At 50.8% G+C, this 64,055-nt stretch overlaps 1 protein-coding gene across 1 annotated transcript; it reads right to left on the minus strand.

Moving 5' to 3' along the window:
• Nucleotides 1-33,901: 33,901 nt before the first annotated feature.
• Nucleotides 33,902-50,684, minus strand: EEF1B2 (eukaryotic translation elongation factor 1 beta 2). Its single transcript, XM_032944678.2, has 8 exons — nucleotides 50,596-50,684; nucleotides 49,501-49,589; nucleotides 45,953-46,069; nucleotides 41,125-41,266; nucleotides 39,958-40,024; nucleotides 37,702-37,827; nucleotides 34,383-34,450; nucleotides 33,902-34,134 (listed from the first exon to the last, which is right to left on the minus strand). Exons 2-8 carry the CDS (start codon nucleotides 49,578-49,580, stop codon nucleotides 34,048-34,050), a joined length of 687 nt encoding a protein of 228 aa, XP_032800569.1. The 5' UTR covers nucleotides 49,581-49,589; nucleotides 50,596-50,684; the 3' UTR covers nucleotides 33,902-34,047.
• Nucleotides 50,685-64,055: the final 13,371 nt, after the last annotated feature.

Here is a 64,055-nt window from a genome sequence, read left to right on the forward strand (position 1 = left end):
TAACAGGCCAGCAGCAGATGGGAAGAAACTGTTTTTATGGCGTGAGGTTTTGGTCCTGATGGACCGAAGCCTTCTGCCGGAGGGGAGTAGCTGAAACAAAGAGTGTCCAGGGTGGGAGGAATCGGCCACAATCTTCCTCGCTCGCCTCATGGTCCTTGTCGTGTGCAGATCCTCGAGGGTTGGTAGATTGCAGGCAATTACCTTCTCAGCAGTGTGGATGATACGCTGCAGTCTGCTCTTATCCTTGGCAGTGGCAGCAGCGTACCAGATGGTTATGGAGGAGGTGATGATGGATTCAATGATCGCTGTATAGAATTGCACCATCATTGTCTTTGGCAGGTTGAATTTCTTCAGCTGCCGTAGAAAGTACATCCTCTGTTGAGCTCTCTTGGTGAGGGAGCTGATGTTCAGTTCCCACTTGAGGTCCCGGGAGAGAATAGTGCCCAGGAAGCGGAAGGACTCTACAATTTTGACTGGGGAGTCTAACAGGGTGATGGGGGTGAGTGGGGCTGTATTCTTCCTGAAGTCCACAACCATCTCAACTGTCTTTAGAGCATTTAGCTCTAAGTTGTTCTGGCTACACCAGGTCACCAGGTTGTCAGCTTCCCACCTATAGTCAGACTCACCCCCACCAGAGATCAGCCCAATGAGGGTGGTGTCGTTCGCAAACTTCAAGAGTTTGACGGACAGATGATTGGAGGTGCAGCTGTTGGTATACAGGGAGAAGAGCAGTGGGGAAAGGACGCAGCCCTGAGGAGTTCCGGTGCTGATGGACCTGGAGTCAGAGACTTGTGTTCCCAGCTTAACGCACTGCTTCCTGTCAGACAGGAAGTCTGTGATCCACCTGCAGGTGGAGTAGGGCACGTTCAGCTGGAAGAGCTTGTCCTGAAGCAGGGCAGGGATGATGGTGTTGAAGGCAGAGCTGAAGTCCACAAACAGGATCCTGGCGTAGGATGCTGGGGTGTCCAGATGCTGTAGGGTGAAGTGGAGGGCCATGTTAACTGCGTCGTCCACAGACCTGTTGGCTCTGTAGGCAAACTGAAGGGGGTCCAGGAGAGGGTCTGTGATGGCTTTGAGGTGTGCCAGGACCAGGCGCTCAAAAGACTTCATTACCACAGATGTAAGGGCGACCGGTCTGTAATCATTTAGCCCTGTTGGCCTTAGCTTTTTGGGCACAGGGATGATGGTGGAGGACTTGAGACAGGCTGGTACACGGCATGTCTCCAGGGAGGTGTTAAAGATGTTGGTGAACACCGGAGACAGCTGGTCAGCGCAGTGCCTGAGGGTGGCTGGAGAGACAGAGTCCGGCCCGGCTGCTTTGCGTGGATTCTGCCTCTTGAAAAGTCTATTAACTTCTCCCTCCTGAAAGGAGAGAGTCGTCTCTGTAGTATGGGTGGGGGATGGGGCCTCTTGGGTGGGAAGGGGTGGTTCAGGACAGTCCAATTGTCTTTCAAAACTACAGTAGAACTCGTTCAGGTCGTTGGCTAGGCGGGAGTCTTTAGTGGTGTGGGGGGCTCTGGGCTTGTAGTTGGTGATCTGCCTAAGCTCTCTCCAGACAGAAGCAGCGTCGTTAGTAGAGAACTGGTGTTTTAGTCTCTCTGAGTACAGTCGTTTAGCCTCTCTCACCGCTTTGCTAAACCTGTTCTTCGACTCCTTGAATCTGTCTCTATCCCCACTCCTAAATGCTTCCTCCTTCTCCAACCTCGACCTTCTGAGCTTTGCTGAGAACCAGGGCTTGTTGTTGTTTTAGTTCACCCTGGTACGTTTTGGGATACAGCAGTCCTCACAGAAGCTGATGTAGGACGTCACAGCCTCTGTGAGTTCATCCAGACTATTGGAGCAATAGGGAGCCATCCCTTGACCGCACCTGGGCATCGATCAGCCTCCCATTATATCTGTACCATATGGAGATTCCCCCGGTACAGCTATTGAAGGCTTCACGAACTACGTGGTCAAAAAAGATGTTAAATAATGTGGGAGCTAGAGGACATCCCTGTCGCACCCCAAGGTGTACAGGGAATGGCTCTGACTCCCGTCCACGTAGTTTTACCTGGGCCCGCTCACCATCATGAAGGTCCTTAATGATCGTGAGCAGAGGATCAGGTACTCCAAAAGCACGAAGAACAACCCAGAGCCCAGGCCTACTGATGGTATCATAGGCCTTGACCAGGTCAATAAAGCAGAGATGTAGGTCTTGTTGGAATTCCCTACACCTCTGCTGTAGCAGACGGACAGAAAATATGGCATCTGTGCAGGACCGCCCTTTCCTGAAACCGCATTGGGGCTCTGCAAGCCTCTCCTGAGTGTGCCTGGCAAGGCGATGTTGAATAATCCTTGCCAGGACCTTTCCCGGCACACTGAGGAGTGAGATTCCCCTGTAGTTGTTACAGTCTGTGCGGTCCCCCTTCTTAAAGAGAGGGACCACCAGGGCATCCTTCCAATCCTGCGGAACCCGTCCAGTGGTCCAGACTTTTGTTATGATGTCATGTAGGGCAGTCTGTGCACAAACGCCACCCTCCCTCAGCATTTCGCTTGAGAGATCATCTCTGCCCGGTGCCTTTCCTGGTCTCAGACTCCGGATCGCCTTCAGTACTTCCTCAACAGATGGCACCTCAGCCAGCCACTCACAGGGGGTGACTTCTTCCAATATTTGAGGCACCGCAGCCTCAGCAGGGTCATCCCCACTTTGTGTCACGATGTTTTCCTGGCTGAGGGATTTCCCCTCCCCCAGAACCTCACAGAAATGCTCAGCAAATCTGCAAACTTGTTCCTGGGGGTCGGAGATTGGATCACCGTTTTTTCCCCTCATGATGGTAATAGGTGTGGCGCTGCAGGTTACTTTTTTGATGGAATTAAATAGAGATTTGTGATCACAGGCCACTGAGGCAGACTCCATCTCCTCAGCAACCCGCGACCACCACCCATCCTTGCAGCGCCTCATGGCTCTCCGAACCTCCGAGCGAAGGCTGCGGTAAGCCTCCTCATTCTCTGACGTGGGATTCTGTAGCCGATGACAGTGGGCCTGTCGCTTTTTCTCAACCATCCTGAACACCTCCTCTGTCAGCCAGGGTTTCTGGGGAGGTCTAGACTGCGTACCCAAAGCAGCCATTGCAGCTGCATGAGTCACAGTCCTAAACCTCGCCCATTTACCCTCGACATCAGGAGGAGTGGGGGACGATGCCAACCCCAGCCACAAGCGATGATGAAATTCTCGCTTGCAACTTTCATCAGATAACTGAGACCAGGCCACTGTAGGTTGGAATGGGGTCCTGGGTGTACACCCACCACCGAAGTGGAAGAATGGCAGGCGCATCTTACAGATGACTAGTTGATGGTCAGAGGGCAGATCAGCTCCACGGTAGGTCCTGGTGTCAAGGACATAGGCTCGCATCCGCTGGTCCGTCACTATGTAGTCCAGCAGATGTTCTTGCTTGGACCGGGCATGCATCCATGATGTTGTGTGGATGCGCCGATGCCGGAACAGTGTGTTGGTAATTACAAGCCCATGGGCTGCACAAAAATCTAGCAGCCTCCTACCGTTGTTATTGAGCTGATCTGGCCCATGCCCTCCAATCACTCCAGATCAGGTGCCACCCTCATGACCAACTCGGGCATTGAAGTCACCCAACAAGATGACTCTATCCCGAGGGGCCACTTTAGCCAGCACCTGTGACAGGAGGTCATAGAAGGCATCTGACTCATCGGCTTTGCCTGCATCCCTCCACGGATGTTCGTCTTCGGTGGTGGCATGAGTAACCACGACCACCACTCCTCGCCTCCGGTTGATGGGAAGGCGAGCCCAAAGTAGCCTGGGGCTTACAGCTTCCCACACCTCACCACCACGCTCCCACGCCCCATTCATTATTTTGTTCAAAAGAAGAGCCACACCCTGTAGTTTGGCAGTCTGCTGCCCCGAGTAGAGGACTGTCCACCCCTCATGGTGGCAGGAGCCAGAACCGGTCCACCGGACCTCCTGAATGCCACAGAGATCCAGGCGGTACCAGTCCAGCTCCCGACAGAGGAGTGGCAGCCTCTCCTCCGCAATGAGCATTCGAACATTCCACGTGGCCATCCGAAGTGGCTTTTCGTTGTTTCTGGAGGAGCCCCGAGGGTATAGATTCAATCTCCTGGCTCCGCCAAATGGGGTTTGGCCAGGAGACGTCATAGACGCCTGTCCCCCCGGGGCCTCCGGCACAAGCTTATTAGTTCAATTTTGTATTCGTAGTTTAGTGGTAATTAATTGAAGGTGGAGGGGTTACCAGCCCCTCGCACCCGTCCAGAGCCCCCGTTTAGCCCTTGTGGTGGACACAGACGCCATGAGGGGAGGAGCCAATCGGAATTGGCCCTCCCCCCACAGCACTGTCCACGACAGAGTTGCCTGTCCGGCAGGTAGGGGGTTGTTTTGCCGTACACGTCTGTATGTGTGTACACATACACACGTGTACACACACACACACATGTACACACACACGTGTACACACACACACACATGTACACACACACACGTGTACACACACACGTGTACACATGCGTGTACACACACACGTGTACACACACGTGTACACACACACCCACACAAGTGTAAACACACGTGTACACACACACATGTACACACACATGTGTACACACACACGTGTATACACACACGTGTAGACACACACACGTGTACACACACACGTGTACACACACACGTGTACACACACACACACACGTGTACACACACACACAAACACATCCCACCGTATAGCCTTCAACAGGCTGAGCCTGTGTCTCTGTGTGAGTCTGTGTCTCTCTCTGTGTGAGTCTGTGTCCCTCTCTGTGCGAGTCTGTGTCTCTCTCTCTCTGAGTCTGTGTCTCTCTGTGTGAGTCTGTGTCGCTCTCTGTGTGAGTCTGTGTATCTGCGTGAGTCTGTGGCTCTCTCTGTGTGAGTCTCTCTCTCTCGGTGTGAGTCTGTGGCTCTCTCTGTGTGAGTCTGTGTCTCTGTGTGAGTCTGTCTCTGTGTGAGTCTGTGTCTCTGTGTGAGTCTGTGTCTCTCTGTGCGAGTCTGCGTCTCTCTCTGTGTGAGTCTGTGTCTCTCTCTGTGCGAGTCTGTGTCTCTCTCGGTGTGAGTCTGTGTCTCTCTCTGTGTGAGTCTGTGTGTCTGTGTGAGTCTGTGTCTCTGTGTGAGTCTGTGTCTCTGTGTGAGTCTGTGTCTCTCTGTGCGAGTCTGCGTCTCTCTCTGTGTGAGTCTGTGCCTCTCTCTGTGTGAGTCTGTGTCTCTGTGCGAGTCTGTGTCTCTCTGTGAGTCTGTGTCTCTGTGTGAGTCTGTGTCTCTGTGTGAGTCTGTGCCTCTCTCTGTGAGTCTGTGTCTCTCTGTGCGAGTCTGTGCCTCTCTCTGTGTGAGTCTGTGTCTCTCTCTGTGTGAGTCTGTGTCTCTCTCTGTGCGAGTCTGTGTCTCTCTCTGTGAGTCTGTGTCTCTCTGTGCGAGTCTGTGTCTCTCTCTGTGTGAGTCTGTGTATCTCTCTGTGTGAGTCTGTGTCTCTCTCTGTGTGAGTCTGTGTCTCTGTGTGAGTCTGTTTCTGTGTGAGTCTGTGTCTCTCTCTGTGCGAGTCTGTGTCTCTCTCTGTGTGAGTCTGTGTCTCTCTCTCTGTGAGTCTGTGTCTCTGTGTGTGAGTCTGTGTCACTCTCTGTGTGAGTCTGCGTCTCTGTGTGAGTCTGTGTTCACTGTGCGAGTCTGTGGCTCTCTCTGTGTGAGTCTGTGTCTCTCTCTGTGTGAGTCTGTCGCTCTCTGTGTGAGTCTGTGTCTCTCTCTGTGTGAGTCTGTGTCTCTCTCTGTGTGAGTCTGTCTCTGTGTGAGTCTGTGTCCCTCTCTGTGTGAGTCTGTGTCTCTCTATGAGACTGTGTCTCTCTCTGTGAGTCTGTGTCTCTCTGTGTGAGTCTGTCTCTCTCTGTGTGAGTTTGTGTCTCTCTCTGTGTGTGAGTCTGTGTCTCTCTGTGTGAGTCTGTGTCTCTCTCTGTGTGAGTCTGTGTCTCTGTGTGAGTCTGTCTCTGTGTGAGTCTGTGTCTCTCTCTGTGTGAGTCTGTCTCTCTCTGTGCGAGTCTGTCTCTCTCTGTGTGAGTCTGTGTCTCTGTGTGAGTCTGTGTCTCTCTCTGTGTGAGTCTGTGTCTCTCTGTGTGAGTCTGTCTCTCTCTGTGCGAGCCTGCCTCTCTCTGTGTGAGTCTGTGTCTCTACTGTGTGAGTCTGTGTCTCTGTGTGAGTCTGTGTCTCTCTCTGTGTGAGTCTGTGTCTCTCTCTGTGTGAGTCTGTGTCTCTCTGTGTGAGTCTGTCTCTCTCTGTGTGAGTCTGTGTCTCTCTCTCTGTGTGCGTCTGTGTCTCTCTCTGTGTGAGTCTGTGTCTCTCTCTGTGTGAGTCTGTGTGTCTCTGTGTGTGAGTCTGTGTCTCTCTGTGTGTGAGTCTGTGTCTCTCTCTGTGTGAGTCTGTGTCTTTCTCTGTGTGAGTCTGTGTCTCTGTCGAAGTCTGTCTCTCTCTGTGTGAGTCTGTGTCTCTCTCTGTGTGAGTCTGTGTCTTTGTGTGAGTCTGTGTCTCTCTCTCTCTGTGAGTCTGTGTCTCTCTCTCTGTGTGAGTCTGTGTCTCTCTCTGTGTGTCTCTGTGTCTCTCTTTCTGTCTCTGTGTCTCTCTGTGTCTCTGTGTCTCTCTCTCTGTCTCTCTGTGTCTCTCTCTCTATGTCTCTCTGTGTCTCTCTGTCTCTCTGTCTCTCTGTGTCTCTCTGTGTCTCTCTGTGTCTCCACGTCTCTCTCTCTGCGTCTCTCCCTCTGTCTCTGCGTCTCTCTCTGTGTCTCTGCGTCCCTCTCCCTCTGTCTCTCTGTGTTGCTGTCACTCACCCGCAGGAACTCTTCGCGGTCCCGCATTCTCCGCAGCTCGCCGATTCGACTCCTCGCCCGGCCCAGGGCCCCGATCTCGCCCGCCAGGTGACCACCCCTCGTCTCCTCCCCTCCCCCCACCACCTCCCCCCCCACCACCTCCCCCCCCACCTCCTCCGCCTCCCCCGCCACCTCCTCCGCCTCCCACCTCCGCAGCGCGCGGAGCCTCGCGGCGCCCTCGGCCCTGACGGCTCCGAGGGCGGCCCGCCGCTCTCGCGCGAGGGCGCCGCGGGCCGCTTCGTAGCGCCGCCTGAGGCCCGCCAGGGCCTCCCCCGTCGCCGCCTGCTCGCTCCGGCACCGTCGGGCCACCGGCGTCTCGCGATGCCCGACACAAAGCCGCGGCCGCTTTGACCGACGGGCCCAATTATGCGTCCGAGCGAGCGCGGGTCAAGTTGCGTGCCTAAGTATTTATATATATACGTGTGTAAACGTCACGCGTGTATTTCGATTTATGGCTTTCGCGACTGCAAGGATTCATCTTCTTTGGTCCTCTCGGTAAAGTCACCGCCACGTAGAATGAGGTAATGAAGGAACACGATCAAATTCTCACGACGTTTCGGCCGCGCTCTTTGGTTCTATATCCGGTAAAGTCACCACGTAGGTTAAAAAATAAAACAACAAAGATTCTCACGGCGTTTTCCGGCCACAACACAAAGCGGCCTTCATCAGGTGAAAGGGACCAGGCTGTCTCGAGGACAGCGCTGGAGTGAAACACAGCCACGCTCAGACCGCGGACCTTTAAGCTGTGTGAGAGGAAACAAGGCGCCTTGACAAAGGAATTCGCATAAAAATTAGCGTTTGATTGGCCGACTTAGCATGATGAACGGTGTAGAGGGGGTGAACATGGAGGTCAGCAAGGGGGGGAGGGGGAGTTTACCTATTGATGGTGTGAAAAGGGAATTTTAAGAAGCTGCGAAAGTTTGGGGTACCACTACGTGAAAAAAATATACTGTACCATTGAAAATGAGTTTAATGTTTAGTTCGATTTTTGTTGTTTTATTTTTTTATTACGTGACTTTACCGAATAAAAGCAAAGAGTGTGGATCCTTGCAGTCACGAAAGCTTCGAATCTAGCTTCAGCCACAACACAAGCGGCCTTCTTCACGTGAAAGGAAGAAACCTGTCGGGACGATGGAGCTTCAGCGAACGCTGCTAACATTCGCAGCGACTTTTAAGCCTCAACTTCAGCACCACGGGCAGCTACGAGCCCCCTTCAGACGGACGAGTCCATCCATGGTCGGAACGGAGGAGGGAGGAGAGAGAGACAGCTGCGAGGCGCTGTTATACTCCATGTTGTAAACCATACCATTAATGGTATGGTTTACAACATGGAGAAAATGTGTATTATTTGTACGTATTTTGAATTATGTATGTAATTATATATATTTCGATTTAAAGCTTTCGTGACTGCAAGGATTCATCTTCTTTGGTTCTTTCGGTAAAGTCACGTAGAATGAGAATAAAATAATAAATTAATAAAATAAAATAACACAATAAAAGTCTCACGACGTTTCGGCCACAACACAAGCGGCCTTCATCAGGTGAAGGGACCGGACAGTCTAGAGGACAGCGCTGGAGTGAAACACAGCCAAGCTCAGACAGCGGACCTTTAAGCTGTGTGAGAAGAAACAGAGTGCCTTGACAAAGGAATTAGCATGATAGTTAGCATTTAATTGGCGGACTTAGCATGATGAACGGTGTAGAGGGGGTGAACATGGGCAGACCGGCGAGGGGGAGAGGGGAGAGTTTACCTATTGATGGTGTGAAAAGGGAATTTAAGCAGCTGCGAAAGTTTGGGATACCACTCCTTGAAAAAATATACTGTAACATTGAAAATTAGTTAAATGTTTGGTTCGGATAATTTAGCATTGAAATAGCTGCGTGATTAGCTTGTGACTGGTCATAGAAATAGCTATGTTAAAGTCAAAGCCTACACATCCACAGAGGCACCTAGTACAAATCAAATAGGATAATTTTGTACGTATTTTGAATTATGTATGTAATTATATATATTTCGATTTAAAGCTTTCGTGACTGCAAAGATTCATCTTCTTTGGTTCTTTCGGTAAAGTCACGTAGAATGAGAATAAAATAATAAATTAATAAAATAAAATAACACAATAAAAGTCTCACGACGTTTCGGCCACAACACAAGCGGCCTTCATCAGGTGAAGGGACCGGACAGTCTAGAGGACAGCGCTGGAGTGAAACACAGCCAAGCTCAGACAGCGGACCTTTAAGCTGTGTGAGAAGAAACAGAGTGCCTTGACAAAGGAATTAGCATGATAGTTAGCATTTAATTGGCGGACTTAGCATGATGAACGGTGTAGAGGGGGTGAACATGGGCAGACCGGCGAGGGGGAGAGGGGAGAGTTTACCTATTGATGGTGTGAAAAGGGAATTTAAGCAGCTGCGAAAGTTTGGGATACCACTCCTTGAAAAAATATACTGTAACATTGAAAATTAGTTAAATGTTTGGTTCGGATAATTTAGCATTGAAATAGCTGCGTGATTAGCTTGTGACTGGTCATAGAAATAGCTATGTTAAAGTCAAAGCCTACACATCCACAGAGGCACCTAGTACAAATCAAATAGGATAATTTAGCATTGAAATAGCTGAGTGATTAGCTTGTGACTGGTCACAGAAATGAACCAGTGGCATCTACATCTACAGAACGTGAAGAATCAGTGGCATCTACATCTGCAGAACGTGAAGAACCAGTGGCATCTACATCTGCAGAACGCGAAGAACCAGCGGCATCTACATCTACAGAACATGAAGAACCAGTGGCATCTACATCTGCAGAACGTGAAGAACCAGTGGCATCTACATCTGTAGAACATGAAGAACCAGCGGCATCTACATCTGCAGAACGTGAATAACCAGCGGCATCTACATCTGCAGAACGTGAAGAACCAGCGGCATCTACATCTGCAGAACGTGAAGAACCAGCGGCATCTACATCTACAGGAGATTCTCCAACTTTTAAAGCCATTCCCCGTGTTTAGTGTGCACGCTGTACGAAGCGTTAAGTACCGGCAGGAGTGAAGTTGCACTCGGGAACAAATCGACTTACGAACACAGAAACTCTGGAACCCAACTGGTTAGTAAGTAGAGGAGATGTCCCTGTCATCCGCAGTGTGTGGGTTTGCGTTGGTGTCAACGTGAAGAACCAGCGGCATCTACATCTATAGAACGTGAAGAACCAGCAGCATCTACATCTGTAGAACGTGAAGAACCAGCGGCATCTACATCTACAGAAAGTGAAGAACCAGTGGCATCTACATCTGTGGAACGTGAAGAACCAGTGGCATCTACATCTGTAGAACGTGAAGAACCAGTGGCATCTACATCTGTAGAACGTGAAGAACCAGTGGCATCTACATCTGTAGAACGTGAAGAACCAGCGGCATCTACATCTGTAGAACGTGAAGAACCAGTGGCATCTACATCTACAGAAAGTGAAGAACCAGTGGCATCTACATCTGTAGAACGTGAAGAACCAGTGGCATCTACATCTACAGAACATAAAGAACCAGTGGTATCTACATCTGCAGAACATGAAGAACCAGCGGTATCTACATCTGCAGAACATGAAGAACCAGTGGCATCTACATCTGTAGAATGTGAAGAACCAGTGGCATCTGCATCTGTGGAACGTGAAGAACCAGTGGCATCTCCATCTGTAGAACGTGAAGAACCAGTGGCATCTACATCTACAGAACATAAAGAACCAGTGGCATCTACAGAACGTGAAGAACCAGTGGCATCTACATCTACAGAACGTGAAGAACCAGTGGTATCTACATCTGCAGAACTTGAAGAACCAGCGGTATCTACATCTGCAGAACATGAAGAACCAGTGGCATCTACATCTGCAGAACATGAAGAACCAGTGGCATCTACATCTGTAGAACGTGAAAAACCAGTGGCATCTACATCTGTAGAACGTGAAGAATCAGTGGCATCTACATCTGCAGAACATGAAGAACCAGTGGCATCTACATCTGTAGAACGTGAAGAACCAGTGGCATCTACATCTGAATAACGTGAAGAACCGGTCGCATCTACATCTGTAGATCGTGAAGAACAGGTGCACTCGGGAACAAATCGACTTACCAACACAGAAACTCTGGAACCCAACTGGTTAGTAAGTAGAGGAGATGTCCCTGTCATCCGTAGTGTGTGGGTTTGTGTTGGTGTCAACCCGCCTATCGCATCGTCTGTGTTGTGCTGTGCTTGTTGACAGTCATCGTGAAATACTTTTGGACGACAGATGTTCTTTGCAAGCCATCTGGCTACCATGAGAGATTCGTTCACGAGGCTATCCACATATACAAACACAGAGACAATTTCAACCGAGAAGATGGATTATGGCTTAGCAATCATTGGAAGGATTTGATGAACCATTTCGGGTGTTAATTGATTGATCACGCTTACGGTTACCATGAGAGATTCGTTCACGAGGCTATCCACATATACAAACACAGAGACAATTCCAACCGACAAGATGGATTCTGGGCTTAGCAATCATTGGAAGGATTTGATAAACCATTTCATGTCTTAATTGATCGTTCACGCTTGCGGTTACCATGAGAGATTCGTTCGTGAGGCCATCCACATATACAAACACAGAGACAATTTCAACCGAGAAGATGGATTCTGGCTTAGCAATCATTGGAAGGATTTGATAAACCATTTCGGGTCTTAATTGATTGATCACGCTTACGGCTACCATGAGAGATTCGTTCATGAGGCTATCCACATATACAAACACAGAGACAATTTCAACTGAGAAGATGGATTCTGGGCTTAGCAATCAATGGAAGGATTTGATAAACCATTTCGGGTCTTTACAAATAAATAAATACAAACCGCCACTTCTTTCAAATGTTTCTTGCTGTTGGTTTTCACACCTGATGATGACTGTTTGTGTTACGGTCGAAACGTCGTGATAATTTTATTGTTTTATATATTTTGATTTAAAGCTTTCGTGACTGCAGTAATTCATATTCTTAGTTCTTTCGGTAAAGTCACGTTGAAGGGAAACAATAAAATAATAAAATATATATCACATCACCACATCAATTCCATACACCCAGCCATCAGATTTACCATGGAAGTCGAAAAAGATGGCAAGTTACCTTTTTTGGAAGTCCTAATTAAAAAGAGACCTGATGGTTCAATGAGCCACTCTGTCTACAGGAAGGCTACCCATACGGATGCTTATCTGAAACCGGATTCCCACCACCATCCATCACAGAAGAATTATCTCATCAAGACTCTGTATCATAGAGCCCAATGCATATCCGACCAGGAACACATAGGCAGTGAACTCAAGCACGTACACCAAGCTCTTAAGGCTAATGGTTACTCCGACTATACAATCCGCAAAGCTATCACTCAAACCATGAAGAAGGACCCTCTTGAGGAGCCTTTCAAAACCATCACTTTACCCTACATTGCGGGGATCACAAAAAAGATCTCCAAAATCTTGAATGAACATAAGATCCAGGTCCGTTTCAACACATTACATAAAATCCGTGATCTGGTTCCGTCTGTAAAAGATGTGATTCCGGACATACAATACCCTGGTGTCTACAAACTAAGTTGCCTCTGTGGTAGTAGTTACATTGGAGAAACCAAACGCCATGTCTCGGACCGAATTCGTGAACACAAAGCAGACCTTAAACACGGTAGGACCAACACCTCGGCCGTGGCAGATCATTGTTATTATTCAGTAGGCTCACATGACATTGACTTTTCCAAGACAGAGGTTCTTTGTAAGCCATCTGGCTACCATGAGAGATTCGTTCATGAGGCTATCCACGTATACAAGCACAGAGACAATTTCAACCGAGAAGATGGATTCTGGCTTAGCAATCATTGGAAATATTTGATAAACCATTTCAGGTCTTAATTGATTGTTCACGCTTACAGTGGCTTTCAGACAGCATACATTACATTTTTCGTCTCCCCCCTCCTCTTTTCAGAACATAGATGGACTCGTCCTTCTAAATAAACTGCCAAATCGCTGCGCGTGGCGCTAACGTTTTTCAAATAAATAAATAAATACACCGTTTAAAAATAAATAAATTTATGCAAACCGACACACCTGATGACGACCGTTTGTGTTATGGTCGAAACGTCGTGAGAATTTTTATTGTTTTATATATATTTTATTATTTTATTGTTTCCCTTCGACGTGACTTTACCGAAAGAACTAAGAATATGTTTTATATATATTTTGTTATTTTATTGTTTCCCTTCTACGTGGTGACTTTACCGAAAGAACCAGGAATATGAATCTCTGCAGTCACGAAAGCTTAAAATCAAAACATTGACGTTCCTTGTTCTGTGATCCGACTTAGGAACGGCTCTCAGGTTCGTAACCCAAGGACTGCCCGCATCGATATTGTGACTATAAATAGTGATTATACTTATCATATATAGCGATTATAATTACTGTATAATATATATTATATAGTGATAATAACATGAGTAGGTGAGTGAGTGAATGAGTAGGTGAGTGAGTGAGTAGGTGAGTAGGTGAGTGAGTAGGTGAGTGAGTAGGTGAGTGAGTAGGGGAGTGAGTAGGTGAGTGAGTAGGTGAGTGTGTAGGTGAGTAGGTGAGTGAGTAGGTGAGTGAGTAGGTGAGTGAGTAGGTGAGTGACTAGGTGTGTAGGTGAGTAGATGAGTGAGTAGGTGAGTAGGTGAGTGAGTAGGTGAGTAGGTGAGTGAGTAGGTGAGTGAGTAGGTGTGTAGGTGAGTAGGTGAGTGAGTAGGTGAGTGAGTAGGTGAGTGAGTGAGTAGGTGAGTGAGTGAGTAGGTGAGTGAGTAGGTGAGTGAGTAGGTGAGTGGGTAGGTGAGTGAGTAGGTGAGTGAGTAGGTGAGTAGGTGAGTGAGTAGGTGAGTGAGTAGGTGAGTAGGTGAGTGAGTGAGTAGGTGAGTGAGTAGGTGAGTGAGTAGGTGAGTGGGTAGGTGAGTGAGTAGGTGAGTAGGTGAGTGAGTAGGTGAGTAGGTGAGTGAGTAGGTGAGTAGGTGAGTAGGTGAGTGAGTAGGTGAGTGACTAGGTGTGTAGGTGAGTAGGTGAGTGAGTAGGTGAGTAGGTCAGTGACTAGGTGAGTAGGTGAGTGAGTAGGTGAGTGAGTAGGTGTGTAGGTGAGTAGGTGAGTGAGTAGGTGAGTGAGTAGGTGAGTGAGTAGGTGAGTGAGTGAGTAGGTGAGTGAGTGAGTAGGTGAGTGAGTAGGTGAGTGGGTAGGTGAGTGAGTAGGTGAGTAGGTGAGTGGGTAGGTGAGTGAGTAGGTGAGTGAGTGAGTAGGTGAGTGGGTAGGTGAGTGGGTAGGTGAGTGAGTAGGTGAGTAGGTGAGTGAGTAGGTGAGTAGGTGAGTGAGTAGGTGAGTAGGTGAGTGAGTAGGTGAGTCAGTAGGTGAGTGAGTAGGTGAGTGAGTAGGTGAGTAGGTGAGTGAGTAGGTGAGTAGGTGAGTGAGTAGGTGAGTAGGTGAGTGAGTAGGTGAGTAGGTGAGTGAGTAGGTGAGTAGGTGAGTGAGTAGGTGAGTCAGTAGGTGAGTGAGTAGGTGAGTAGGTGAGTGAGTAGGTGAGTAGGTGAGAGAGTAGGTGAGTGAGTAGGTGAGTAGGTGAGTAGGTGAGTGAGTAGGTGAGTAGGTGAGTGAGTAGGTGAGTAGGTGAGTGAGTAGGTGAGTAGGTGAGTGAGTCGGCTCACCTGGAGGGAGTCGGCACTCCGCTCCACGTTCTCCCAGAATGCCGTTTTCTCCGCCTCACGCTCTGCCAGGCGCTCGTCGAGAAGCCGCAGCGACTCCTGCGGAGAGAACTCTCGCTGTGAGTGTGTGTGTTAGTGTATGTGTTAGTGTGTGTTAGTGTGTGTGTGTCTGTGTGTTAGTGTGTGTGTGTCTGTGTGTGTGTGTATGTTAGTGTGTGTGTGTATGTTAGTGTGTATGTTAGGGGGAGCGATAGTGTGTGTGTTAGTGTGTGTGTGTTAGTGTGTGTGTCTGTGTGTTAGTGTGTGTCTGTGTGTTAGTGTGTGTGTGTCTGTGTGTTAGTGTGTGTGTGTCTGTGTGTTAGTGTGTGTGTGTCTGTGTGTGTCTGTGTGTGTGTATGTTAGTGTGTTAGTGTATGTGTGTCTGTGTGTGTGTATGTTAGTGTGTGTCTGTGTGTGTGTATGTTAGTGTGTGTTAGTGTGTGTCTGTGTGTGTTAGTGTGTGTGTGTCTGTGTGTGTGTATGTTAGTGTATGTTAGTGTGTTAGTGTATGTGTGTCTGTGTGTGTGTATGTTAGTGTGTGTCTGTGTGTGTTAGTGTGTGTGTGTCTGTGTGTGTGTATGTTAGTGTATGTTAGTGTGTTAGTGTATGTGTGTCTGTGTGTGTGTATGTTAGTGTGTGTCTGTGTGTGTGTATGTTAGTGTGTATGTTAGTGTGTATGTTAGTGTGTGTGTTAGTGTGTGTCTGTGTGTGTGTATGTTAGTGTGTATGTTAGTGTGTATGTTAGTGTGTGTTAGTGTGTGTTAGTGTGTGTCTGTGTGTGTTAGTGTGTGTGTGTATCTGTGTGTGTGTTAGTGTGTGTTAGTGTGTGTGTGTCTGTGTGTATATGTTAGTGTGTGTCTGTGTGTGTGTGTGTTAGTGTGTGTTAGTGTGTGTGTCTGTGTGTGTGTATGTTAGTGTGTGTGTGTGTCTGTGTGTGTGTGTTAGTGTGTGTGTGTGTGTGAGTGTGTTAGTGTGTCTGTGTGTGTGTCTGTGTGTGTTAGTGTGTGTGTGTGTCTGTGTGTGTGTCTGTGTGTGTTAGTGTGTGTGTGTAAGTGTGTGTGTGTTAGTGTGTCTGTGTGTTAGTGTGTGTGTGTGTATGTTAGGGGGAGCGATAGTGTGTGTGTTAGTGTGTGTGTGTTAGTGTGTGTGTCTGTGTGTTAGTGTGTGTCTGTGTGTTAGTGTGTGTGTGTCTGTGTGTGTGTATGTTAGTGTGTGTTAGTGTGTTAGTGTGTCTGTGTGTGTGTGTGTTAGTGTGTGTTAGTGTGTGTGTGTAAGTGTGTGTGTGTTAGTGTGTCTGTGTGTTAGTGTGCGTGAGTGTGTGTGTGTTAGTGTGTGTTAGTGTGTGTGTGTTAGTGTGTCTGTGTATGTGTGTTAGTGTGTGTGTGTTAGTGTGTCTGTGTGTGTGTGTCTGTGAGTGTGTGTGTCTGTGTGTGTGTGTGTGTTAGTGTGTCTGTGTGTGTGTGTTAGTGTGTCTGTGTGTGTGTTAGTGTGTGTGTTAGTGAGTGTTAGTGTGTCTGTGTGTGTGTGTGTCTGTGTGTGTGTATCTGTGTGTGTGTGTTAGTGTGTGAGTGTCTGTGAGCCTGTGTGTGTGAGTATTTGTGTTTCTGTGTATGTGTGTCTGTGTGTGTGAGTCTTTGTGTTTCTGTGTGTGTGTTCGTTTGTCTGTGAGTGTGTGTGTGGTGAGTCTGTGTGTGTGTGTGAGTGTGTCTGTGTGTGTTAGTGTGTGTGTGTGTGGTGAGTCTGTGTGTGTGTGTGTGTGAGTCTCTGTGTGTGTGGTGAGTGTGTGAGTGTCTGTGAGCCTGTGAGTCTGTGTGTGAGTGTCTGTGAGTCTGTGTGAGTCTGTGTGAGTCTCTGTGAGTCGGTGTGAGTCTGTGAGTCTCTGTTAGTGTGTGGTGAGTGTGTGAGTGTCTGTGAGTCTGTGTGTGAGTGTCTGTGAGTCTGTGAGTCTGTGTGAGTCTCTGTGTGAGTGTGAGTGTATGTGTGTGTGTTAGTGTGTGTGTGAGTGTCTGTGAGTCTGTGTGTGAGTGTCTGTAAGTCTGTGAGTCTGTGTGAGTCTCTGTGTGAGTCTGTGAGTGTGTGTGAGTCTGTGAGTCTCTGTGTGTGGTGAGTGTGTGTCTGTGTGTCTCTGTGTGAGTCTCTGTGAGTCGGTGTGAGTCTGTGAGTCTCTGTGAGTGTGTGGTGAGTGTGTGAGTGTCTGTGAGTCTGTGTGTGAGTGTCTGTGAGTCTGAGAGTCTGTGTGAGTCTCTGTGAGTCTGTGAGTGTATGTGAGTCTGTGAGTCTCTGTGTGTGGTGAGTGTGTGAGTGTGTGTCTGTGTCTGTGAGTCTCTGTGTGAGTCTCTGTGAGTCCGTGTGAGTATGTGAGTCTCTGTGAGTGTGTGGTGAGTGTGTGAGTGTCTGTGAATCTGTGAGTCTGTGTGTGAGTGTCTGTGAGTCTGTGTGAGTCTCTGTGTGAGTCTGTGAGTGTGTGTGAGTCTGTGAGTCTCTGTGTGTGGTGAGTGTGTGAGTGTGTGTCTGTGTGTCTCTGTGTGAGTCTATGTGAGTCGGTGTGAGTCTGTGAGTTTCTGTAAGTGTCTGGTGAGTGTGTGTCTGTGAGTCTGTGAGTCTGTATGTGAGTGTGAGTCTGTGAGTCTGTGTGAGTCTCTGTGTGAGTCTGTGAGTGTGTGTGAGTCTGTGAGTCTCTGTGTGTGGTGAGTGTGTGTGTGTCTGTGTGTCTCTGTGTGAGTCTCTGTGAGTCGGTGTGAGTCTGTGAGTCTCTGTGAGTGTGTGCTGAGTGTGTGAGTGTCTGTGAGTCTTTGAGTCTGTGTGTGAGTGTCTGTGAGTCTGAGAGTCTGTGTGAGTCTCTGTGTGAGTCTGTGAGTGTGTGTGAGTCTGTGAGTTTCTGTGTGTGGTGAGTGTGTGAGTGTGTGTCTGTGTCTGTGTGTCTCTGTGTGAGTCTCTGTGAGTTGGTGTGAGTCTATGAGGCTCTGTGAGTGTGTGGTGAGTGTGTGAGTGTCTGTGAGTCTGTGTGTGAGTGTCTGTGAGTCTGTGAGTCTGTGTGAGTCTCTGTGTGAGGCTGTGAGTGTGTGTGAGTCTGTGAGTCTCTGTGTGTGGTGAGTGTGTGAGTGTATGTCTGTGTCTGTGTGTCTCTGTGTGAGTCTCTGTGAGTCGGTGTGAGTCTGTGAGTCTCTGTGAGTGTGTGGTGAGTGTGTGAGTGTCTGTGAGTCTGTGAGTCTGTGTGAGTGTCTGTGAGTCTGTGTGAGTCTCTGTGTGAGTCTGTGAGTGTGTGTGAGTCTGTGAGTCTCTGTGTGTGGTGAGTGTGTGTCTGTGTGTCTCTGTGTGAGTCTCTGTGAGTCGGTGTGAGTCTGTGAGTCTCTGTGAGTGTGTGGTGAGTGTGTGAGTGTCTGTGAGTCTGTGTGTGAGTGTCTGTGAGTCTGTGTGAGTCTCTGTGTGAGTCTGTGAGTGTGTGTGAGTCGGTGAGTCTCTGTGTGTGGTGAGTGTGTGTCTGTGTGTCTCTGTGTGAGTCTCTGTGAGTCGGTGTGAGTCTGTGAGTCTCTGTGAGTGTGTGGTGAGTGTGTGAGTGTCTGTGAGTCTGTGTGTGAGTGTCTGTGAGTCTATGAGTCTGTGTGAGTCTCTGTGTGAGTCTGTGAGTGTGTGTGAGTCTGTGAGTCTCTGTGTGTGGTGAGTGTGTGTTTGTGTGTCTCTGTGTGAGTCTCTGTGAGTCGGTGTGAGTCTGTGAGGCTCTGTGAGTGTGTGGTGAGTGTGTGAGTGTCTGTGAGTCTGTGAGTCTGTGTGTGAGTGTCTGTGAGTCTGAGAGTCTGTGTGAGTCTCTGTGTGAGTCTGTGAGTGTGTGTGAGTCTGTGAGTCTCTGTGTGTGGTGAGTGTGTGAGTGTGTGTCTGTGTGTCTCTGTGTGAGTCTCTGTGAGTCGGTGTGAGTCTGTGAGTCTCTGTGAGTGTGTGGTGAGTGTGTGAGTGTCTGTGAATCTGTGAGTCTGTGTGTGAGTGTCTGTCAGTCTGTGAGTCTGTGTGAGTCTCTGTGTGAGTCTGTGAGTGTGTGTGAGTCTGTGAGTCTCTGTGTGTGGTGAGTGTGAGTGTGTGTCTGTGTGTCTCTGTGTGAGTCTCTGTGAGTCGGTGTGATTCTGTGAGTCTCTGTGAGTGTGTGGTAAGTGTGTGAGTGTCTGTGAGTCTGTGTGTGAGTGTCTGTGTGTCTGAGTCTGTGTGAGTCTCTGTGTGAGTCTGTGAGTGTGTGTGAGTCTGTGAGTCTCTGTGTGTGGTGAGTGTGTGAGTGTGTGTCTGTGTCTGTGTGTCTCTGTGTGAGTCTCTGTGAGTCAGTGTGAGTCTGTGTGTCTCTGTGTGGGTGTGTGAGAGTCTGTGTGTGTGTGTGAGTCTGTGTGTGTGTGAGTCTGTGTGTGTGTGAGTCTCTGTGTGTGAGTGTGGGTCTCTGTGTGAGTCTGTGCGTGTCTGTGTGTGGTGAGTCTCTGTGAGTCTGTGTGAGAGTGTGTAAGTCTGTGTGTGAGTCTCTGTGAGTGTGGTGAGTCTATGTGTGAGTCTCTGTGTGGTGAGTCTGTGTGAGTCTGTGTGAGTCTGTGGGTCTCTGTGAGTGTGTGTGAGTCTATGTGAGTCTGTGTGTGAGTCTCAGTGTGAGTCTGTGTGAGTCTGTGTGTGAGTCTCGGTGTGAGTCTCGGTGTGAGTGTATGTGTGTCTCTGGGTCTCTGTGTGAGTCTGTGGGTCTCTGTGTGAGTCTCTGTGTGAGTCTGTGTGAGTGTGGTGAGTCTATGTGTGAGTCTGTTTGAGTCTGTGTCTCTGTGTGAGTCTCTGTGAGTGTGTGAGTCTGTGGGTCTCTGTGAGTCTGTGGGTCTCTGTGTGTCTCTGTGTGAGTCTGTGAGTCTGTGTGAGTGTGTGATTCTGTGTGAGTCTGTGTGTGAGTGTGTGAGTCTAGTTGAGTCTGTGGGTCTCTGTGTGAGTCTCTGTGTGTCTGTGTGAGTCTATGAGTCTGTGTGAGTCTGTGTGAGTCTGTGTGTGGTGAGTCTGTGTGAGTGTGTGAGTCTGTGGGTCTCTGTGTGTCTCTGTGTGTTTCTGTGTGTCTGTGTGAGTCTGTGGGTCTCTGTGTGAGTCTATGGGTCTCTGTGTGGGTCTGTGGGTCTCTGTGTGAGTCTGTGGGTCTCTGTGTGAGTCTGTGGGTCTCTGTGTGAGTCTGTGTGAGTCTGTGTGAGTCTGTGTGTGGTGAGTCTGTGTGAGTCTGTGTGTGGTGAGTCTGTGTGAGTCGGTGGGACTCTGTGTGAGTCTGTGTGAGTCTGTGGGTCTCCGTGTGAGTCTGTGTGTCTGTGTGTGGGTCTGTGTGAGTCTGTGGGTCTCTGTGCGAGTCTGTATGTGTCTGTGTGTGTGTCTGTGCGTGGTGAGTCTGTGAGTCTCTGTGTGAGTCTGTGTGAGTCTGTGTGTGTCTGTGAGTTTCTGTGAGTCTGTGTGAGTCTGTGTGAGTCTGTGTGTGGTGAGTCTGTGGGTCTCTGTGTGAGTCTGTCTGTCTCTGTGTCAGTCTCTGTGTGAGTCTGTGGGTCTCTGTGTGAGTCTATGAGTCTCTGTGTGAGTCTGTGGGTCTCTGTGTGAGTCTGTGGGTCTCTGTGTGTGAGTCTGTGGGTCTCTGTTTCAGTCTATAGGTCTCTGTGTGAGTCTATGGGTCTCTGTGTGAGTCTAGCGGTCTCTGTGTGAATCTATGGGTCTCTGTGTGAGTCTATGGGTCTCTATGTGAGTCTATGGGTCTCTGTGAATCTATGGGTCTATGTGTGAGTCTATGGGTCTCTGTGTGTGAGTCTATGGGTCTCTGTGTGAGTCTATGGGTCTCTGTGTGAGTCTATGAGTCTCTGTGTGTGAGTCTATGGGTCTCTCTGTGAGTCTATGGGTCTCTGTGTGTGAGTCTGTGGGTCTTTGTGTGAGTCTATGGCTCTGTGTGTGAGTCTTTGGGTCTCTGTGTGAGTCTATGGGTCTCTGTGTGAGTCTATGGGTCTCTGTGTGAGTCTATGAGTCTCTGTGTGTGAGTCTATGGGTCTCTCTGTGAGTCTATGGGTCTCTGCGTGAGTCTATGGGTCTCTGTTTGTGAGTCTATGGGTCTCTGTGTGAGTCTATGAGTCTCTGTGTGTGAGTCTATGGGTCTCTGTGTGAGTCTATGGGTCTCTGTGTGAGTCTATGAGTCTCTGTGTGTGAGTCTATGGGTCTCTCTGTGAGTCTATGGGTCTCTGCGTGAGTCTATGGGTCTCTGTTTGTGAGTCTATGGGTCTCTGTGTGAGTCTATGAGTCTCTGTGTGTGAGTCTATGGGTCTCTCTGTGAGTCTATGGGTCTCTGTGTGTGAGTCTGTGGGTCTCTGTGTGAGTCTATGGCTCTGTGTGTGAGTTTGTGGGTCTCTGTGTGAGTCTGTGGGTCTCTGTTCCTGTACCCATTTAGTCAGTAGCTATGCCCTGGCCATCACAAAATGACAGCAGCTGATCCAGGTGGCTGATCTCATCATCATCAATCATCGTCACGTGGACATTCATCACATCAGCTTAGCACTCTCTAGACGAGTAGACGCATTGATTCTAAATGTGGAGAGGAGAAACCCGGAAAGATATCCACACAACCACATTGAGAGAGACGCAGACTCGAAATGTACTACACGACCTCCTGTGTACCAGGCGAGGTAGTCAACATCTCCTAGCCACCGTGATGATGATGGTGGTGGAACCCACGACCTACTGTATACCAGGCGAGGTAGTCAACATCTCCTAGCCACCGTGATGATGGTGGTGGTGGAACCCACGACCTTCTGTGTACCAAGCGAGGTGGTTAACATCTCCTAGCCACCGTGATGATGATGGTGGTGGTGGAACCCACGACCTCCTGTGTACCAGGCGAGGTAGTCAACATCTCCTAGCCACCGTGATGATGGTGGTGGTGGAACCCACGACCTCCTGTGTACCAGGCGAGGTAGTCAACATCTCCTAGCCACCGTGATGATGGTGGTGGTGGTGGTGGAACCCACGACCTCCTTTGTACCAGGCGAGGTAGTCAACATCTCATAGCAACTGTGGTGTCAGGGTTTGTGATCGAACCCACGACCTCCTGTGGACCAGGCGAGGTAGTCAACATCTCATAGCCACCGTGATGATGGTGGTGGTGGAACCCACGACCTCCTGTGTACCAGGCGAGGTAGTCAACATCTCAAAGTCACCGTGATGTCAGGGTCGGGATTGAACCCATGACCTCCTGTGTACCAGGCGTGGTAGTCAACATCTCATAGTCACTGTGGTGTCAGGGTTTGCTCTCACCAGCTTGGCTCGCAGCTCCTCGTCCGTCGGTTCGTCCCCCACCTCCCGATCCACCTTCTCGTGATCCACCTCCTCCTCCTCCACCACCACCTCCTCCACCACCTCCTCCACCAGCTCCTCCTCCACCACCTCCTCCTCCACCACCTCCTTCATCCTCTCCAACGGCTTCATCACTTCAACTACCTCCTCCTGCACTTGTGTGTCTGTGTGTGTCTGTCTGTGTCTGTGTGTGTCTGTGTGTGTCTGTGTGTGTCTGTGTGTCTGTGTGTGTGTCTGTCTGTGTCTGTGTGTCTGTGTGTGTGTCTGTGTGTCTGTGTGTCTGTCTGTGTGTGTGTCTGTGTGTGTCTGTCTGTGTGTATGTCTGTGTGTCTGTCTGTGTGTATGTCTGTGTGTCTGTCTGTGTCTGTGTCTGTGTGTGTCTGTGTCTTTGTCTCTCGGTGTCTATGTCTGTGTGTGTCTGTGTGTCTCTCTCTTTGTGTGTCTCGGTGGCTATGTCTGTGTGTCTCTCTCTCTCCGTCTCTCTCTGTCTGTCTCTCTATATCTCTCTCTGCATCTCGTTCTCTCTCCTGTGACGCTAGACCCAGCAACTGGATTGGTCAGATCGACTACCACCATCACAATCACCACCACCATCACCAGCGAAAACAAAGATCCCCCAGGTAGCCTCTAGCAGGCTGTAGGGGCAAGTGCTGTTAGCGAGCAGCAGCAGCTATGAACACACAAAGACAAAGATCCCCCAGGTAGCCTCTATCAGACTGTAGGGGCAAGTGCTGTTAGCGAGTAGCAGCTATGAACACACAGACAAAGATCCCCCAGGTAGCCTCTAGCAGGCTGTAGGGACAAGTGCTGTTAGCGAACAGCAGCAGCTATGAACACACAAAGACAAACATCCCCCAGGTAGCCTCTAGCAGACTGTAGGGCCAAGTGCTGTTAGCGAGCATCAGCAGCTATGAACATACAAAGACAAAGATCCCCCAGGTAGCCTCTTGCAGGCTGTAGGGGCAAGTGCTGTTAGGGAGCATCAGCAGCTATGAACACACAAAGACAAAGATCCCCCAGGTAGCCTCTAGCAGACTGTAGGGGCAAGTGCTGTTAGCGCGCATCAGCAGCTATGAAGGCTACCGGCACTGTGGCACACGAGGGGGTGGGTTGCCAGCACCACGCCCGGCCGCCTTTGTCTCCCCAGTGGCGATGTTTTTTTACGCACCACACCAGGGTACTGATTTGAGGCTGAGTCGACCTAGGGGAGGCCCAGGACCGGTTCAGATAATCGTCACCGGTGGTGTTGGCCGTGAGCGGGAATCGAACTCGGGTTGCCAGGTTCGTAGCGCTGACCACTACACCCACCGATCCCCATCAGAAACACATAGACACACACACAGACACACACATACATGGACACATACATAAACACACACACATAGACACACACACACATAGACACACACATAGACACACACATAAACACACACACATAGACACACACATACACACACATAGACACATAGACACACACACATAGACACTCACACATACATACACACACATAGACACATAGACACACGCGCATAGACACACCCACACATAAACACACACAGACACATACACAAACACACACACATAGACACATAGACACGCACACATAGACACAAACACACATACACACATAGACACACACAGACACACCTAGACACATATAGACACACACACATAGATACACAGACACACACACATAGACACACACACACAGACACACACACATAGACATACACACACATAAACACACAATGACACACAAACACATAAACGACACACACAAACACACAGACGCACAAAGGCAGACACACAAAGACAAACAGACACACACACAGACAGATATACAGATACACAGAGACACACACACAGACACATACACAGACAGATACACAGAGACACACACACAGACACATACAGACACAGCCAGACAGAGATACACATAGAGACACGGACACACACACAGACACATACACATACAGATACACAGAGACACACACACAGACACATACAGATACACAGAGACACACACACAGACACATACAGATACACAGAGACACACACACAGACACATACAGTCAGAGATACACAGAGAGACACGGACACACACACAGTCAGACAGAGATACACAGAGAGACACGGACACACACACAGACACATACACAGACAGATACACAGAGACACACACATACACAGACAGATACACAGAGACACACACATACAGATACACAGAGACACACACACACAGACACATACAGACAGAGATACACAGAGAGGCACGGACACACACAGACACATACACAGACAGATTCACAGAGACACACACACAGCCAGACAGAGATACACATAGAGACACGGACACACACACAGACACATACACATACACAGAGACACACACACAGACACATACAGATACACAGAGACACACACACAGACACATACAGATACACAGAGACACACACAGACACTATACAGTCAGAGATACACAGAGAGACACGGACACACACACAGACAGACAGAGATACACATAGAGACACGGACACACACACAGACACATACACAGACAGATACACAGAGACACACGCAGACACATACAGATACACAGAGACACACAGACAGATACACACAGAGACACACAGACAGACACACACAGACACATACAGACACACACAGACACATACAGACACAACAACAACAGCCGCCATTCGCCACGAGGAGTCCGTGACGTCGCCAGGGGGTGGAGCCAGGCGAGGGGCACTGTGAGGTCACGTGACGTGACGCAGGGAGGGCCGCTTAAAGCTGCTCAGATCCTCATCCAGCAGCCGCATGGATCTGGTCCTGGTGGTGATGGTGGTGGTGGTGATGGTGGTGATGGTGGTGATGGTGGTGGTGGTAGTGATGCTGGTGATGGTGGTGGTGATGGTGGTGGTGGTGGTGATGGTGGTGATGGTGGTGGTGATGGTGGTGGTGATTGTGGTGATGGTGGTGGTGGTGATGGTGGTGATGGTGGTGGTGATGATGTTGGTGGTGATGGTGTTGATGGTGATGGTGGTGATGGTGGTGGTGATGATGTTGGTGGTGATGGTGGTGATGATGGCGGTGGTGATGATGTTGGTGGTGATGGTGTTGGTGGTGATGGTGTTGATGGTGATGGTGGTGATGATGGTCCTAGTGATGGTGGTGATAGTGATGGTGGTGATGGTGGTGGTAATGGTGATGACGGTCCTAGTGATGGTGGTGATGGTAGTGGTCGTGATGATGATGATGGTTGAGGTGGTGATGGCGATAGTGGAGGGGAGTGGTGGGTGTAGTGGTTAGCGCTGCGCTGCGCTACGAACCCGGCGACCCGAGTTCGATTCCCGCTCACGGCCACCAACACCAGCAGTGACGATTATCTGAACCGGTCCTGGGCCTCCCCTAGGTCGACTCAGCATCAAATGAGTAGCTGGTGTAGCGGTGTGTAGTAGACATCGCCACTGGGGAGACAAAGGCGGCCGGGCGTGGTGCTGGCCACCCACCCCCTCGTGTGCCGTGCCGGCCTTCATAGGTGCTACTCGCTAACAGCACTTGTCTCTACAGTCTGTTAAGGCTAGATGGGGGATCTTTGTCTTTGTGTGTGTACGTGGTTTCAGGCCAGTGTAGTCCTGCACAGATGCCATATTTTCTGTCCGTCTGCTACAGCAAAGGTGTAGGGAATTCCAACAAGACCTACATCTCTGCTTTATTGACCTGGTCAAGGCCTATGATCATCAGTAGGCCTGGGCTCTGGGTTGTTCTTCGTGCTTTCTGAGTCCCTGACCCTCTGCTCACGATCATTAAGGACCTTCATGATGGTGAGCGGGCCCGAGTAAAACTATGTGGCTGGGAGTCGGAGCCATTCCCTGTACACCTTGGGGTGCGACAGGGATGTCCTCTGGCTCCCACATTATTTAATATCTATTTTGACCACGTAGTTCGTGAAGCCTTCAGTAGCTGTACCGGGGGAATCTCCATATGGTACAGATATAATGGGAGGCTGATCGATGCTCGGGTGCGGTCAAGGGATGGCTCCCTATTGCTCAACCACGTTATGTATGCCGATTATCTGGCAATTGCTGCTCACTCAGAGGAGGAGTTGGAGACACTGCTGCTGAACCTGGAGCTTACCACTAAGAGGTGGGGCCTTACCATCAGCCCCACCAAAACTAAGCACCTGCCTGGGTATTTTGTGCCATCGGACACTCCACCCCCACAACTGCCAACCGGTGATGGGGTAGTTGTGGAGAGTTTCCCAAACCTGGGCAGTGTGCTCATGACCGGGTCTGGTTTTACAGCAGAGGTTTCACTCGGAATAAGTCGAGCGGCAATATCTTTTCATCGGCTGTGTAATTCTGTGTGGAAGCTACCTGGTCTGTCGCATCACACGAAGCTTCAGGTCTTCTCAGCCGTGGTCATTCCCTCCCTGCTCTATGCTTGAGAAACGTGGACCCCCAGCCACCGCATGCCTAAACAGCTTTTGTTCGGCCGGATCGAGGGGGCTGAACGGGCGCGGCAGGGGCTAGAGAAGAGATGGAGTGATGTGGTACAGGAGGACGTGGAGCTGAGTGGACTTGCCGATGACCGGTACCAGCGGTGTCAAGTTCGGCCTCTGTGGGGAGGCTCGTTGGAGGCAGTCGCCCTCCAACAACAATGGAGGGCGGAGGAGCGAGGCTCACAACAACGAATGGAGCGCCGGGTGGCTAAAGCACAGCAGATTGGCACAATAGGGGCACCGGTGGTGCATCGGCAGTCATCTCAGTCATCTCAGTCAGTCGACCCGTGGCACCTGCTGGGTCTGTCCCATGGCCTCCTGCCAGCAAGCCTTCGACACTTCACGTGGCCTAGGAGTGTACCCAGTGCAGTGTGGGCAGTGTTGGGTCTATGGTGCAGTGTTGAGTCTATGGTGCAGTGTTGAGTCTATGGGCAGTGTTGAGTCTATGGGGCAGTGTTGAGTCTATGGTGCAGTGTTGAGTCTATGATGCAGTGTTTAGTCTATGGGGCAGTGTTGAGTCTATGGTGCAGTGTTGAGTCTATGGTGCAGTGTTGAGTCCATGGGCAGTGCTGAGTCTATGGTGCAGTGTTGAGTCTATGGTGCAGTGTTGAGTCTATGGGCAGTGTTGAGTCTATGGTGCAGTGTTGAGTCTATGGTGCAGTGCTGAGTCAATGGTGCAGTGCTGAGTCTATGGGGCAGTGTTGAGTCTATGGTGCAGTGTTGAGTCTATGGCAGTGTTGAGTCTATGGTGCAGTGTTGAGTCTATGGTGCAGTGCTGAGTCTATGGTGCAGTGTTGAGTCTATGGGCAGTGTTGAGTCTATGGGGCAGTGTTGAGTCTATGGTGCAGTCTTGAGTCTATGATGCAGTGTTGAGTCTATGGTGCAGTGTTGAGTATATGGTGCAGTGTTGAGTCTATGGTGCAGTCTTTAGTCTATGGTGCAGTGTTGAGTCTATGGTGCAGTCTTGAGTCTATGGTGCAGTGCTGAGTCTATGATGCAGTGTTGAGTCTATGGTGCAGTGTTGAGTCTATGGTGCAGTGTTTAGTCTATGGTGCAGTGTTGAGTCTATGGTGCAGTGCTGAGTCTATGGGGCAGTGTTGAGTCTATGGTGCAGTGCTGAGTCTATGGTGCAGTGCTGAGTCTCTGAGTGTCAAGGTCTATCCAAGGGCAGTGGAACTTGACTCTGCCGGACCGGACCGATCTCAATGCGTGCGTCACGGTTTCACAAACAAAAGCTCCCCCGGGTAGCCTTCAACAGACCTTAGGGGCAAGTGCTGTCAGAGAGTAGCAGCGCCTATGATGCTACTGGCACTGTGGCACACACACGAGGGGGTGGGTGGCTAGCACCACGCCCGGCCGCCTTTGTCTCCCCAGTGGCGATGTTTACTACGCACCGCACCAGGTACTAATTTGAGGCTGAGTCGACCTAGGGGAGGCCCAGGACCGTTTCAGATAATCGTAATAACCGGTGTTGGCCGTGAGCGGGAATCGAACTCGGGTCGTCACCGGGTTCGAAGCGCAGCGTAGCGCTGATCACTTCTGGTCCCCCCACATTCCTCTCACTCACTCACACTCACTAACACACTCTCACTAACACTCATACATACACTCACATACACTCTCACTCTCACACTCTCACATACACTCTCACATACACTCTCACTAACAAACACTCCTCTCACACACTCACACTAACACACTCTCACACTCTCACATACACTCTCACTAACACACACTTCTCTCACACACTCACACACTCACACTAATACACTCTCACACTCTCACATACACTCTCACATACACACTCACTAACACACACTCCTCTCACACACTCACACACTCACACTAATACACTCTCACTAACTCACTCACATACACTCTCACACACTCCTCTTACTCACAAACTCTCACTAACTCTCACTAACACACTCTCACATACACTCTCACACTCTCACTAACACACTCTCTCTCACTAACACACTCTCACTCACACACTCTCACATACACTCTCACTAACACACTCCTCTCACTCACACACATACACTCTCCCTAACACGCACACTCTCACACTCTCACACACACTCCCTCTCACACTCTCACAAACACTCCTCTCACTCACTCACAAACTCTCACTAACACACTCTCACTCACACACACTCACACTCTCACTAACACACAAACTCTCACTAACACACACTCCTCTCACTCACTCACACACTCTCACTAACACACTCTCACATACACTCTCACACTCTCACTAACACACTCCTCTCACTCACACTCACACTAACACACACTCTCACTAACACACACTCACACTAACACACACTAACACACTCCTCTCACTCACTCACACACTCACAAACTCTCACTAACACACTAACACACTCTCACATACACTCTCACACTCTCACTAACACACTCCTCTCACTCACACACATACACTCTCACTAACACACACTCTCACATACACTCTCACACACACTCCTCTCACTCACTCACACTCTCACACTCCTCTCACTCACAAACTCTCACTAACACACTCTCTCACTAACACACACTCACACTCTCACACACTCCTCTCACTCACACACACTCTCACTCACTCCTCTCACTCACTCACACTCACTAACACACACTCCTCTCACTCTCTCTCACTAACACACACTCCTCTCACTAACACACACTCTCACAAACTCTCACTCCTCTCACTCACTCACAAACTCTCACTCACACACACACTCTCACGCACACTCTCACTAACACACACTCTCACTAACACACACTCACTAACACACTCTCACACTCCTCTCACTAACACACACTCATCTCACTCACTCACACACTCTCACTCACAAACTCTCACTAACACTCACTCTCACACACTCCTCTCACTGTCACAGTCACACTCCTCTCACTCTCACACTCTCACTGTCACACTCCTCTCACTCTCACTGTCACACTCCTCTCACTGTCACACTCCTCTGTCACACTCCTGTCACTCTCACTCTCACTGTCACTCCTCTCACTGTCACACTCCTCTCACTGTCACACTCCTCTGTCAGTCACACTCCTCTCACTGTCACACTCTCACTCTCACTGTCACACTCCTCTCACTGTCACACTCCTCTCACTGTCACACTCCTCTGTCACACTCCTGTCACTCTCACTCTCACTGTCACACTCCTCTCACTGTCACACTCCTCTCACTGTCACACTCCTCTGTCAGTCACACTCCTCACACTGTCACACTCCTCTCACTGTCACACTCCTCTCACTCTCACTGTCACACTCCTCTCACTGTCACACTCCTCTCACTCTCACTGTCACACTCCTCTCACTGTCACACTCCTCTCACTGTCACACTCCTCTCACTCTCACTGTCACACTCCTCTCACTCTCACACTCCTCTCACTGTCACACTCCTCTCACTGTCACACTCCTCTGCCACACTCACTGTCACACTCCTCACACTCTCACTGTCACACTCCTCACACTCTCACTGTCACACTCCTCTCACTGTCACACTCCTCTCACTGTCACACTCCTCTCACTCTCACTGTCACACTCCTCTCACTCTCACCTCACTGTCACACTCCTCTCACTGTCACACTCCTCTGCCACACTCACTCACTGTCACACTCCTCACACTCTCACTGTCACACTCCTCACACTCTCACTGTCACACTCCTCTCACTGTCACACTCCTCTCACTCTGTCACACTCCTCACTGTCACACTCCTCTCACTCTGTCACACTCCTCACTGTCACACTCCTCTCACTGTCACACTCCTCTCACTAACACACTCCTCTCACTCTCACTGTCACACTCTCCCTAACACGCACACTCTCACACTCTCACTCACACACACTCCCTCTCACACTCTCACAAACACTCCTCTCACTCACTCACAAACTCTCACTAACACACTCTCACTAACACACAAAGTCTCACTAACACACACTCCTCTCACTCACTCACACACTCACAAACTCTCACTAACACACTCTCACATACACTCTCACACTCTCACTAACACACTCCTCTCACTCTCACTCACACTAACACACACTCTCACTAACACACACTCACACTAACACACACTAACACACTCCTCTCACTCACTCACACACTCTCACACTCTCACTAACACACTCCTCTCACTCACACACATACACTCTCACTAACACACACTCTCACATACACTCTCACACTCTCACTAACACACTCCTCTCACTCACACACATACACTCTCACTAACACACACTCTCACATACACTCTCACACACACTCCTCTCACTCACACTCTCACACTCCTCTCACTCACAAACTCTCACTAACACACTCTCTCACTAACACACACTCACACTCTCACACACTCCTCTCACTCACTCACACACACTCTCACTCACTCACACTCACTAACACACACTCCTCTCACTAACACACACTCCTCTCACTAACACACACTCTCACAAACTCTCACTCCTCTCACTCACTCACAAACTCTCACTCACACACACACTCTCACGCACACTCTCACTAACACACACTCACTCTCTCACACTCATCTCACTCACTCACACACTCTCACTCACAAACTCTCACTAACACTCACTCTCACACACTCCTGTCACTCTCACTGTCACACTCCTCTCACTGTCACACTCCTCTCACTGTCACACTCCTCTCACTCTGTCACACTCCTCTCACTGTCACACTCCTCTCACTGTCACACTCCTCTCACTCTCCCTGTCACACTCCTCTCACTCTCCCTGTCACACTCCTCTGTCACTGCCACACTCCTCTCACTGTCACACTCCTCTCACTGTCACACTCCTCTCACTGTCACACTCCTCACACAGTCACTGTCACACTCTTCACACTCTCACTGTCACTCTCACTGTCACACTCCTCTCACTCTCACTGTCACACTCCTCTCACTGTCACTGTCACACTCCTCACACAGTCACTGTCACACTCCTCACACAGTCACTGTTACTCTCACTGTCACACTCCTCTCACTCTCACTGTCACACTCCTCTCACTGTCACACTCCTCACTCTCACTGTCACACTCCTCTCACTGTCACACTCCTCTCACTCTCACTGTCACACTCCTATCACTGTCACTGTCACACTCCTCTCACTGTCACTCTCCTCTCACTGTCACACTCCTCTCACTCTCACTGTCACACTCCTCTCACTCTCACTGTCACACTCCTCTCACTCTCACTGTCACACTCCTCTCACTGTCACACTCCTCTCACTGTCACACTCCTCTCACTCTCACACTCCTCTCACACTCCTCTCACTGTCACACTCTCACTGTCACACTCCTCACTCTGTCACACTCCTCTCACTGTCACACTCCTCTCACTCTCACTGTCACACGCCTCACCCTGTCACACTCCTCTCACTGTCACACTCCTCTCACTGTCACACTCCTCTCACTGTCACTGTCACACTCCTCTCACTGTCACACTCCTCTCACTGTCACACTCCTCTCACTGTCACACTCCTCTCACTCTCACTGTCACACTCCTCTCACTGTCACACTCCTCTCACTGTCACACTCCTCTCACTGTCACACTCCTCTCACTCTCACTGTCACACTCCTCTCACCGTCACACTCCTCTCACTGTCACTCCTCTCACTGTCACACTCCTCTCACTGTCACACTCCTCTCACTCTCACTGTCACACTCCTCTCACTGTCACACTCCTCTCACTCTCCTCTCACTCTGTCACACTCCTCTCACTGCCACACTCCTCTCACTGCCACACTCCTCTCACTGTCACACTCCTCTCACTGTCACCGTCACACTCCTCTCACTGCCACACTCCTCTCACCGTCACACTCCTCTCACCGTCACACTCCTCTCACTGTCACACTCCTCTCACTCTCACACTCCTCTCACTGTCACACTCCTCTCACTCTCACTGTCACACTCCTCTCACTGTCACACTCCTCTCACTCTCACTGTCACACGCCTCACCCTGTCACACTCCTCTCACTCACACTCCTCTCACTGTCACACTCCTCTCACTGTCACACTCCTCTCACTGTCACACTCCTCTCACTGTCACTGTCACACTCCTCTCACTGTCACACTCCTCTCACTCTCACTGTCACACTCCTCTCACTCTCACTGTCACACTCCTCTCACTGTCACTGTCACACTCCTCTCACTGTCACACTCCTCTCACTGTCACACTCCTCTCACTGTCACTGTCACACTCCTCTCACTGTCACACTCCTCTCACTCTCACACTCCTCTCACTGTCACTGTCACACTCCTCTCACTGTCACACTCCTCTCACTGTCACACTCCTCTCACTGTCACACTCCTCTCACTGTCACACTCCTCTCACTGTCACACTCCTCTCACTGTCACACTCCTCTCACTGTCACACTCCTCTCACTGTCACACTCCTCACACTGTCACACTCCTCTCACTGTCACTGTCACACTCCTCTCACTCTCACTGTCACACTCCTCTCACTGTCACACTCCTCTCACTGTCACACTCCTCTCACTGTCACTGTCACACTCCTCACTGTCACACTCCTCTCACTGTCACTGTCACACTGTCACACTCCTCTCACTGTCACACTCCTCTCACTCTCACTGTCACACTCCTCTCACTGTCACACTCCTCTCACTGTCACTGTCACACTCCTCTCACTGTCACTGTCACACTCCTCTCACTGTCACACTCCTCTCACTGTCACTGTCACACTCCTCTCACTGTCACACTCCTCTCACTGTCACTGTCACACTCCTCTCACTGTCACACTCCTCTCACTGTCACACTCCTCTCACTGTCACTGTCACACTCCTCTCACTGTCACACTCCTCTCACTGTCACACTCCTCTCACTGTCACACTCCTCTCACTCTCACTGTCACACTCCTCTCACTCTCACTGTCACACTCCTCTCACTGTCACTGTCACACTCCTCTCACTGTCACACTCCTCTCACTGTCACACTCCTCTCACTGTCACACTCCTCTCACTGTCACACTCCTCTCACTGTCACTGTCACACTCCTCTCACTGTCACACTCCTCTCACTGTCACTGTCACACTCCTCTCACTGTCACACTCCTCTCACTGTCACACTCCTCTCACTGTCACACTCCTCTCACTGTCACTGTCACACTCCTCTCACTGTCACTGTCACACTCCTCTCACTGTCACTGTCACACTCCTCTCACTGTCACACTCCTCTCACTGTCACACTCCTCTCACTGTCACACTCCTCTCACTGTCACACTCCTCTCACTGTCACACTCCTCTCACTGTCACACTCCTCTCACTGTCACACTCCTCTCACTGTCACACTCCTCACACTGTCACACTCCTCTCACTGTCACACTCCTCTCACTCTCACTGTCACACTCCTCTCACTGGTCACACGGTTGAGCTATTTGCACTTTTATTCTGGGTGTCACAGGTAGTGGTGGTGGTGCCGGCAGTCGCAGTTGTTGCTCATCCCCCCCCCCCCCCCCGGGGCGACCCCTGACCCCCGTCGACCCCCGACCCCCGGCGACCCCCGGCGACCGTCTTAGATTTTATTGAAGGCAGCGACGTCCACCGACTGAACGTGATCCTCAAACGCCACGATGGCCTCCTCCAGCAGGTCCACGCTCACCTGGCGAGGGTCGGGCGAGGGGGATAGACAGTGCGGGTGAGAGAGCTTCAGTGGATGAGCGAGCGAGCGAGCGGCCGAGAGGGCGAGCGAGCGGCCGAGAGGGCGAGCGAGCGGCTGAGCGAGCGGCCGAGAGGGCGAGCGAGCGGCCGAGAGAAAGAGCGAGTGGCTGAGAGAGCGAGCGGCTGAGAGAGCGAGCGGCTGAGTGAGAGAGCGAGCGGCTGAGTGTTTCAACGAGTGGGGCGACTCACTTTGTCATCCTCCACCACACACTGGATCTGTAGCTTCTTGATTCCGTAACCAACGGGGACGAGTTTGGCTGTGGAAACATCATCACCACCATCATCAACATTACCATCGTCACCACCATCATCATCACCACCATCAACCACCACATCATCATCACCTCCATCATCGTCATCACCACCACATCATCATCACCACCACCATCAACATTACCATCGTCACCACCACCAACCACATTACCACCACCACATCATCATCGTCACCACCACCATCATCATTATCACCATCATCATTATCACCACCACCACCACCTCCTCCTCCACCACCATGATGGTAGTGTAGTGTGTAGAGCGTACGGCAGTAGTAGCAGCTCAGTGCATTGACACTGTGGCAGTGTAGTAGTGTACTAGTGTATAGTGTGGTAGTGTATAGTGTGGTAGTGTATAGTGTGGTAGTGTATAGTGTGGTAGTGTATAGTGTGGTAGTGTATAGTATAATAGTGTAGTAGTAGCAGAAGTGTATAGTGTAGTAGTAGCAGAAGTGTATAGTGTAGTAGTAGCAGAAGTGTATAGTGTAGTAGTAGCAGTAGTGTATAGTGTAGTAGTAGCAGTAGTGTATAGTGTAGTAGTAGCAGTAGTGTATAGTGTAGTAGTAGCAGTAGTGTATAGTGTAGTAGTAGCAGTAGTGTATAGTGTAGTAGTAGCAGTAGTGTATAGTGTAGTAGTAGCAGTAGTGTATAGTGTAGTAGTAGCAGTAGTGTATAGTGTAGTAGTAGCAGTAGTGTATAGTGTAGTAGTAGCAGTAGTGTATAGTGTAGTAGTAGCAGCGTATAGTGTAGTAGTAGCAGTAGTGTATAGTGTACTAGTAGTAGCGTATAGTGTACTAGTAGTAGCGTATAGTGTACTAGTAGTAGTGTATAGTGTACTAGTAGTAGTGTATAGTGTACTAGTAGTAGTGTATAGTGTACTAGTAGTAGTGTATAGTGTACTAGTAGTAGTGTATAGTGTAGTAGTAGTGTATAGTGTAGTAGTAGTAGTGCATATAGTGTAGTAGTAGTGGTGCATATAGTATAGTAGTGGTGCATATAGTGTAGTAGTAGTGTATATACTGTAGTAGTAGTGTATATACTGTAGTAGTAGTGTATATAGTGTAGTAGTAGTGTATATAGTGTAGTAGTAGTGTATATACTGTAGTAGTAGTGTATATACTGTAGTAGTAGTGTATATAGTGTAGTAGTAGTGTATATAGTGTAGTAGTAGTGTATATAGTGTAGTAGTAGTAGTGTATATAGTGTAGTAGTAGTGTATATACTGTAGTAGTAGTGTATATAGTGTGGTAGTAGTGTATATAGTGTGGTGGTAGTGTATATAGTGTGGTGGTAGTGTATATAGTGTGGTGGTAGCGTATAGTGTGGTGGTAGCGTATAGTGTGGTAGTAGCGTATAGTGTAGTAGTAGCGTATAGTGTAGTAGTAGCGTATAGTGTAGTAGTAGCGTATAGTGTAGTAGTAGCGTATAGTGTAGTAGCAGCGTATAGTGTAGTAGCAGCGTATAGTGTAGTAGTAGCGTATAGTGTAGTAGTGTATAGTGTAGTAGTAGTGTATAGTGTAGTAGTAGTGTATAGTGTAGTAGTAGTATATAGTGTAGTAGTATATAGTGTAGTGTATAGTGTAGTAGTGGTGTATAGTGTAGTAGTAGTGTATAGTGTAGTAATAGTGTATAGTGTAGTAGTGTATAGTGTAGTAGTAGTGTATAGTAGTACTAGTGTATAGTGTAGTAGTAGTGTATAGTGTAGTAGTAGTGTATAGTGTAGTGGTAGTGTATAGTGTAGTAGTAGTGTATAGTGTAGTAGTAGTAGTGTATAGTGTGGTAGTAGCGTATAGTGTGGTAGTAGCGTATAGTGTAGTAGTAGCGTATAGTGTAGTAGCAGCGTATAGTGTAGTAGCAGCGTATAGTGTAGTAGCAGCGTATAGTGTAGTAGCAGCGTATAGTGTAGTAGTAGCATATAGTGTAGTGTATAGTGTAGTAGTGGTGTATAGTGTAGTAGTGGTGTATAGTGTAGTAGTAGTGTAGTAGTAGTGTATAGTGTAGTAGTAGTGTATAGTGTAGTAGTAGTGTATAGTAGTACTAGTGTATAGTGTAGTAGTAGTGTATAGTGTAGTAGTAGTGTATAGTGTAGTAGTAGTGTATAGTGTAGTAGTAGTGTATAGTGTAGTAGTAGTGTATAGTGTAGTAGTAGTGTATAGTGTAGTAGTAGTGTATAGTGTAGTACTAGTGTATAGTGTAGTAGCAGCGTATAGTGTAGTAGCAGCGTATAGTGTAGTAGCAGCATATAGAGTAGTAGTAGTAGTGTATAGTGTAGTAGTGGTGTATAGTGTAGTAGTAGTGTATAGTGTAGTAGTGGTGTATAGTGTAGTAGTGTATAGTGTAGTAGTAGTGTATAGTAGTACTAGTGTATAGTGTAGTAGTAGTGTATAGTGTAGTAGTAGTGTATAGTGTAGTGGTAGTGTATAGTGTAGTAGTAGTGTATAGTGTAGTAGTAGTAGTGTATAGTGTGGTAGTAGCGTATAGTGTGGTAGTAGCGTATAGTGTAGTAGTAGCGTATAGTGTAGTAGCAGCGTATAGTGTAGTAGCAGCGTATAGTGTAGTAGCAGCGTATAGTGTAGTAGCAGCGTATAGTGTAGTAGTAGCATATAGTGTAGTGTATAGTGTAGTAGTGGTGTATAGTGTAGTAGTGGTGTATAGTGTAGTAGTAGTGTAGTAGTAGTGTATAGTGTAGTAGTAGTGTATAGTGTAGTAGTAGTGTATAGTAGTACTAGTGTATAGTGTAGTAGTAGTGTATAGTGTAGTAGTAGTGTATAGTGTAGTAGTAGTGTATAGTGTAGTAGTAGTGTATAGTGTAGTAGTAGTGTATAGTGTAGTAGTAGTGTATAGTGTAGTAGTAGTGTATAGTGTAGTACTAGTGTATAGTGTAGTAGCAGCGTATAGTGTAGTAGCAGCGTATAGTGTAGTAGCAGCATATAGAGTAGTAGTAGTAGTGTATAGTGTAGTAGTGGTGTATAGTGTAGTAGTAGTGTATAGTGTAGTAGTGGTGTATAGTGTAGTAGTGTATAGTGTAGTAGTAGTGTATAGTAGTAGTGTATAGTAGTGTATAGTGTAGTGTATAGTGTAGTAGTAGTAGTGTATAGTGTAGTGGTAGTGTATAGTGTAGTAGTAGTGTAGTGGTAGTGTATAGTGTAGTGTAGAGTGTAGTAGTAGTGTATAGTGTAGTAGTGGTGTATAGTGTAGTAGTAGTGTATAGTGTAGTGTAGAGTGTAGAGACTCACAGACGCCCCAGACGAGGCCGTCCATGGCGACGCTGCGCACGGCGGCCTCCAGCTGGGCCATGTCTGTCTCGTCGTCCCACGGCTTCACGTCCAGCACGATGGAGGACTTGGCGATCACCGTGGGCTCTACGCACACACACACATAGCGATGTACACACACACGCACACACACGCACACACACGCAGACACACGCAGACACACGCACAGACACACGCACACGCGCAGACACACGCAGACGCGCAGACACACGCAGACGCGCAGACACACACACGCAGACGCGCAGACACACACACGCAGACGCGCAGACACACACACGCAGACGCGCACACACGCAGACACACGCACACGCGCACACACGCAGACACACGCACACGCGCACACACGCGCACACAAGCAGACACACACGCGCACACAAGCAGACACACACGCGCACACACACAAGCAGACACACACGCGCACACACACGCGCACACACACAAGCAGACACACACGCGCACACACACGCGCACACACACAAGCAGACACACACGCGCACACACACAAGCAGACACACACGCGCACACACACAAGCAGACACACACGCGCACACACACAAGCAGACACACACACGCACACACACAAGCAGACACACACGCACACACAAGCAGACACACACGCGCACACACAAGCAGACACACACGCGCACACACAAGCAGACACACACGCGCACACACAAGCAGACACACACGCGCACACACAAGCAGACACACACGCGCACACACAAGCAGACACACACACACACAAGCAGACACACGCAAACACACAAAAGCAGACACACACAAACACACAAAAGCAGACACACACAAACACACAGACACACACACGCAAGCACACACACACACGCAAACACACACACAGACACACACACGCACAAGCAGACACACACACGCAGACACGCACACACACAGACGCACACACACACAGACGCACACACACACGCAGATACACAGCGATGTACGCACACACACAGACACACGGCGATGTACACACACACACACAGCAATGTGCACACACAGACACACACACAGCGATGTACACACACACAGCGATGTACACACAGACACACAGCGATGTACACACACACAAACACAGACACACAGCGATGTACACACACAAACACAGACACAGCGATGTACACACACACAGACACACAGCAATGTACACACACACAGCAATGTACACACATACACACACACAGCGATGTACACACACACAGACGCACAGCGATGTACACATACAGACAGACACACAGCGATGTACACACATACACACACACAGCGATGTACACACACACAGACACACAGCGATGTACAGACACACACACACAGCGATGTACACACACAGACACACACACACAGCGATGTACACACACAGACACACACACACAGCAATGTACACACATACACACACACAGCGATGTACACACACAGACACACACACACACACAGCAATGTACACACATACACACACAGCGATGTACACACACAGACACACAGCGATGTACACACACAGACACACACACACAGCAATGTACACACACACAGCGATGTACACACACACACAGACACACAGCAATGTACACACACAGACACAGACACACAGCAATGTACACACACACAGACACACAGCGATGTACACACACACACACAGCGATGTACACACACATACAGACACGCACACACACAGCGATGTACACACACACACAGCGATGTAGACACATACAGACACACAGCAATGTACACACATACAGACACACAGCAATGTACACACATACAGACACACAGCAATGTACACACACAGACACACAGCGATGTACACACACAGACACACAGCGATGTACACACACACAGACACGCACACACAGAGTGATATACACACAGACACAAACAGACACACACAGAGTGATATACACACAGACACACACAGAGTGATATACACACAGACACACACAGCGATGTACACACAGACAGCAATGGACACACACACAGTGATGTACACACAGACACACACAGTGATAGACACACAGACGGTGGGCGAGTGAGTCGGTGAGCGAGCGAGTGGGTGGGCGAGTGAGGGAGTGGGTGGGCGAGCGAGTGGGCGACCGAGTGGGTGGGCGAGCGGGTGGGCAAGTGGGGAGTGAGCGAGTGGGTGGGCGAGCGAGTGGGTGGGCGAGCGAGTGAGGAGCGAGCGAGTGGGCGAGTGAGGAGTGAGCTCACTCTTTGACTTCTTGGCAGCGTACTGCGCCAGACGCTCCTCCTTCACCTTCCGTGCCTCCTCCCCCTCCTGGAGACGCGGGGAGAGAGTTCAGACGTGTGTTGTGTGACGTGTGTGTGTGCGTGACGTGTGTGTGTGTGCGTAACGTGTGTGTGTGCGTGACGTGTGCGTGTGCGTGACGTGTGCGTGTGCGTGACGTGTGCGTGTGCGTGACGTGTGCGTGTGCGTGACGTGTGTGTGTGCGTGACGTGTGCGTGTGCGTGACGTGTGTGTGTGTGACGTGTGCGTGTGCGTGACGTGTGCGTGTGCGTGACGTGTGCGTGTGACGTGTGACGGCGTGTGTGTGACGGCGTGTGTGTAGGTGCGACGTGTATGTGTGTGAGTGGGACAACGTGTGTGTGTGACGACGTGTGTGTGTGACGACGTGTGTGTGTGACGACGTGTGTGTGTGACGAGTGTGTGTGTGTGACGTGTGTGTGTGTGTGACGTGTGTGTGTGTGACGAGTGTGTGTGTGACGACGTGTGTGTGTGACGACGTGTGTGTGTGACGAGTGTGTGTGTGTGTGTGACGTGTGTGTGACGTGTGTGTGTGTGTGACGTGTGTGTGTGTGTGACGTGTGTGTGTGTGACGTGTGTGTGTGTGACGTGTGTGTGTGTGACGTGTGTGTGTGTGACGTGTGTGTGTGTGTGACGTGTGTGTGTGGCGTGTGTGTGACGTGTGTGTGTGACGTGTGTGACGTGTGTGTGTGTGACGTGTGTGTGTGTGACGTGTGTGTGTGTGACGTGTGTGTGTGACGACGTGTGTGTGTGACGACGTGTGTGTGTGACGACGTGTGTGTGTGTGACGTGTGTGTGTGACGTGTGTGTGTGACGACGTGTGTGTGTGTGACGTGTGTGTGTGACGTGTGTGTGTGACGTGTGTGTGACGTGTGTGTGTGACGACGTGTGTGTGTGACGTGTGTGTGTGTGACGTGTGTGTGTGTGACGTGTGTGTGTGTGACGTGTGTGTGTGACGACGTGTGTGTGTGTGACGTGTGTGTGTGACGTGTGTGTGTGACGTGTGTGTGTGACGTGTGTGTGTGACGTGTGTGTGTGACGTGTGTGTGACGTGTGTGTGACGACGTGTGTGTGTGACGTGTGTGTGTGTGACGTGTGTGTGCGTCACCCACGTCATCGTCAGAGCCGAACAGGTCAATGTCGTCATCCTCCTCCTCCTGCTGCTGCTGTTTGCCGGCTCCGGTGGTGGGGGCTGAGTCGGACCCCGGCCCGGGGGGGCCCAGCTCGGAGATCGGACGGCGCACCCCGGGCAGACTGGGGGGGGAGCGGGGGGGGAGGGAGCGGGGGGGGGGGCAGGGGGGAGAGCAGAGGGGGGGAGGCACAGAGGGTAAGTGCAACTCCGATTAGCATGGTCAGCTACGTGCGGTGCGTAAAAAGTTCAACATTGGTACAGACACACGTACACTACACCGTACACTACACTACACCGTACACTACACTACACCGTACACTACACCACACACTACACCACACACTACACCACACCGTACACTACACCCCACACTGCACCGTACACTACACCACAAACTACACCGTACACTACACCACACACTACACCGTACACTACACTACACTACACCACACACTACACCAACAACAACAACAACCGCCATTCGCCACTAAGTGGCGGTGACGTCACCACGACGCTTGTGCCAGGCTATGTGCACCCTGAGGCCACGTGAAGTGTCGAACGCCCGCTGGCAGGAGGTCACGGGGCAGACCCAGGTGCCACGGGTCGACTGACTGAGATGACTGGCTGATGCACCACCTGTGCCCCCTACTGTGCCAACCTGCTGTGCTTTAGCCACCCGGCGCTCCGCTCGCTGTTGTGAGCGTCGCTCCTCCGCCCTCCGTTGTTGTTGGAGGGCGACTGCCTCCAACTGCCCAGTAGCATCCTTCACGAGCCTCCTCCACAGAGGCCGATCTTGACACCGCTGGTACCAGTCATCGGCAAGTCCACTCAGCTCCACGTCCTCCTGTACCACATCACTCCATCTCTTCTCTAGCCCGTGCCGCGCCCGCTTAGCCCCCTCAATCCGGCCAAACAAAAGCTGTTTCGGCATGCGGTGGCTGGGCATGCGGGCTACATGACCCAGCCATCGCAGCCTTGCCTGCCGAAGGAGCTCACCGATGGGACCCTGCCCAGATCTTTCAAGGATTTGTGAGCTCCTCACACAATCCAGTCTGGTTAAACCCAGGATGGATCGTAGGCAGGCCAGCCTAAATGTTTCTAACCGGCGAAGATGTTCCATTAGGGGGGTCCACGTTTCGCAAGCGTAGAGAAGGGAGGGAATGACCGTGGCCGAGAAGACCTGAAGCTTAGTGCGGAGCGACAGACCAGGTAGCTTCCACACAGCGTTACGCAACCGATGAAAAGATATTGCCGCTCGACTGATTCGGAGTGAGACCTCTGCTGTTAAACTGGAGCCAGTCATAAGCACACTGCCCAGGTATGGGAAACTCTCCACTCTCTCCACAACTGCCCCATCACCGATTGGGAGTTGTGGGGGTGGAGTGTCCGATGGTACAAAATACCCAGGCAGGTGCTTAGTTTTGGTGGGGCTGATGGTAAGGCCCCACCTCTTAGTGGCACGCTCCAGTCTCAGCAGCAGCGTCTCCAACTCCTCCTCTGACTGAGCAGCTATTACCAGGTCATCAGCATACATAACGTGGTTGAGCAATAGGGAGCCATCCCTTGACCGCACCCGGGCATCGATTAGCCTCCCATTATATCTGTACCATATGGAGATTCCCCCGGTACAGCTATTGAAGGCTTCACGAACTACGTGGTCAAAATAGATGTTAAATAATGTGGGAGCCAGAGGACATCCCTGTCGCACCCCAAGGTGTACAGGGAATGGCTCTGACTCCCGGCCACGTAGTTTTACCCGGGCCCGCTCACCATCATGAAGGTCCTTAATGATCGTGAGCAGAGGGTCAGGTACTCCAAAAGCACGAAGAACGACCCAGAGCCCAGGCCTACTGATGGTATCATAGGCCTTGACCAGGTCAATAAAGCAGAGATGTAGGTCTTGTTGGAATTCCCTACACCTCTGCTGTAGCAGACGGACAGAAAATATGGCATCTGTGCAGGACCGCCCTTTCCTGAAACCACATTGGGGCTCCGCAAGCCTCTCCTCAGCGTGCCTGGCAAGGCGATGCTGAATAATCCTTGCCAGGACCTTTCCCGGCACACTGAGGAGTGAGATGCCCCTGTAGTTGTTACAGTCTGTGCGGTCCCCCTTCTTAAAAAGGGGGACCACCAGGGCATCCTTCCAATCCTGCGGAACCCGTCCAGTGGTCCAGACTGTTGTTATGATGTCATATAGGGCAGTCTGTGCACAAACGCCACCCTCCCTCAGCATTTCGCTTGGGAGATCATCTCTGCCCGCTGCTTTTCCTGGTCTCAGACTCCGGATCGCCTTCAATACTTCCTCAGCAGATGGCACCTCAGCCAGCCACTCACAGGGGGTGACTTCATCCAATATTTGAGGCACCGCAGCCTCAGCAGGGTCATCCTCGCTTTGTGCCACGATGTTTTCCTGGCTGAGGGATTTTCCCTCCCCCAGGACCTCACAGAAATGCTCAGCAAATCTGCGAACCTGTTCCTGGGGGTCGGAAATTGGATCACCGTTTTTTCCCCTAATGATGGTAATAGGTGTGGCGCTGCAGGTTACTTTTTTGATGGAGTTAAATAGAGATTTGTGATCACGGGCCACTGAGGCAGACTCCATCTCCTCAGCAACCCGCGACCACCACCCATCCTTGCAGCGCCTCACGGCTCTCCGAACCTCCGAGCGAAGGCTGCGGTAAGCCTCCTCATTCTCTGACGTGGGATTCTGTAGCCGATGACAGTGGGCCTGTCGCTTTTTCTCAACCATCGTGAACAACTCCTCTGTCATCCAGGGTGTCTGGGGAGGTCTGGACCGCGTACCCAAAGCAGCCATTGCAGCTGCATGAGTCACAGTCCTAAACCTTGCCCATTTACCCTCGACATCAGGAGGAGTCGGGGACGATGCCAATCCCAGCCGCAAGCGATGATGAAATTCTCGCTTGCAACTTTCATCAGATAACTGAGACCAGGCCACTTTAGGTTGGAATGGGGTCCTGGGTGTACACCCACCACCGGAGTGGAAGAATGGCAGGCGCATCTTACAGATGACTAGTCGATGGTCAGAGGGCAGATCAGCTCCACGGTAGGTCCTGGTGTCAAGGACATGGGCTCGCATTCGCTGGTCCGTCACTATGTAGTCCAGCAGATGTTCTTGCTTGGACCCGGCATGCATCCATGATGTTGTGTGGATGCGCCGATGCCGGAACAGCGTGTTGGTAATTACAAGCCCATGGGCTGCACAAAAATCTAGCAGCCTCCTACCGTTGTTATTGAGCTGATCTGGCCCATGCCCTCCAATCACTCCAGACCAGGTGCCAGTATCATGACCAACTCGGGCATTGAAGTCACCCAACATGATGACTCTATCCCGAGGGGCCACTTTAGTCAGCACCTGCGACAGGAGGTCATAGAAGGCATCTGACTCATCGGCTTTGCCTGCATCCCTCCACGGATGTTCATCTTCGGTGGGGGCATAAGTAACCACGACCACCATTCCTCGCCTCCGGTTGATGGGAAAGCGAGCCCAAAGTAGCCTGGGGCTTACAGCTTCCCACACCTCACCGCCACGCTCCCACGCCCCCTTCATTCTTTTGTTCAAAAGAAGACCCACACCCTGTTGTTTGGCAGTCTGCTGCCCCAAGTAGAGGACTGTCCACCCCTCATGGTGGCAGGAGCCAGAGCCGGTCCACCGGACCTCCTGAATGCCGCATAGATCCAGGCGGTACCGGTCCAGCTCCCGACAGAGGAGTGGCAGCCTCTCCTCTGCAGTGAGCGTTCGAACATTCCACGTGGCCAACCGTAGTGGCTTTTCGTTGTTTCTGGAGTAGCCCCGAGGGTAGGTATTCAATCTCCTGGCTCCGCCAATTGGGGTTTGGCCAGGAGACGTCATAGACGCCTGGCCCCCCGGGGCCTCCGGCACAAGCTTAGTTGTTACATATTTCAGTTTAATTCGTAGTTTCGTGGTAATTAATTGAAGGTGGAGGGGTTACCAGCCCCTCGCACCCGTCCAGAGCCCCCGTTTAGCCCCTGTGGTGGACACATATGCCATGAGGGGAGGAGCCAATCAAAATTGGATCTCCCCCCACAGCGCTGTCCACGACAGAGTTGCCCGTCCGGCACCGCGAGGAGGTAGGGGGTTGTTTTTTGCCGTACACTACACCACACCGTACACTACACCACACACACCACACACTACACCGTACACTACACCACACACTACACCGTACACTACACACACTACACCGTACACTACACGATACGCTAAACTACACTGTACACTACACCGTACACTACACACACACACTACACCGTACACTACACACTACGCTACACTACACCGTACACTACACCGTACACTACACCGTACACTACACCGTACACTACACACTATGCTACACTACACTACACACACTACACCGTACACTACACACTACGCTACACTACACACACCACTACACCGTACACTACACACTACGCTACACTACACTGTACACTACACCGTACACTACACACTATACACTACACTACACACAGCAGAGGCCCCTCCCCCCCCATAGTTCGTCCTCCTTCCCTGCACCTCCGACCCGCGCGGTCGACTCCCCTCCCGCACGAGGTGGAGCTCGGGCGGGAGGGGGATGTTTACTCCCTCGCCTGCTACGCAGGAGGTCGTGGGGGCTCCATCCCGACCGCCCAGCTCCTGCTGACCCCAGCTCCCGACGACGTCTCCTGGGAGGCCGTCTACCGGGTGCGGTCGTCAACATCTCTCTCTTACCCCCCCCCACCGCTCCGTGCCTCACCCCCCCCCCCACCGACCTCCCCCTCCTCACCTGCTGGTGTCGTAGGAGCGGATGTGCCGGTACCAGCGCAGGGCGTGCTCCAGGTCCGCGCTGGGAGGGCCGGAGAGGCTCGCGAACACGGCCGTGTCGGCCTGCGACGGGACGTAGCTGCACACGCAGAGACACGCAGAGACACGGAGAGACACGGAGAGACACGGAGAGACACAGCTACACACACGCAGAGACATAGCGACACACACGCAGAGACATAGCTACACACACGCAGAGACACGCAGAGGCAGAGACACGCACAGACATAGCTACACACACGCAGAGACACACAGAGACACAGCTACACACACGCAAAGACATAGCTACACACACGCAGAGACATAGCTACACACACGCACAAACATAGCTACACACACGCACAGACACCCAGAGACACGCAGAGACATAGCTACAGACCCAGAGATATAGCTACACACACGCAGAGACATAGCTACACACACGCAGAGACACCCAGAGACATAGCTACACACACGCAGAGACACGCAGAGACATAGCTACACACACGCAGAGACACGCAGAGACACGGAGAGACATAGCTACACACACGCAGAGACATAGCTACACATATGCAGAGACACGCACAGACAGTGTTGAGTCTATGGTGCAGTGCTGAGTCTATGGTGCAGTGCTGAGTCTATGGTGCAGTGTTGAGTCTATGGGTGGCAGTGTTGAGTCTATGGGTGGCAGTGTTGAGTCTATGGGCAGTGTTGAGTCTATGGGCAGTGTTGAGTCTATGGTGCAGTGTTGAGTCTATGAGCAATGTTGAGTCTATGGTGCAGTGTTGAGCCTATGGGTAATGTTGAGTCTATGGTGCAGTGTTGAGTCTATGGTGCAGTGTTGAGTCTATGATGCAGTGTTGAGTCTATGGTGCAGTGTTGAGTCTATGGACAGTGTTGAGTCTATGGTGCAGTGTTGCGTTTAAGGGCAGTGTTGAGTCTATGGTGCAGTGTTGAGTCTATGGTGCAGTGTTGAGTCTATGGGTGGCAGTGTTGAGTCTATGGGCAGTGTTGAGTCTATGGTGCAGTGTTGAGTCTATGGGCAGTGTTGAGTCTATGGGTGGCAGTGCTGAGTCTATGGTGCAGTGTTGAGTCTATGGTGCAGTGCTGAGCCTATGGTGCAGTGTTGAGCCTATGGGGCAGTGTTGAGTCTATGGGGCAGTGTTGAGTCTATGGGGCAGTGTTGAGTCTATGGTGCAGTGGTGAGTCTATGGCAGTGTTGAGTCTATGGGGCAGTGTTGAGTCTATGGTGCAGTGTTGAGTCTATGGTGCAGTGTTGAGTCTATGGTGCAGTGTTGAGTCTATGGTGCAGTGTTGAGTCTATGGTGCAGTGTTGAGTCTATGGTCCACTGTTGAGTCTATGGTGCAGTGTTGAGACTATGGGGCAGTGTTGAGTCTATGGTGCAGTGTTGAGTCTATGGTGCAGTGTTGAGTCTATGGGGCAGTGTTGAGTCTATGGTGCAGTGTTGAGTCTATGGTGCAGTGTTGAGTCTATGGGTGGCAGTGTTGAGTCTATGGCAGTGTTGTGTCTACGAGTGGGAGTGTTGAGTCTACGAGTGGCAGTGTTGAGTCTATGGTGCAGTGCTGAGTCTATGGCAGTGTTGAGTCTATGGTGCAGTGTTGAGTCTATGGTGCAGTGTTGAGTCTATGGTGCAGTGTTGAGTCTATGGGCAATGTTGAGTCTATGGTGCAGTGTTGAGCCTATGGGTAATGTTGAGTCTATGGTGCAGTGTTGAGCCTATGGGTAATGTTGAGTCTATGGTGCAGTGTTGAGTCTATGGTGCAGTGTTGAGTCTATGGTGCAGTGTTGAGTCTATGGTGCAGTGTTGAGTCTATGGGCAATGTTGAGTCTATGGTGCAGTGTTGAGTCTATGGGCAATGTTGAGTCTATGGTGCAGTGTTGAGCCTATGGGTAATGTTGAGTCTATGGTGCAGTGTTGAGTCTATGGTGCAGTGTTGAGTCTATGGTGCAGTGTTGAGTCTATGGTGCAGTGTTGAGTCTATGGACAGTGTTGAGTCTATGGTGCAGTGTTGCGTTTAAGGGCAGTGTTGAGTCTATGGTGCAGTGTTGAGTCTATGGGTGGCAGTGTTGAGTCTATGGGCAGTGTTGAGTCTATGGTGCAGTGTTGAGTCTATGGTGCAGTGTTGAGTCTATGGTGCAGTGTTGAGTCTATGGTGCAGTGTTGAGTCTATGGTGCAGTGTTGAGTCTATGGGCAATGTTGAGTCTATGGTGCAGTGTTGAGTCTATGGGCAATGTTGAGTCTATGGTGCAGTGTTGAGCCTATGGGTAATGTTGAGTCTATGGTGCAGTGTTGAGTCTATGGTGCAGTGTTGAGTCTATGGTGCAGTGTTGAGTCTATGGTGCAGTGTTGAGTCTATGGACAGTGTTGAGTCTATGGTGCAGTGTTGCGTTTAAGGGCAGTGTTGAGTCTATGGTGCAGTGTTGAGTCTATGGGCAGTGTTGAGTCTATGGGTGGCAGTGCTGAGTCTATGGTGCAGTGTTGAGTCTATGGTGCAGTGCTGAGCCTATGGTGCAGTGTTGAGTCTATGGGGCAGTGTTGAGTCTATGGGGCAGTGTTGAGTCTATGGGGCAGTGTTGAGTCTATGGTGCAGTGGTGAGTCTATGGCAGTGTTGAGTCTATGGGGCAGTGTTGAGTCTATGGTGCAGTGTTGAGTCTATGGTGCAGTGTTGAGTCTATGGTGCAGTGTTGAGTCTATGGTGCAGTGTTGAGTCTATGGTGCAGTGTTGAGTCTATGGTCCACTGTTGAGTCTATGGTGCAGTGTTGAGACTATGGGGCAGTGTTGAGTCTATGGTGCAGTGTTGAGTCTATGGGGCAGTGTTGAGTCTATGGTGCAGTGTTGAGTCTATGGTGCAGTGTTGAGTCTATGGGTGGCAGTGTTGAGTCTATGGCAGTGTTGTGTCTACGAGTGGGAGTGTTGAGTCTACGAGTGGCAGTGTTGAGTCTATGGTGCAGTGCTGAGTCTATGGCAGTGTTGAGTCTATGGTGCAGTGTTGAGTCTATGGTGCAGTGTTGAGTCTATGGTGCAGTGTTGAGTCTATGGTGCAGTGTTGAGTCTATGGTGCAGTGTTGAGTCTATGGTGCAGTGTTGAGTCTATGGTGCAGTGTTGAGTCTATGGTGCAGTGTTGAGTCTATGGTGCAGTGTTGAGTCTATGGTGCAGTGTTGAGTCTATGGTGCAGTGTTGAGTCTATGGTGCAGTGTTGAGTCTATGGTGCAGTGTTGAGTCTATGGTGCAGTGTTGAGTCTATGGTGCAGTGTTGAGTCTATGGTGCAGTGTTGAGTCTATGGTGCAGTGTTGAGTCTATGGTGCAGTGTTGAGTCTATGGTACAGTGTTGAGTCTATGGTACAGTGTTGAGTCTATGGTGCAGTGTTTAGTCTATGGGTGGCAGTGTTGAGTCTATGGTGCAGTGTTGAGTCTATGGGTAGTGATGAGTCTATGGGTGGCAGTGCTGAGTCTATGGTACAGTGTTGAGTTGACTACAGTATATATTATAGACTGCCAGTACCCCTCGATGTAGCTCTTGTCAGCCAGGAAGTCATTGAGGACCTGGAGGCCGGAGCGAGATTTCAGATCCCCAAAACCCATTGTGGACACCTGGGCGAGGATAGTCGCAGCATCATCATCATCATGATCATGAGTAGCATCATCATCATCAGCATCATCATCATGAGTAGCATCATCATCATCAGCATCATCATCAGGTGTCATGAGTAGCAGTAGTAGCATCATCATCATGTCGCATCATCGTCAGCATCATCATGAGTAACAGTAGCAGCATCATCATGTGTCATGAGTAGCAGTAATAGCATTATCAGCAGCACTATAATCATCATCAGCAGCACTATAATCATCAGCAGCATCATCATGAGTAACAGTCGTAGCATCATCATCAGTAGCAGCATCATCATCAGGTGTCATGAGTAGCAGTAGTAGCATCATCAGCATCATCATGTCGCATCATCATCACTATAATCATCATCAGCACTATAATCATCATCAGCAGCACTATAATCATCATCAGCACGGTCACTCCAACCGCGTGGCGTTTACACTGCAGGAGAAATCCCATGAGCTACAAAGCTCTTTAGCCACAGCCGTGCAAATCGTCTAATCACCATCACCAGGGTCTATCCACTGCTGGATGGAGACTACCCTCACGACCACCCCCCCCCCCACTCTCACACCCCCCCACCATCAAGCCCCCCCCCCACCATCAAGCCCCCCACTCTCACAAGGCCTACTGACAAGGAGGTGGAAATCGATTCCTAGAATCACGATTCTACCGATTCCGAAAATTTCACGTTTCTACCTGCGATCCAACGGTCGATTACCGCGGCGCGCACAAGGCCGACGGGGCGCGCGCCGGTGATGAATCGATCCGGTTTGTTTAAGAAACTTAAACGAATCGATTCCGCTCACCATCAACTTCCCCCACATCCACCGATGACGCAGCGCGCTCACGCGCGCCCCCCCCCCTACTCACCGAGCGCGCGACTTAAATTTTTTAGTTTTTTTTATGAATGGGGGTTTCGCAGCGTCACGTGACCGCCGCTCAGCGACGATAGTTTTTTTATGAATGGGCTCGGCGCGCGAGACCTACCGCGAGAGTTGTGACGAGGGGAGAGAAAGAAGGCGGCGCGTGGCTGCGCGCGACTCTTTATAGTGGTGGGGGGCAGGGGCGGGGCTTGGGGTGTGGCTCCACCCTCCCTGGGGGGCAGGGCTACGATGACAGGGGGTGTGGTTACACCGTTAGGGCCAATGCGTGAGGGGGGGGGCTCCAGTTATTAGGGGCGGGGCTACATTGACAGTAGGCGGAGGCTACGATGACAGTAGGCGGGGCTACGCTGGCAGAGGGCGGGGCTACATTTACTGTAGGCGGGGCTACGCTGACAGGGGGCGGGGCTACAATGAAAGAGCAAACGCATGGGCGCGGGCTGGAGAGGGAGGGGCTCCACTCATTAGGGGCGGTGCTACATTTACCGTGGGCGGAGCTACATTGACAGTGGGCGGGGCTACGACAGGGGGTGGGGCTACACCGGAAGGGCAAATGCATGGCGGGCGGGGTGGGGCTGTAGGGGGCGGGGCTCCCACACGATTAGGGGCGGGGGCTATGCGACAGCAGGGCGGGAGGGGGAGAGGGGGGCGTGGTTATGGGAACCGGGGGGCGGGGTTTGCCGCAGTGGAGGGTGGGGCTACGGAAGCTCAGAGAGGCCGGTTACCGGGGCCGCGTCGGCAATTTAACAAACGCGATTTAAAAGTTGCCAACGCAAGCCGGCGGCTGGTGAGTGAATGCAGGGTGTTGAAATGGTTCGACGTTTCGGGCGGTGGCCCTTCTTTAATGGCACCCAGGTGGTGGAGGACGACGCATTGACGACGGTGGCATCACGAGGTGCCAGGGCGAGCCGTGGGTGGCGTGGTGGGTTAGTGAATGAGTGGATGGGTGAATGAGTGGGTTGGTGAATGAGTGGGTGAATGCATGGGTGGGTGATTGAGTGGTGAATGAGTGGGTAAATGAGTGGGTGAATGAGTGGGTGAATGACTGAGTAGGTGAATGAGTGGGTGAATGAGTTGGTGAGTGAACGAGTGGATGAATGAGTGGATGGGTGAGTGAATGAGTGAATGGCTGGGTGAGGGACTGAGTGGACGACTGTGGGTGAGTGAATGAGTGGATGGGTGATTGGGTGAGTGAATGAGTGGGTGAATGAGTTGATGAATAAACGAGTGGGTGAATGAGTGGATGGGTGAGTGAATGAATGGGTGAGTGAATGAATGAGTGAATGGCTGGGTGAGGGACTGAGTGGATGACTGTGGGTGAGTGAATGAGTGGATGGGTGAGTGAATGAATGGGTGATTGGGTGAGTGAATGAGTGAGTGAATGGCTGGGTGAGGGACTGAGTGGACGACTGTGGGTGAGTGAATGAGTGGATGGGTGAGTGATTGGGTGAGTGAATGAATGAGTGGATGGCTGGGTGAGGGACTGAGTGGACGACTGGGTGAGTGAATGAGTGGATGGGTGAGTGGATGGGTGAGTGAATGAATGGGTGAGTGAATGAGTGGGTGAATGAGTTGGTGAGTGAACGAGTGGGTGAATGAGTGGATGGGTGAGTGAATGAATGAGTGAATGGCTGGGTGAGGGACAGAGTGGACGACTGTGGGTGAGTGAATGAGTGGATAGGTGAGTGAGTGAATGAGTGAATGGCTGGGTGAGGGACTGAGTGTACAGGGGCAAACAAGCAAAAAAACCCAGCCTCTGATGAAACATTGGCGTTGAGACGAGGCTCTAAAGAAGGCTGTCTCTGGTGTGGACCAATCAGTTTCAAAGACAACGCCAATGATATTACCAGAGCGTGGTGTTTTGGTAAAAGGTTTCAGTTTGGTGTTATAGCATCTTAACACGACTCCTGGGTTATTTTTTATTGCCAAAAGAAAGGGGAAAACACTATTCTAGATTTAAAGCTTTCGCGACCGCAAGGATCCATACTCTTTGGTTCTATTCGGTAAAGTCACGTAGGTTAACAAAAATAAAACAACAAAAAATCACGACGTTTCGGCCACGACACAAGCGCCCTTCATCAGGTGAAGGGACCGGACTGTCCAGAGGACAGCGCTGGAGTGAAACACAGTCCGGTCCCTTCACCTGATGAAGGCCACTTGGGTTGTGTGGCCGAAACGTCGGGAAAACACCATCCTCATATTTTGGCCCTGGCAAAGGAGGTCACCGTTTTGGAGCTGTGCCGGAATGTTGCGGCGGGGAAAAGAACTCCCGTGTGTGAGATTCGTTTTGTTAACCTTTTTCCTGCAATAAAATATTGAGTTTCATATTCTTATCTCTTGATACTGAGTCGTAGGTTCCTCCTCCTCGAGGCGTGCGTGTGAGTGTGAGTGTGCCGTGCATCGTACTCACACTCACGCACACACTCACACACTCTCACACACACACCCACACTCACTCAGTCACACACTCACTCACACACTCAGACTCACTCACACAACAACAACAACCGCCATTCGCCACTAAGTGGCGGTGACGTCACCACGACGCTTGTGCCAGGCTATGTGCACCCTGAGGCCACGTGAAGTGTCGAACGCCCGCTGGCAGGAGGTCACGGGGCAGACCCAGGTGCCACGGGTCGACTGACTGAGATGACTGGCTGATGCACCACCTGTGCCCCCTACTGTGCCAACCTGCTGTGCTTTAGCCACCCGGCGCTCCGCTCGCTGTTGTGAGCGTCGCTCCTCCGCCCTCCGTTGTTGTTGGAGGGCGACTGCCTCCAACTGCCCAGTAGCATCCTTCACGAGCCTCCTCCACAGAGGCCGATCTTGACACCGCTGGTACCAGTCATCGGCAAGTCCACTCAGCTCCACGTCCTCCTGTACCACATCACTCCATCTCTTCTCTAGCCCGTGCCGCGCCCGCTTAGCCCCCTCAATCCGGCCAAACAAAAGCTGTTTCGGCATGCGGTGGCTGGGCATGCGGGCTACATGACCCAGCCATCGCAGCCTTGCCTGCCGGAGGAGCTCACCGATGGGACCCTGCCCAGATCTTTCAAGGATTTGTGAGCTCCTCACACAATCCAGTCTGGTTAAACCCAGGATGGATCGTAGGCAGGTCAGCCTAAATGTTTCTAACCGGCGAAGATGTTCCATTAGGGGGGTCCACGTTTCGCAAGCGTAGAGAAGGGAGGGAATGACCGTGGCCGAGAAGACTCACACACACACTCACTCACACTCACTCAGTCACACACTCACACACTCACTCTCACACTCACTCACACACTCTCACACACACTCACACACACACAGTCACACTCACTCACATTCTCACGCTCACTCACACTCTCACACGCACTCACACACTCACTCACACACACACTCACTCAGTCACACACTCACACTCACTCACACACTCACTCACACACTCACTCTCACACACACTCACACACACACAGTTACACTTACACTCTCACACTCACTCACACACTCAGTCACACACTCACTCAGTCACACACTCACTCAGTCACACACTCACTCACACACTCACTCACACTCTCACACACTCACACTCTCACACACTCACACTCTCACACACACTCTCACACACTCACACTCTCACACACACACACTCTCACACACACTCTCACACACTCACACTCTCACACTCTCACACACACTCACTCACACACTCTCACACTCACACACACTCACTCACACACACACTCAGTCAGAGACGAGGTAGTCACACACACTCAGTCAGAGACGAGGTAGTCACACACACAGTCAGAGACGAGATAGTCACACAGTCAGAGACGAGGTAGTCACACTCACAGTCAGAGACGAGGTAGTCACACAGTCAGAGACGAGGTAGTCACACACACTCAGTCAGAGAAGAGGTAGTCACACACAGTCAGAGACGAGGTTGTCACACTCACTCAGTCAGAAACGAGGTAGTCACACACACACAGTCAGAGACGAGGTAGTCACACACACACTCAGTCAAAGACGAGGTAGTCACACACACAGTCAGAGACAAGGTAGTCACACAGTCAGAGACGAGGTAGTCACACAGTCAGAGACGAGGTAGTCACACACACTCAGTCAGAGACGAGGTAGTCACACTCAGTCAGAGACGAGGTAGTCACACTCACACCCAGTCAGAGACGAGGTAGTCACACACACTCAGTCAGAGACGAGGTAGTCACACACACTGAGTCAGAGACGAGGTAGTCACACTCAGTCAGAGACGAGGTAGTCACACTCACACCCAGTCAGAGACGAGGTAGTCACACACACTCAGTCAGAGACGAGGTAGTCACTCAGTCAGAGACGAGGTAGTCACACTCACTCAGTCAGAGACGAGGTAGTCACACACACAGTCAGAGACGAGGTAGTCACACTCACTCAGTCAGAGACGAGGTAGTCACACACACTCACAGTCAGAGACGAGGTAGTCACACACACACAGTCAGAGACGAGGTAGTCACACACACACTCAGTCAGAGACGAGGTAGTCACACTCACTCAGTCAGAGACGAGGTAGTCACACACACACAGTCAGAGACGAGGTAGTCACTCACAGTCAAAGACGAGGTAGTCACACTCAGTCAGAGACGAGGTAGTCACACACACTCAGTCAGAGACAAGGTAGTCACACTCACTCAGAGACGAGGTAGTCACACTCACTCAGTCAGAGACGAGGTAGTCACACAGTCAGAGACGAGGTAGTCACACTCACACAGTCAGAGATGAGGTAGTCACACAGTCAGAGACGAGGTAGTCACACACACTCACAGTCAGAGACGAGGTAGTCACACACACTCACAGTCAGAGACGAGGTAGTCACACACACTCACAGTCAGAGACGAGGTAGTCACACACACACAGTCAGAGACGAGGTAGTCACACACACTCAGTCAGAGACGAGGTAGTCACACTCACAGTCAGAGACGAGGTAGTCACAGACACTCAGTCAGAGACGAGGTAGTCACACACACTCAGTCAGAGACGAGGTAGTCACACACACTCAGTCAGAGACGAGGTAGTCACACACACTCAGTCAGAGACGAGGTAGTCACACAGTCAGAGACGAGGTAGTCACACTCACTTAGTCAGAGACGAGGTAGTCACACACACTCAGTCAGAGACGAGGTAGTCACACTCAGTCAGAGACGAGGTAGTCACACTCACACCCAGTCAGAGACGAGGTAGTCACACTCACTCAGAGACGAGGTAGTCACACACACTCACAGTCAGAGACGAGGTAGTCACACACACACAGTCAGAGACGAGGTAGTCACACACACAGACGAGGTAGTCACACTCACAGTCAGAGACGAGGTAGTCACAGACACTCAGTCAGAGACGAGGTAGTCACACACACTCAGTCAGAGACGAGGTAGTCACACACACTCAGTCAGAGACGAGGTAGTCACACACACTCAGTCAGAGACGAGGTAGTCACACAGTCAGAGACGAGGTAGTCACACTCACTTAGTCAGAGACGAGGTAGTCACACACACTCAGTCAGAGACGAGGTAGTCACACTCAGTCAGAGACGAGGTAGTCACACTCACACCCAGTCAGAGACGAGGTAGTCACACACACTCAGTCAGAGACGAGGTAGTCACACACACTCAGTCAGAGACGAGGTAGTCACACTCAGTCAGAGACGAGGTAGTCACACTCACACCCAGTCAGAGACGAGGTAGTCACACACACTCAGTCAGAGACGAGGTAGTCACTCAGTCAGAGACGAGGTCGTCACACTCACTCAGTCAGAGACGAGGTAGTCACACTCACACCCAGTCAGAGACGAGGTAGTCACACACACTCAGTCAGAGACGAGGTAGTCACTCAGTCAGAGACGAGGTAGTCACACTCACTCAGTCAGAGACGAGGTAGTCACACACACACAGTCAGAGACGAGGTAGTCACACTCACTCAGTCAGAGACGAGGTAGTCACACACACTCACAGTCAGAGACGAGGTAGTCACACACACTCAGTCAGAGACGAGGTAGTCACACACACTGAGTCAGAGACGAGGTAGTCACACTCAGTCAGAGACGAGGTAGTCACACTCACACCCAGTCAGAGACGAGGTAGTCACACACACTCAGTCAGAGACGAGGTAGTCACTCAGTCAGAGACGAGGTAGTCACACTCACTCAGTCAGAGACGAGGTAGTCACACACACAGTCAGAGACGAGGTAGTCACACTCACTCAGTCAGAGACGAGGTAGTCACACACACTCACAGTCAGAGACGAGGTAGTCACACACACACAGTCAGAGACGAGGTAGTCACACAAACACTCAGTCAGAGACGAGGTAGTCACACTCACTCAGTCAGAGACGAGGTAGTCACACACACACAGTCAGAGACGAGGTAGTCACTCACAGTCAAAGACGAGGTAGTCACACTCAGTCAGAGACGAGGTAGTCACACACACTCAGTCAGAGACGAGGTAGTCACACTCACTCAGAGACGAGGTAGTCACACTCACTCAGTCAGAGACGAGGTAGTCACACAGTCAGAGACGAGGTAGTCACACTCACACAGTCAGAGACGAGGTAGTCACACTCAGTCAGAGACGAGGTAGTCACACTCACACCCAGTCAGAGACGAGGTAGTCACACACACTCAGTCAGAGACGAGGTAGTCACTCAGTCAGAGACGAGGTAGTCACACTCACTCAGTCAGAGACGAGGTAGTCACACACACAGTCAGAGACGAGGTAGTCACACTCACTCAGTCAGAGACGAGGTAGTCACACACACTCACAGTCAGAGACGAGGTAGTCACACACACACAGTCAGAGACGAGGTAGTCACACACACACTCAGTCAGAGACGAGGTAGTCACACTCACTCAGTCAGAGACGAGGTAGTCACACACAGTCAGAGACGAGGTAGTCACTCACAGTCAAAGACGAGGTAGTCACACTCAGTCAGAGACGAGGTAGTCACACACACTCAGTCAGAGACGAGGTAGTCACACTCACTCAGAGACGAGGTAGTCACACTCACTCAGTCAGAGACGAGGTAGTCACACAGTCAGAGACGAGGTAGTCACACTCACACAGTCAGAGATGAGGTAGTCACACAGTCAGAGACGAGGTAGTCACACACACTCACAGTCAGAGACGAGGTAGTCACACACACTCACAGTCAGAGACGAGGTAGTCACACACACTCACAGTCAGAGACGAGGTAGTCACACACACACAGTCAGAGACGAGGTAGTCACACACACTCAGTCAGAGACGAGGTAGTCACACTCACAGTCAGAGACGAGGTAGTCACAGACACTCAGTCAGAGACGAGGTAGTCACACACACTCAGTCAGAGACGAGGTAGTCACACACACTCAGTCAGAGACGAGGTAGTCACACACACTCAGTCAGAGACGAGGTAGTCACACAGTCAGAGACGAGGTAGTCACACTCACTTAGTCAGAGACGAGGTAGTCACACACACTCAGTCAGAGACGAGGTAGTCACACTCAGTCAGAGACGAGGTAGTCACACTCACACCCAGTCAGAGACGAGGTAGTCACACTCACTCAGAGACGAGGTAGTCACACACACTCACAGTCAGAGACGAGGTAGTCACACACACACAGTCAGAGACGAGGTAGTCACACACACTCAGTCAGAGACGAGGTAGTCACACTCACAGTCAGAGACGAGGTAGTCACAGACACTCAGTCAGAGACGAGGTAGTCACACACACTCAGTCAGAGACGAGGTAGTCACACACACTCAGTCAGAGACGAGGTAGTCACACACACTCAGTCAGAGACGAGGTAGTCACACAGTCAGAGACGAGGTAGTCACACTCACTTAGTCAGAGACGAGGTAGTCACACACACTCAGTCAGAGACGAGGTAGTCACACTCAGTCAGAGACGAGGTAGTCACACTCACACCCAGTCAGAGACGAGGTAGTCACACACACTCAGTCAGAGACGAGGTAGTCACACACACTCAGTCAGAGACGAGGTAGTCACACTCAGTCAGAGACGAGGTAGTCACACTCACACCCAGTCAGAGACGAGGTAGTCACACACACTCAGTCAGAGACGAGGTAGTCACTCAGTCAGAGACGAGGTCGTCACACTCACTCAGTCAGAGACGAGGTAGTCACACTCACACCCAGTCAGAGACGAGGTAGTCACACACACTCAGTCAGAGACGAGGTAGTCACTCAGTCAGAGACGAGGTAGTCACACTCACTCAGTCAGAGACGAGGTAGTCACACACACACAGTCAGAGACGAGGTAGTCACACTCACTCAGTCAGAGACGAGGTAGTCACACACACTCACAGTCAGAGACGAGGTAGTCACACACACTCAGTCAGAGACGAGGTAGTCACACACACTGAGTCAGAGACGAGGTAGTCACACTCAGTCAGAGACGAGGTAGTCACACTCACACCCAGTCAGAGACGAGGTAGTCACACACACTCAGTCAGAGACGAGGTAGTCACTCAGTCAGAGACGAGGTAGTCACACTCACTCAGTCAGAGACGAGGTAGTCACACACACAGTCAGAGACGAGGTAGTCACACTCACTCAGTTAGAGACGAGGTAGTCACACACACTCACAGTCAGAGACGAGGTAGTCACACACACACAGTCAGAGACGAGGTAGTCACACACACACTCAGTCAGAGACGAGGTAGTCACACTCACTCAGTCAGAGACGAGGTAGTCACACACACACAGTCAGAGACGAGGTAGTCACTCACAGTCAAAGACGAGGTAGTCACACTCAGTCAGAGACGAGGTAGTCACACACACTCAGTCAGAGACGAGGTAGTCACACTCACTCAGAGACGAGGTAGTCACACTCACTCAGTCAGAGACGAGGTAGTCACACAGTCAGAGACGAGGTAGTCACACTCACACAGTCAGAGATGAGGTAGTCACACAGTCAGAGACGAGGTAGTCACACACACTCACAGTCAAAGACGAGGTAGTCACACACACTCACAGTCAGAGACGAGGTAGTCACACACACTCACAGTCAGAGACGAGGTAGTCACACACACTCACAGTCAGAGACGAGGTAGTCACACTCACTCAGAGACGAGGTAGTCACACACACTCACAGTCAGAGACGAGGTAGTCACACACACACAGTCAGAGACGAGGTAGTCACACACACTCAGTCAGAGACGAGGTAGTCACACTCACAGTCAGAGACGAGGTAGTCACAGACACTCAGTCAGAGACGAGGTAGTCACACACACTCAGTCAGAGACGAGGTAGTCACACACACTCAGTCAGAGACGAGGTAGTCACACACACTCAGTCAGAGACGAGGTAGTCACACAGTCAGAGACGAGGTAGTCACACTCACTTAGTCAGAGACGAGGTAGTCACACACACTCAGTCAGAGACGAGGTAGTCACACACACTCAGTCAGAGACGAGGTAGTCACACAGTCAGAGACGAGGTAGTCACACTCACTTAGTCAGAGACGAGGTAGTCACACACACTCAGTCAGAGACGAGGTAGTCACACTCAGTCAGAGACGAGGTAGTCACACTCACACCCAGTCAGAGACGAGGTAGTCACACTCACTCAGAGACGAGGTAGTCACACACACTCACAGTCAGAGACGAGGTAGTCACACACACACAGTCAGAGACGAGGTAGTCACACACACTCAGTCAGAGACGAGGTAGTCACACTCACAGTCAGAGACGAGGTAGTCACAGACACTCAGTCAGAGACGAGGTAGTCACACACACTCAGTCAGAGACGAGGTAGTCGCACACACTCAGTCAGAGACGAGGTAGTCACACACACTCAGTCAGAGACGAGGTAGTCACACAGTCAGAGACGAGGTAGTCACACTCACTTAGTCAGAGACGAGGTAGTCACACACACTCAGTCAGAGACGAGGTAGTCACACTCAGTCAGAGACGAGGTAGTCACACTCACACCCAGTCAGAGACGAGGTAGTCACACACACTCAGTCAGAGACGAGGTAGTCACACACACTCAGTCAGAGACGAGGTAGTCACACTCAGTCAGAGACGAGGTAGTCACACTCACACCCAGTCAGAGACGAGGTAGTCACACACACTCAGTCAGAGACGAGGTAGTCACTCAGTCAGAGACGAGGTCGTCACACTCACTCAGTCAGAGACGAGGTAGTCACACTCACACCCAGTCAGAGACGAGGTAGTCACACACACTCAGTCAGAGACGAGGTAGTCACTCAGTCAGAGACGAGGTAGTCACACTCACTCAGTCAGAGACGAGGTAGTCACACACACACACAGTCAGAGACGAGGTAGTCACACTCACTCAGTCAGAGACGAGGTAGTCACACACACTCACAGTCAGAGACGAGGTAGTCACACACACTCAGTCAGAGACGAGGTAGTCACACACACTGAGTCAGAGACGAGGTAGTCACACTCAGTCAGAGACGAGGTAGTCACACTCACACCCAGTCAGAGACGAGGTAGTCACACACACTCAGTCAGAGACGAGGTAGTCACTCAGTCAGAGACGAGGTAGTCACACTCACTCAGTCAGAGACGAGGTAGTCACACACACAGTCAGAGACGAGGTAGTCACACTCACTCAGTCAGAGACGAGGTAGTCACACACACTCACAGTCAGAGACGAGGTAGTCACACACACACAGTCAGAGACGAGGTAGTCACACACACACTCAGTCAGAGACGAGGTAGTCACACTCACTCAGTCAGAGACGAGGTAGTCACACACACACAGTCAGAGACGAGGTAGTCACTCACAGTCAAAGACGAGGTAGTCACACTCAGTCAGAGACGAGGTAGTCACACACACTCAGTCAGAGACGAGGTAGTCACACTCACTCAGAGACGAGGTAGTCACACTCACTCAGTCAGAGACGAGGTAGTCACACAGTCAGAGACGAGGTAGTCACACTCACACAGTCAGAGATGAGGTAGTCACACAGTCAGAGACGAGGTAGTCACACACACTCACAGTCAAAGACGAGGTAGTCACACACACTCACAGTCAGAGACGAGGTAGTCACACACACTCACAGTCAGAGACGAGGTAGTCACACACACTCACAGTCAGAGACGAGGTAGTCACACTCACTCAGAGACGAGGTAGTCACACACACTCACAGTCAGAGACGAGGTAGTCACACACACACAGTCAGAGACGAGGTAGTCACACACACTCAGTCAGAGACGAGGTAGTCACACTCACAGTCAGAGACGAGGTAGTCACAGACACTCAGTCAGAGACGAGGTAGTCACACACACTCAGTCAGAGACGAGGTAGTCACACACACTCAGTCAGAGACGAGGTAGTCACACACACTCAGTCAGAGACGAGGTAGTCACACAGTCAGAGACGAGGTAGTCACACTCACTTAGTCAGAGACGAGGTAGTCACACACACTCAGTCAGAGACGAGGTAGTCACACTCAGTCAGAGACGAGGTAGTCACACTCACACCCAGTCAGAGACGAGGTAGTCACACTCACTCAGAGACGAGGTAGTCACACAGTCAGAGACGAGGTAGTCACACTCACTTAGTCAGAGACGAGGTAGTCACACACACTCAGTCAGAGACGAGGTAGTCACACTCAGTCAGTCAGAGACGAGGTAGTCACACACACTCAGTCAGAGACGAGGTAGTCACACACACTCAGTCAGAGACGAGGTAGTCACACAGTCAGAGACGAGGTAGTCACACTCACTTAGTCAGAGACGAGGTAGTCACACACACTCAGTCAGAGACGAGGTAGTCACACTCAGTCAGAGACGAGGTAGTCACACACACACTCAGTCAGAGACGAGGTAGTCACACACACTCAGTCAGAGACGAGGTAGTCACACAGTCAGAGACGAGGTAGTCACACTCACTTAGTCAGAGACGAGGTAGTCACACACACTCAGTCAGAGACGAGGTAGTCACACTCAGTCAGAGACGAGGTAGTCACACACACTCACAGTCAGAGACGAGGTAGTCACACACACACAGTCAGAGACGAGGTAGTCACACACACAGACGAGGTAGTCACACTCACAGTCAGAGACGAGGTAGTCACAGACACTCAGTCAGAGACGAGGTAGTCACACACACTCAGTCAGAGACGAGGTAGTCACACACACTCAGTCAGAGACGAGGTAGTCACACACACTCAGTCAGAGACGAGGTAGTCACACAGTCAGAGACGAGGTAGTCACACTCACTTAGTCAGAGACGAGGTAGTCACACACACTCAGTCAGAGACGAGGTAGTCACACTCAGTCAGAGACGAGGTAGTCACACTCACACCCAGTCAGAGACGAGGTAGTCACACACACTCAGTCAGAGACGAGGTAGTCACACACACTCAGTCAGAGACGAGGTAGTCACACACACTCACAGTCAGAGACGAGGTAGTCACACTCACACCCAGTCAGAGACGAGGTAGTCACACACACTCAGTCAGAGACGAGGTAGTCACTCAGTCAGAGACGAGGTAGTCACACTCACTCAGTCAGAGACGAGGTAGTCACACACACACAGTCAGAGACGAGGTAGTCACACTCTCTCAGTCAGAGACGAGGTAGTCACACACACTCACAGTCAGAGACGAGGTAGTCACACACACACAGTCAGAGACGAGGTAGTCACACACACACTCAGTCAGAGACGAGGTAGTCACACACACACAGTCAGAGACGAGGTAGTCACTCACACTCAGAGACGAGGTAGTCACACTCAGTCAGAGACGAGGTAGTCACACACACTCAGTCAGAGACGAGGTAGTCACACTCACTCAGAGACGAGGTAGTCACACTCACTCAGTCAGAGACGAGGTAGTCACACAGTCAGAGACGAGGTAGTCACACTCAGTCAGAGACGAGGTAGTCACACTCACACCCAGTCAGAGACGAGGTAGTCACACACACTCAGTCAGAGACGAGGTAGTCACTCAGTCAGAGACGAGGTCGTCACACTCACTCAGTCAGAGACGAGGTAGTCACACTCACACCCAGTCAGAGACGAGGTAGTCACACACACTCAGTCAGAGACGAGGTAGTCACTCAGTCAGAGACGAGGTAGTCACACTCACTCAGTCAGAGACGAGGTAGTCACACACACACACAGTCAGAGACGAGGTAGTCACACTCACTCAGTCAGAGACGAGGTAGTCACACACACTCACAGTCAGAGACGAGGTAGTCACACACACTCAGTCAGAGACGAGGTAGTCACACACACTGAGTCAGAGACGAGGTAGTCACACTCAGTCAGAGACGAGGTAGTCACACTCACACCCAGTCAGAGACGAGGTAGTCACACACACTCAGTCAGAGACGAGGTAGTCACTCAGTCAGAGACGAGGTAGTCACACTCACTCAGTCAGAGACGAGGTAGTCACACACACAGTCAGAGACGAGGTAGTCACACTCACTCAGTCAGAGACGAGGTAGTCACACACACTCACAGTCAGAGACGAGGTAGTCACACACACACAGTCAGAGACGAGGTAGTCACACACACACTCAGTCAGAGACGAGGTAGTCACACTCACTCAGTCAGAGACGA

Source organism: Petromyzon marinus, chromosome 66, assembly GCF_048934315.1.
Source record: "Petromyzon marinus isolate PM22_M1 ecotype Great Lakes invasive population chromosome 66, UKy_Petmar_22M1.pri1.0, whole genome shotgun sequence".
In the NCBI taxonomy this organism is placed as follows: Eukaryota; Metazoa; Chordata; class Hyperoartia; order Petromyzontiformes; family Petromyzontidae; genus Petromyzon; species Petromyzon marinus.

Bases quoted from the DNA above. Each gene is read 5' to 3' on its own strand.
- EEF1B2 (XM_032944678.2), bottom strand. From the start codon at position 49,580: ATGGGTTTTGGGGATCTGAAATCTCGCTCCGGCCTCCAGGTCCTCAAT. The intron at 37,828-39,957 runs GTGAGCTCACTC...GTGTGTGCGTAG, and splicing joins CGCTGCCAAGAAGTCAAAGA to AGCCCACGGTGATCGCCAAG. The intron at 34,135-34,382 runs GTGAGTCGCCCC...GACCCTCGCCAG, and splicing joins GTGTGGTGGAGGATGACAAA to GTGAGCGTGGACCTGCTGGA.